The sequence below is a fragment of the Citrus clementina genome, unplaced genomic scaffold (genome assembly GCF_000493195.1).
Source record: "Citrus clementina cultivar Clemenules unplaced genomic scaffold, Citrus_clementina_v1.0 scaffold_5, whole genome shotgun sequence".
NCBI classification, from domain to species: domain Eukaryota; kingdom Viridiplantae; phylum Streptophyta; class Magnoliopsida; order Sapindales; family Rutaceae; genus Citrus; species Citrus x clementina.
Window position 1 is genome coordinate 37,680,983 of NW_006262201.1, and position 66,553 is coordinate 37,747,535.

Genomic DNA, 66,553 nt, shown 5'->3' on the forward strand with positions numbered 1-66,553 from the left:
ACCTTAAGTTATATATATAGGATTTGAAATTGTTGCGCAAGCAAGCAGGTTTGTATACGGTGAACCGTGAATAATATTTTTTGTTGATTATTTTGTCTGTGTTACAACTTAAAAATTATACAACAGTTTTCTGAAAACCCTATTGTTCTTATCAATATGATGTTTCAATCAAGTCTAAGTTTTCATGATGAGATAACGAAATTTTGAACCATAATGAGATGAAATTCCACATGAACTATAATTAAGTATGAGCTACATATACTTAAATCAATGTACTTTTCAACTCAAATAATAGAGACTAGAGAGTCTCATAAAAAACGAATAAATAAATAAATAAATAACCCTAAAATAATAGAGCCATTGAGTACAATGGACCCTCATCTACAAGTACATTCTCTGTGGTCATCTTCTTATATATCCTCTCTCACTATCATTCAACGTAGACAATAATGCATGACAATTATTCGCCAAATTGTTCATTTTCTTCTTTCGAAAAACTTCGATCATATATCTAACTCATGTAAGTTTTTTGCACATGAAAAAAAATCACTTAATTCCAATTAGTACTGATCAATTATACGACAAATAATCATGAATATATATATGTTAAGAATGTTTTAAGTTCGTCAAAATCTAGCTATTGTAAGAGCATCACGTGGCCAGAGTTTTTGATATATTATTGTACACAATATGTCATACTATGTTTATATTTTTTTTGTATCAAAACAAAGAGAAACCGTAACAATTAATATAATAACTCCATCATCAGACGATAAATAATTATATATCAATTACTTTCCTTGTTAGCTTCAAAGCCTCCGACTTTTCTAGCAGGTTTGTCGGCCAACCATTAGACATATAAAATATATCTTACGATTTGCTCAATTATATAATTTCGAACACTTATTCCTTTCACACTTCCAATGCTACAAAAATCCTTTACCATGCAAATTAAATCAAATGTAGTAGTTCAACCTTGATCATCCTTTATTGCTGGTCACTAAATTAAAAGTCAAAAGAACAACAAATATATATCTTCTTTCTTTCACAAGATTATATAAACATGGTTAGTTAGTTAACTTTTTTAGTTCTCTGGAAGGATAATGACTGACAGACTTCTATGAATAAAGATTTAAATATTAGCAAATTTCATCATGTGTGATGTCTAAACGTACGCAATTTTAGGCTCATAAATTTCGTGGAGTTGATGCACTGAAATTCAAGAACCAATGAATTTGGTGGATGTGAAGGCAAGTAGCCCAAGTAGTGGATGTGGGCATTATCTTTCTTTAGATAAAGAAGAATATGTAAACATGTATGTAAATATCCTGATTTTTTTTGTGGGGTGGGGTGGGGTGGGTGGGGGAGAGTCCTGAACTAATCCAAGCCTGGAAATCTATGCTCTCTTATAATTTCATTAACAGATCAATAAAGTTGGATATAAATATTTGAATGGGATAAAAACTCTTTTAATCCATACAATTGGAGCAATTCATCCAATCAATCTTCATGTTTTTAAAAAAATACTTCAAAAAAAAAATTCAATTCGCTACTTCTATAGTTGTATATTTAACTTTTACAACTACTTTGAGCTGCCTAAATTAATCTTTTCTTAAAATTTAATTATACGTCTATATATATATATGAAAGGTATTTTTAATATCCTAGCTCTCTTAGGCTTGCGAACGGACAAAGAGGAGCTCGACTATATAACACTTTTTACAAGCTTGAAAAATATGAGACATCAAAAAGTTCTTCTATCTATATATAATTATAATTAAAGATGTTGTTGTATACAGAACTGCTTTGAGGTAGCTATCAATATCTAGAACAATTTTTTTTGTAGGTGCTTTTTTGACAAGTGCTTTTAAGCAAGGAGATTGAGACAATCACTTATTAAAATTGTGCTTTTGTATACCCATTCAAACGATTCAGCTGGGCGTGGAATACCTTTTGACAAGTTAATTAATATATATCTTCTGTCAGGTTGGATTAGTTAATGCTTTTAACTTGATTTCCTCCTCGAAAAGAAATATCTTACCAGAATTTCATGAGCCGGCAGCCACCTACTTGTTACAATTATTATTTAATTAAACCAACTAATTAGTTTTAATCTATGGGAGTAATCTTTGTACAACAATAATTAATCATTAATCACTTAATGGACCATAAATTATTGCCATATGATTTTCATTTTATTAATTTATTTTTATGGGGGGTGGGCGCCAGGCGAAATAATAAGGTTTGGCATAAAATTTAATTTCGGACCAATACATGGATTATACTTCGATTGAATCATATCCTACATGTATATTGTATACAAGCAATTGCAAAATCGTCAATCATAATAAGTACATAAAATGTCTCAGGATTTTACTTATTTTTAAATATCTTAAGAATTTATTGATTTAAGATAAAACGTCACGTCTATCTTTGATCGGTCAAGATAAAACTGAATCACAGATACATCAACTCATTCTTCATGCGGATGTAATCATTTTGTAAAATATAAACTTTTAAGTAGTAAAATGTATTTCTAGAGCAAAATAACGTTATATATATATATAAACTTTTATTATTCCATTCTAAAGCAATTTGTGTGTCGCTTTGTAACTTGGCAGGGCTGCATTGTATGCAAGCGATTTCCAAATATTAGCATTTCTTCAATTTGTTTTTAAGATAACGAGATGGAAATTTCAAAGCTAATGAAAAGATCGTTAGCAGAAGCGTGTGGGACAACAAACAAACAGCAAACACAAATTATGTTTTCAAGTTGTAAAATTGATACTACTAAATTTAATTGGCTTTTGGATGACCACTGCCTTTTGTATACATGAAGGTATCCGATTGGATTATATATATCACCAATCCTGATGAAACGTATCTTGAAAAAATTAATTATAATAATTTTTGTAAGCCAAGGGTTTCTAGGCAATTTGGGATACTTGTTTCTATTGACAGCTTTTTGAATGATCAGACAATTATTGTGAATTATTTGCAGTTATTGGCCAAAAAATAAAAATAAAAATCGCACGTGCTTTTTTGTTTTTAAATGGCTTTATGAAATAAAAGTACTTTTGGTAATATATATCCAATAGAACTAATTCGAAATAAAAAGATGATGCTATACAATACGTAATTGAATTTAATTAGTTGTAGTAGATAAGAGTAGAATTGAACCCCATTTTCTTGATGGCTTTCAATTTGGTACTTCAATCCTTATCACCTTTATCTAATAATTAAATTCCCTCCCATCTCTTAGTGAAATGGCCATAGATATATAGAACAAAAACAGACCAGAATTTTTATAGTGTTTATTTAATTCTTCCACTAATGTCGACTCTCTACAACAATATATATAGATAGCTACAAGGTGCCACTTAATTTTCTAATAGAAAGTTGCATTAAGTTACCAAGTTGAAGTAGGTTACAAATTATAGCTTTTAAGAAAAAAATGATCGAAAATGGGGTTCTCAATAATGACAAACCCCGATGCAAGCAATAACGATGGCCAACGTGTGCGTAGGGTATTTTGCCACGTATGGAGGACAAATTGAATCCACCTCCACTTTGATTAGTTATAATCTTTCTTTAGTGTTTTACAACTACCTTTAAATCCTTGTACATTGATATCTAATTGATTTTTTTAACCCAATTTGGTGAATTAATGAAGTTACTGTTGTTTTTACCAACCAGAAGTCCATGATCACTACCTGACAAATTGGGATAAACTTTAAATGTAAGACAGCAAATCTTAGTGAAGATTTATGTCATGTAAAAGTTCGAAAATAGAAATTTTCAGTAATTAAAAGAAAAAAAAACTATAATAAGGGAAATTACAATTCACGTAGTTTTGTATTCAACATAAAATCTACAATTGTTAACATGTTTCTAAAACACCCATTTCTATTAGGAGTTAATTTTTAATTAATCATTTACCCATATTTTATGGGCTAAATGATCTTTTAATTCCAATGATTTGAGTCAAATATCATGTTACTATCATTGCTGTTAAATCTAATTTTTCAAGAGTAAAAATGTAAATTAGTATTTCTATTTGATATAACTTGAAAATCAAACAAATCTGAAATGCAACATGTAAAAAGTAGAAGATAATTAGGTATATTCTAACGAAAATTAATGAATATACAATAAAGACCTCTCGGTAATATTTTTTAAAATATAAAGACTAACTAAGAAGTTAACTTAAATTATAAGAATTAGAACCCTCATTATAAGGCAGCTTTCAATCATCATAAAAGAAAATAAATCGATATCAAATATTAAATCTATGTATATAATTTATCATAACTGTTGAATTAGCACAAAAAGAGGACCTCTAATAATATTAAGAGCATCAAAACTTGAGTGACGTGACACTTTTTGATACACAAAGAACTTCATCAAGCTGTAAAGAAAACTTTTGCTTTACACAATTTCCACAAGAGGAGAGGTGTCAAAATTTTCAGGACTTAGAAAAAGAAAGTATCGCATTCATGATGGAGAAGAAAACAACGATAAAAAAAACAATAGGGAATTCAAAGATACTGTCTGCTTAGAAGAGCTAAGTGCCTTTGATTAATAACCTTTCTTTCCTCAGTTATTGGGGACCAAAGAAAAGAATTTGATACTGCTTTTCCACTTATCTACTACCAATCAATGGCAGCACATGATCATGCACATGCTTAGTGGCTGCAGCGCCGTATGTATGTGTTATATTTTTAAGCGTACAAATAAGTTAAAAGCATTTTGACTGGTCGTATTACAATTTTAATGAATAATGAATAGGAACATATTCTCTTCAAATAACGATGGATGAGGAGCCATACACGTGAGAATTTTGATTCTGAAGTTTGTTTTATACAAGAGATTAAACATAAAAATAATAGCTTGATACAGCTATCAGTTCTACTATATAAGCAATGGAACTTGATCGAAGATGACACAAAACTCACAAGTTAATAACCCCTTCCTTGTTTCTGGATTGTTTGGGCTTCTGCTTCCTGAAGTTGCAGAGAAGCATTGAGAAAAAAGAAAGGGTGTGGGCATGAAGGTAATTACAAGAGTCCTGAGATTGCATTTTTGCACTCTTTTTTGGAAGTATTTCATTTTAATTTACAAATCATGAACATTTTTTTTATCTTCACGCTTGGCATTCTATTAATTTTGCGTGGAAAATATATATGTAACTTGGGGTTTGTTTACATTTTAATACTAAGGAAACACTTGAAAATATTTTGTAGGGGAAAAAGCATATATATATATGTATGTATGTATGTATGTATGTATGTTTTAACATTTTTAAAACCAAAAAAAAAGAAAAAAAAAAACCCAACTAATTAGGAAAGCAGCTCTGCTCCTTTGATCACCAAACTCTACCCGACCAACATGGAATATTTTGAAAGCTACATCTATATGTACATATACATGATGGAAAAGTGATTTCAAGTTTCAAATTTGGTTGCCCGTCTTGTACAGCCAAAGTTAATAATTTTACTGCTATATGGTTATTGTATCTTATTAAAAATAAGGCAAGACATATATTGATATATAATGGGTAAAGTAACTTTATTTAGGAAAAAAAAGGGAGAAGAAAAGAAAAAAAAAAGGGGGGGGACTCAAAGACAGTGAAAAGTTGTTTGTAGATTCAGATTGCAGCTACTTGTTTCTGTTGATAATAGTGAAAAGGAAAGAAGTGAGAAAGTGATCACGTGGGGCAGAGCTAAATGGTGGGGGTGAGCCGAGTGATGAGAGAGTGTGAGAGAAGCAGCTCTGAAGATGAGATTTTGAGTCAAGCTGGTTGTTGACATAATACGCGTACACAATGTGTCTTTTTACACCACGTGCCCTTTGGATTTTTTTCACATTGGCACCTACCTATATATATATCCCCTCGACTGCCCCCCTTCTTTGTGTATCCAGAATTCAGTTTCTTTGCATCAAGAAAAGCACTTTGCTTCACTTGGGTTTTTGAGATTCTTGGAAAGTGTGTGAATGAATCTCAGTTGTGTGTTCTGTTTACAGCAGTGACTTTTACTGAGAGCTGAACTTACAATTATAACTCAAAGAAGCAACAACCCGCATCTCTTTGTGTCTTAAAAAAGCTTGTCTTTGTTTGAGCATACTTATATAATTTGGCAATACATATATATTTATAGCTGAACAAATTCTTAAAGGCGTATTTTTGTTGGTCTCTTTCATAACAAACAAAGATGGCTGGAGTTACTGCTGCCAAGAACCAACACCAAGTTTTTGATGTTTCACTTCCTGAAAGTGGCCCCAAGTGCTTTGATGATGATGGTCGCCTCAAGAGAACTGGTAAAATTTTATGCTATCTTAAAGTACTTTTTTTTTTTTCTTTCTCCCGAGAGCACTTTTGTTCAAGTTAAGTTTGTTACTGATGGTTCTCTTTTTATCTGCTACTATGCTGCAGGGACTTTGTGGACTGCAAGTGCGCACATAATAACAGCTGTTATAGGATCTGGGGTTCTGTCTTTGGCTTGGGCCACAGCTCAGCTTGGATGGATTGCAGGACCATCTGTTATGTTCTTGTTTTCTTTTGTCACTTACTACACTTCTACTCTTCTTGCTGCTTGTTACCGCTCTGGTGACCCTGTTACTGGCAAAAGAAACTACACTTACGTGGATGCTGTCAGATCCAACCTTGGTATAATTTCACTGCTGTAAAAAAATAAAAATAAATAATAACCGAATTTTCAACTGGGATTAACTCAGGTCACTCAATTGTTTCGTTTCCTTCTGATTTTCTCAGGTGGCTTTCAAGTAAAAATATGCGGGCTTGTTCAGTATCTGAACCTTTTCGGAGTTGCCATTGGTTACACTATAGCTTCATCCATAAGCATGATGTGAGTCCTCCCTCCTTCCCCACCCCCCCCCCCCCCCCCCCCCCACAATTTTATTCAATTTTGGTGATCTTTTCCTATTCTTGGTTATTTGAGATAATGAGTTTTGAGTTTTTTGGTCAATCAGGGCTATAGAAAGGTCAAATTGCTTTCACTCTAAAGGAGATAAGAATCCGTGCCATATGAATAGCAATCCATACATGATTGCTTTTGGCATTGTGGAAATTGTTCTCTCTCAAATACCTGACTTTGATCAGCTATGGTGGCTCTCAATTGTTGCCGCTGTCATGTCCTTTACTTACTCTACTATTGGTCTTGGCCTTGGTATTGCTAAAGTTGCAGGTAACTTTCACTAATGAGTTAATAATTAATTTGATTCAAATATGGTGTGAAGTGTGTTTCTAATAAGGCTAACGTGTCCTTTTTTTCTTGCTTAATTTTCAGAAACCGGCAAATTCAGGGGAAGCTTAACTGGTATTAGTATTGGCACTGTTAGTGAAACTCAAAAGATATGGAGAAGCTTCCAAGCACTTGGAGACATAGCATTTGCTTATTCTTACTCCATCATCCTCATTGAAATTCAGGTACATTTCTTAATTTTTCCAACAATTTAAATAACCGAAAGTGTTTCTTATATTGTTTGTTTGATAATTTATTTGCTGAAGTAACCCCGTCAATTAATAATTGTTATGTAACAGGACACGGTTAAATCTCCACCATCAGAATCAAAGACAATGAAGAAGGCTTCACTAATAAGTGTTGGAGTCACAACTCTTTTTTACATGCTCTGTGGCTGCTTTGGCTATGCGGCTTTTGGGGACTTGTCGCCCGGAAATTTGCTCACTGGTTTTGGCTTTTATAACCCATATTGGCTACTTGACATAGCCAATGCAGCCATTGTCATCCACCTTGTTGGTGCATACCAAGTTTTCTGCCAACCCCTCTTTGCATTCATTGAAAAACAAGCTCATCAACGATTCCCGGATAGCGAATTCATCACAAAGGATATTAAAGTCCCAATCCCTGGATTTAAGTGCTACAACCTCAACCTCTTCCGGTTGGTTTGGAGGACAATTTTTGTCATCTTAACAACTGTGATTTCAATGCTTCTCCCATTCTTTAACGACGTTGTTGGTCTCCTCGGAGCTCTAGGATTTTGGCCACTTACAGTATACTTCCCTGTTGAGATGTATATTGCGCAAAAGAAGATACCAAAGTGGAGCACAAAATGGCTTTGTCTCCAAATCCTAAGCGTAGCTTGCCTAATAATCACCATAGCTGCAGCGGCTGGCTCTATTGCAGGAGTTGTTACTGACCTTAAGTCTTATAAGCCCTTCAGCACCAGCTACTAATTCAGTCTGATTACAAATGGAAGTAGCCATTGATGATGTTCGACAAGGAAAAGGATCAATCATTAGACTTTTCAGTTCTTGTTTATGTTAATATGTCAAGTGCCTAAACTGGTCATGTTACTGCTGTTTTCATTAGCTCTCCGTTGTCTCTTTGCCCTTCTCATCACAAACAAAAGCAGGACCATGTATCTGTGCATAGGAGTCCTCAAGATTTGAACAATGTAACGTTGTCCATTTTCCAAATGCAAAATAGAAAAATTTAAACCAAGTTGCTGGCTTATATATCTTTTGTTTTTGCAATGTTATATTAACTAGTCATGATTACAACAAGCACTTAATAAAAGTATGGGCCACCGAGCAACAGGCAAATAATTGGGAGGATATTGTTCATCATGCTCCTAACTGTTATTAGAATCAACCGAAGGGCAAGTTGTTATTGTTACCTTCTTAAAAACCATTGAAAGTGCCGATATCTAAGCAATTATGAGGAATATCGATAATCCTATTTGCCTGTAAAGAGTGAAAAGCACGGGCAGTTATATGGGAATATAATAAATTCGAGAAAGAGAGATAGTGGGCAAACAGCTTTAGATTTTTTTTTTCTCAAATTGAAATTGTCAGAACAACCTAGATAATTTTAATCTGTAAGTTTTTGTATTTGAGCTCTATTTTTGCAATCCTGTTTCATAAAAGTGCTTCTCCACTTTCTTGAACATTAATAATCATAATTATAACATTGGCATTTGACAATTAGAATGATAAAGGTCCTTGGCTTGGGGTCTGTGGATCTTTCAGTCACCAAACACATCTTTTGTTCCCGTGAAAATAATAATTAATAATAATAATAGTATTTTGTTAATGATTATGATAAATATGTAAGCCAAGGGTGTATTTTATAGTAACATAATGGTTTTTCTTTTCTTAAAAAAAAAATTATCATATAACTTTATGATATTACAGTTAAAAGTTTGTCGAGACCTGTCTTGACATAGTTCATCTAAATTCAACCAAAAAATCTATCAAATCCTAACTCGAAATTCTACTCCAAAGAAGAATGAAGAGGGCACTCTCGGATGTAGTGAAATAGTATTCCTATAGTTACATGAGGAGATAAAGAACCTTTGATCTCAAGAGTGAAGTAGGAAATCAAAGGTTCTTTAACTGTCCAATAGATGTATACCACCTTAATTGAGATGATAGTGGTTGGGATCTTAATTGAAACTGTGGTCTCACATCACAACAATGAAATAATCAATAAGAAAAACATTAATGAGTAACATGTCATAAAATAAAGCACTTAAATATTGGAGGACAAATGGTATATACTTGAATTGTGGCTTCATTTTTTATTTTTGGGGGAAAAAAAAAAAGAACATGTGAAAATAACGAGAAAAAAGCGTGTTCCACTAATAAAATTTATGACTTTAATTCAAGAAGAGCTTCAAAATTGAGGTTATCAAGTAGCATACTTTCTTTAATGTATAAACCAAATTGTACTTTTTCACATTTTGATAATAAGGGATGATAATGTATATATTAATGGTGATGCCTAGAGAAACGGCAGTAGACAGTAGTGGAGCGGCCACCTTAGTCGCAGTTGCCGGAGATACGTGGACGGCCATGCGTCGCAACCATCATAAGCCACTTAGGACTTTTTCTTTTATGTTCATTTGAAAGGTCTAAACAAGACAACTGGTGGGTTGGTAATCAACTTTTTATTATATAAAAAAAATAAAACGATCACGTTGTTCTCTTCGATCATAATTACTCCGTAAGAAATGGAGAATTATATATAATATAATAGAAGAATCTCCAAGGGTTGAGGGGTTTTAATGATTCTTTCTTTCACTAAAGGCAAAATTCACTTTGCAGTAAATAACATAATGATGGTTCAGTAGAATCCAAATACGACTTAGAATCAGATGTATAAATTCATTGAATGAACGAAAGACTCTACCGGACATTTGATCTCCATTTAGTGATGCAATAGTGACTAGCAACATACACTGTAATTACCAAGTTATAAAGTGATATTAAAGGTTGTTTACAGATCCTCATCGAACTTACTTTTCGAAATTTCAAAAGAATTTACGGGAAACTTCTTCTTGTAGCTTTTCTCAATTCAACAAGGACAGGACATCATGTGTTGAGTGATATTGAAAATTTATGCCTCTGCCCTAAGAAAGTTCACAGGATATTCGATGGGCCAATAAATTTTTCAAATTTTTAACTTTCAAATTTCGCAAGTCAACTGTCAATGGGCCATAACCTATTCGCACGCCCATGCCCTCAATAACTCTCAACAACCTTGAGGGTATGGATTCAAGTCCCAGCTCGCACAGCGTTAGGACTTGACTTCTCTGTATAATTGGGGTTAGTTGTCTCCGTCTCCCTATATTATGATAGAATCGATCTCCTTTTAATATTAATAGTGAGTGTGACATTCGGGTTGTACTATAATATGATTACTCAAGAAAGTTCCGATTTTATTTCTAATTATAAATATCAATAGAACTCTGATTGTAATATATTAGTCTATCAAAAAAAAAATTAATTTCTGATTGTAAATATCGGTAAAACTCTGATTATAATATATCAATAAAAAAAAAAAATTCACAAGTCAACCGTCGGCTCGCAGACCCAAATGGCCAAATCACTCTAGTCTACAACGTGCTTATGAAATTCATTTTGTTGCACGCCCATCACCCAATTCGCAATTTAGTGCAGTGACTTACATTCTTGCCCGAGATAATTACATGAAGCATAAACATAAATATCCAAACCATCGCCCCTAAAAGTATGCATGCATACGGATGATCAAATTTGAGTGTTTAAACAAGATTCCATTTCAAAGTTTATTGTTTCCATGTCGACTATGATCAACGAATAAGACGTGTTGCCATACCCATAATTTACTTTTAAACCTCTTGAGGATGTTTGGAGCTAACGTGCTCCGGTTTTTGATGTTGCTGTCGTGCGACGAAGCAACTAATTGTCAAATAAAGTCCTTGATAGATAGTGCTATGGTAATCATTCGTTATTTTTATATTAATAATTTAAATATATTTAAAAAAAACTATTTTATCATATGCTCCGAAAATCAGTCAAGTTGGCTCATCCAGGAACCATGAATGAATTGCACACACAGCAACGAACGTGCATCTGATCTAATTATTCGAAAATGTAACCACTCACGGACTAAGGGTGCGTTTGGGATTGAGATTGGGCAGCTGTAACTTAAAAGCTACAGCACTAAAGTATTTGATAAACGCTAGCTGTTGTAGCTTTTAAGCTATATTGTTATGATTTTTCACTTGTATAATATAAAATTTATTATATCTTTAATAATTTTATCAAAATTATTATTTAAATTTTATATTTATTATATATTATTAATTTTTGTTTCATAATTACAGCTTTTTTTTCACAGCAGCTGTAACTTAAAAACTACAGCACTTCAATCCCAAACGCACCCTAAAACAGTTACAAAATAAATAAAAGAAATATTGAGTAAAATAAAAGAAGAAAAGAAAACAGAAATACTCACCATCCAGAATATTATGGCTACTCAAATTTTCCAGGGGACTTCTAGTGTGGATTGAGAGAATATAAAATATTCCTCTCTTCATCATTTACACCAACATACAAAAATAGAACTCTTTCTTCACCATGCATTTCGTGGAATCTGGATTGAAGTAAAAAGAGAAACAGATAAGAACTTCAAAAGCAAGTGCATATGCAGCTTTCATCCCAAATTTAGTATAACTTTCCGTGAATGATGTGACTTAAATTCATTTGTGGAATCTGGACTGAAGTACAAAAGAGAAACGAGCTTCAAAAGCAAGGGCATATGCAGCTTTCATCCCGAAGGTAGTATAACTTTCCATGAATGATGTGAGTAGATTTTCGGAAGTTTTGTCTAGTCGTAAGTTTTTAACAAGGTTCTTCCTTGCTGAACTTCTCCCAAGCTTCCTGTTTTGACACAAATCAAACGCAACATAAAATCAAACACCACTACACAAGAATTGGGGAGTTCAAACACCAGAATGAGTAGAGTTATGCATTAATCTTTGGGTTACATCATTCGAATTTCATGAAACCTTATGGATCATGAGTCTCTAATGTGTTTAAGTCTTCAAACTGAAAAGAACTAGAATAGTTCAAGCTCTAATTAAATTTTCCCTCTTCCAAAGTTTTTATTTTTTTTCAGCCTATATGGCATATTACTGAGAAAACTCCATGAATATATTTCCTACTAATTTAAACCAAACATTAGCAAAATCTTGGTTGTCAATGGTCTCTATTGTGAAATTTTATTATACATAGTTACAAAAGCATGTATGGTCATTCAATGAAGCTTATATCCAAATCCAATAATAAAATCCTATATCTAGGAAAAATTTAGATCTTAGCTACACAAATATGTACACACTACACAGAATATGGGTAACATACTTGGAGAATATTAAAAACCTTCTCTGCAGTATACTTTTGTTGAATGTTAGCTCCTTGGACCTTGTCTGGATGTAGAAGCAACCTTGCCTTTCTGAAAACCTTCTTAACTGAGGATGAAGTAATCAAATCTGTCAGGGGAACTGGCTCCCAGCCACATTCAGGCCAAAGCACCTGCTCACCATTCCGCAAATAGTGGGGATTAGTTGCAATAAAAGTAAAATGCTCATTCCATCAGGCAGTAACGAGAATACAAATCCTAAAACAACTGAAAGTAGTTTCAAAATGTGAAAATAACACTACGTTTTCCCCTCAATGTAGGTAATTTTGGTGTACTCTTACCACCATTTTGCAATCTTATATATAGTTAAGGAAGCATAGAATACATGAAAAACATCATAACTGTGTTTCCTAAAATTGGAATCATAACAAGTGTTATCTTATGCTTTTCTTTCCCTTCTTTTTTGGGGTGGGTGTGGGGGTAAAAGACGTAGAACAAACATGAGTTTTAGCAAGCCATCCATTTCTACAGTTAACAGACCATATAAACAGAATTAGACATAAAAATGAATGTTGCTGGTAGTCATACATTCAACTGCAAAGCGGATACTTGTAACGCTTATCACATTCACTTCTAGCCAAATATTTTCAGTTACGATGAATAAATATATTATATATGATACCTGAATCATAGTAAATGTATATGCATGAAAAGTGCACTTCACATTTCCAATCAGACAAAATATGAACTTCAGTCAACGAGGACTACTCCCTAGGGTCAGAAAATATTAGAAGGTGGCAGAAAGGAAAAAAGAAGCAAAGAGTCAGTCAACAAGAACACTCCCTAGGGTTAGAAAATAATAAGAGGTTGCAAAAACTCCCTTTGTGTAACTTTTCATATACTCCAACCTCAAATTTTTTTCTGGGTGGACTACAATCCAATAACAAAGATGAAAACCAGCAACTAATCCAGAAATTAAATGTATTGCTGATTTTCTTCCCCTTCAAAATCCAAGAAGTATAATGCTGAAAACTAATTAAAGAACTCACATATTGCAACGAGGATAGTAATGCACGCATATTGCCTTCTTTTCCTGCAACCCAACGCTTTATCTCGACATTCAAAGAATCAGCAATCCTCTGCAAATTATGATAAAAAAAGTAATTGGATCAGTCTAGTTTAAGCAGCAATGATGAAAAGAGAAGAGGCACAACTGTGGCCACTTTGTCCCCAATTTCCAACCAAGGGAAAATAGTGAAGAAATAAAATACGTGTAAATTTAATCCCAATTTATCTGATATTTAACTTGCAGAATCAGCATAAATAATCCTCATAAATGCATTAGAAACTCATATGGAATACAACAGCTACTTACACGCCTCTCTTCTTGTTCTTGCTGAGTTTGAAACTCCTGCTGGTTAAAATCAGCAACTGCTTTCACCTACAATACAACATCTAAACTTTAAAATTCCCATATGAAGATAGATAAAAATATTTAATTCAACAAAAGTTTAACCCCCAACTATCCACAAGGAATATAAGCCATGTACTGTAAATCTAAAACCAAAATGATGCAACTAAGGCCCAATGGCCAAGGGAATTGATCTAAGTTTTTTTCATGTATAGCTGATGCTTTGACAAGAAGATTAAGATAAAGAGGCCAAAAGCATTCAGATACAAAAGAAGAAAGGATTGCCTTTGGACTGCTGCTTGAATGGAATATTTCTATTCACTTTTTCCTCTTTCTATAATTTCCATGTTCCTATATCATTTCCTTGGAAAATTTCTTTCCACCTAATACCAATGAGCCTTCCTTTCAGAATTCATAATAGGTATAAAAAGGAAAATGCAATTTCATCTTAGAAAATCAAGAAAACACACACCATTCGGTCATGAGTCTTTTGCTGACGTTTCAATCTAGCTCGTCGTCTTTCTTCACTTTCCCCTTCATACTCCTCAAATTCTCCAACTGCTGAGGTTGCTGCTGGAAGCAAAAGCATCAGCTTGAGATTTTCCACAACAAATGATTATAGCGCTGTAAACGAAAGTGAATTTCTGAAACAAACTACCTCCCAAAACAGAAAAAAAGTCATCTTCTAAATTAGTGGTAGAGGAAGCCTTCTTTATGTGGGATGAGCCACCAGAAGTTTTTTCCTGCACCATATCAGGCCCTTTCCTGTTAATTTTTGCATCAAAGATAGGATCCTGGATAGCATACAAGAAGCAAATATTTTAATCTTCGGTGTTGCAAATGGTGTAATTTTATATCAATAACCCTTACTGAAGAGGTAGCCCTTGATTTTGGTACACTGCTTGACCGAGTACCCACGCTCGAATAGGACTCTAGATCATCTTCACTCTTTTTTGGGGTTCTTTTAGCTGCATCTTTGGCTTCTTTATACTTACTAGCTTTGGGACTATGCCACTCCCTCATTTCCTTAGGAGTACATACTGAGCTTCTATCAGGACTATCTCGCACCCTACACCTTGCAAAATCTTCAAGTTCATCTATTGAAGATACAACTGGATTTTGAACTGCAACATAAAGAATGTTAGTACTACAAAGGTTATCAGGGAATGGAGGAAAGAAAAGCTCTACCAGACCAAATCTTCACAGTAAAAGGAAGAAAAGTGACCTTCATCGACCTTCAAAACTTGAGATGGTTTAGGAGGGGGTTTCAATGTCCTAGAAGCTGTTGATGGACCATCCGGCTTTGTAGCCCCAGATTGAGTGAGCTTGCCAAGTTCATCCAGTGCGTCCGTGAATGAATCTGAGGAACCATATGCTGGGTTTGAAGCAGCTTCTAACACTATAAATGGGTCTTTTGCCGACAAGTACGTTGATTCAGTTGCCTTGGCATTTGTTCTGCACAAAAGGAATGAAACAGAAATAGATGTCAATTATCTCAACTTATCAAATTGAATTTTACATTATCCACACAAATTCTATCACACTAAATATGCATCTTCATAATAAAAGCAATGGAAGACTCTGCTAAGTTAACTCTCCGAAGGTCTTTGAAACATAATAAGATTGTGTGCACATGATGATTTGCACCTAAAAGCTTGGAAAAAACTATTGGCTAAAAAGCTTAAATTTCCGCCATACATTGTGAAAGTAAACATTGAGATCTCTGAGAAACAGAATCATCAAACTAGCACTTACAGCCATTTACTACCCAAAATTTGCTTCAAATATGATTTAATCCTATTCTGTAAAATAATAAAAAAAGTCATAATACACAATGTACCGCATTCTTTATCAAACAAATAAAACAGAGCTTCTCTAATCATTTTGGTTTGACTAATAAACAAGGAAAAAACTTGGGAATCATTCGATTGAATAAAGCATTGAAAATCATTTAATATACAAGACAAGTTAGAAAGTGAAGTAAATTTATTAAGCTAAAAAAATACCCATCGTTTGAAGAAGTGCTTGCACCAAAGCCAGGTATCAAATCATCAGAACCAGCTTCGTTTTGCTTCAGACGCTCCGAATTCGAATCAGCTCCAACACCAAAACCACCCAACAAATCATCAACTGAATCACCCTTCTCCGGTGGCGAAACAAACGACCCAGATAGGTCTTCGTTTATGTTCTTCTTCAACCCAAAAAGATCATCATCGTCGTCGTCGTCATATGTATAAGCATTAGAACCCGAAATCCCCGATCCCATGAACGCAGAACCGTAATCCAAAGACGAGCCATTACTGGAATTGATCGTGGAAGTTTGAAATTGACCAAAATGGTCATCGTATCGGCCTTGAGATTCCTTGTTACCGGTGTTCGATTGAAAGAGAATATCATCGGGAAAGCCCCCACTATAAGAATTTTGATTTTGACTATGCGATGAGGGTTTTGAGTTTGAGCCGGAATTCGAAGAGAAACTACGGGCTGTGCCATTGTAGGCGGGTCGTTTTGATGCGGCCATTGGAGCTGATTTCCCTTGCTGCTTCAAACCAAAACGCTCCGTTAAGGCACTGAACTCGTCCATGATCGCAATTTGATGAATCTATTATTAACTCCAAATTGATCTAAAAAGATAAAGTTCTATGAAATCGGTATGATTGTTATGAGAAAACGAGATTAAAGATATAGCGTCAAACAAGTTACTTTTCTCTATTTTTTCAGTTACGTAATTTAATTGAGTGGAAAAAAAAGGGGATATGAAACAGGGGAGCTAGTGAAATTTTTTCCTTTTTCTGTTTTTTTTTTTTTTTTTTGGGGGAAAATGGAGAGAGAGAGAGAGATTGGGTTTAGATGGTGGAGACAAATTGGCGGGAAGTGGGCGATGATGAAAAAATGAGTGGCATCAAAATTCTTCCGGGAGAATTTGAAAGGAGAGAATTTTTGTGAATCAAGAAAGCACTCTCTGCTGTCGCCCCTCTCCCAAGCTCGGCGGTGGGTGAAAAATGGTGCCGTCCGGCACAAGCTACACTTTTTATTAATTTTTTTTTATAGAAATAAAATAAAATAAAATATCACGCAAGCAAGAGGAAGATTCAATTAATTAGTGTGGGCCAGTATTCTACTTACCATACGGCTTTTGCTTTCCAAATGTCGAATAATTTCTTTCCACCGACAATTCATTTCCATCCTTACGTAAAGGATCCCCCTAAGTTACAATTTTCGTAACTTACAGCCTGTGATTTGACTAACTAACCAATAAAAATCTACCACATGGATAAAAAAGAAAGAAAGCATAACTGGCTGAAACGGTTGCAGACCGGGTTGACTGAAAAAGTCAAGCCAAATGATCGACTGTTGCAGCCGGTTGCAATCGATTAAACAACATTGTACACTATAAAAGCATGAAGAAACTCTATAAAAAATTTACACCAAAGAAAAGAAGAAAATATACTCTCACAAATTATTGACTTTAAAGATGAGGAGATGAGGAGATGAGGAGATGAGGAGATGACGTATCCACCACTTGACTTTCTTTTTTGAGGTTTTGATTTTCATATATATTTTTTATTTTAAATCTTGTTTTATGAAATTCTTCCTATAAAACGCTTTTTATGCTAATTTTATTGCACTTCTTTTTTTTACCAAAAAAAAAAAGAGAGAGAGAGAGAAGGCGTTCCCCTCTTATTCTTATATTCAATAAAATTTCTTTACAGTTTCTACCTACCGTCCGAACTTAATAAAAAACTATTGACTAGTAAAGGGAAAATTATAAAAAGCCTCCACTGTTTTCGCTTTCACTTCTTCATGCAACTGAGAGCCATTAATAACTAATTAAATCTTATAGAACTTGTTAAATTGCTATACTTGGCTGGCCGTTTTATTCATATTTGTTTATCAAAACGCTCGCGCCTCAACTCATTGTACTTTGTTTTCTGGACAGCCTGAAAATAAAGGCATTTATTAATTATTATACTAACTGTTATGACAGCCCACCCACTTGTGACCTGCTTCAATGACTTTTTGCAAAAAAGTTATTTTTATATAAAAAGAATAAATAAAATTGGGAACACGTTAACAGAAGTGGCATATTTTAAAATACTCGAAAATGCCACTAATAATACAATATTGGCCCTCACATAATAGAGGAGTGAAGAGATGGGAAATGATGTACATTAATAATAGTACTGATAATAGAGACAAATCTTAACAGACTACTTGGAAAAAAGTTAAAATACTCCACCTTGTGTTAATTAAAGAGTTTGATATACACATGGAGTTTATCGAAATTTCGTCGAAGATCGGAAAGGGAATCTTTTGTTAATCAAAGGAGTAAACAAAAACAGCTAGTTGGGATTTTCATATTGCCTTAAGAATAAGGACATTATCAGATTTCCTCCTCCTACTTTGACAAAGCATCACTTAAAGAGAGAGAATCGTGAAATAGGTACATAGACCCCGTTAACTGTTTAAGTGTTAACAGCAGCCCCGTGAATACACTGCAATTACTTTTGTACCCTTTGAAGTCAAACTAAGTGAGTGAGAGAGAGAGAGAGAGAGAGGGTAATTATATGTTGACAAGGATAACCAAATGTCAAAACCAAAATCAAGAATTAATACTAAATATAAACTTACAGATGAATTTTAAGAAGAAAATGAGTTTTTTATTTTTATATGATAAATAGTCGAAGTTTACAAAGATGTTAAAAGACGCTAAAATGTGTCATGGATTGTTTATTGGACTGCGACACAAACAAGGTTGATTTTGGATTTACTAATGAACAATTCTTTGATTGTTGTTTTGGGATTATGAAATTTGACAAGCATATGTTTTTTTGAAATGTCGTCTAAGGAATTAACATTCTAAAAATACAATTGTTTATTGTTTATTACATTAGTCTTGACTAGTTATGATTTGTTCCTGAGCTGTTTGATTAAATTGTCCAAGACAAATATGTTTCATTGTTGAATCATAGTGATTTTAAGGCATTACATTCATAAAGAGATTGGACCTGTATTACTCACAGCATTAGTAGACCAGACATAATCCACATAAGTAGAAAAAGCATTTCATTGGTGGGAGTTGGGGGTACCATGTTAGTATTTTACAATGCTCTCCGTTTTACCGATAAATCACCAAACCTCACGGAAGGTATCTGAGAATACGCCTTTTAGATAATTACTTACCCACCCTCGTCTTATCTGCATCCGAAGCACACATATGACACATGTAATATAATATTAATAATCCTTATCCTAGTCTTAAACCAAAAACGTGCACGTTGACCAGCCCACCAGCAGCCGGCCAATGTTGATAATCACTGCTCAAACGTTCATAAAACAACTCTTAGTCAACGTCTCTCAAGGCTGGCTTCGGGCTTTTAGGGAGTTAGCCAATTAAACACGGAAAAGAGGTGAACATGGCCAAGTCCCTTTTGTTCTCTTTCCATCTTCTCCTCTTCTTCTCCACCGTTTCCTTCATTGATTCAGCAACCAATTCTTCATGTCCTTTAGATCTTAGCTACGTCCAGACTTACCCTTGGGACAGGTCTCAGTGCCTGGATCCTGATGGAAAACTATGCTGCCAGACTCTCACTAGCCTTGTTGGCATCGGACTTGCTCTATACCTTAGAGAGACCTCAATGTTTCAATTACCAAACGAAACTGCTTCCTCTTCTTGCTTATCTGATTTTCAACACAATCTTGCCGCCTTGTCGATAAATCCATCTTTAGTCGCCGCTTGCTTTCCCGACAAATACCAATTTGTCACAAGACCTTCAAGTTGTGCTGGAATTGTAACAACTAAAGACTGGAGAAAATTGGTTGGTCCGACAAGCGCGCTAGACTCCGATTGCAAGAACATGACTGGATTTACCCAGTGCAGTTCATGTGTTGAAGCTGGTTACAAAGTGAATTCTCAGCTGGTAAGCATACAACAAAATTCAACAAAATGCTTTTACTTTGCTATATTATACGCTGCTGGTATCCTCAATGATCCTAAGGATGAAGCCACGGCTGCTTGCATACTAGGCTTGCCTCTTTCTACCTCAGGGTCGAAGAACTCGTCCAGTAATGATAGAGTGATCAAAATAGTAGTCGCATTACTGGGTGCTCTTTTGGGTGTTCTGCTTGCTGGTGGATTGATCATTATGTACAGAAAGTGGTATAAGAAAAGGAAACGGAATGCTTTACACGAGGAATTTGTGAGAAGTTTTAAGGACAGTGTGTTACCAAACTCGGGTGCTAAATGGTTTCGTGAATCTGAGCTTGATCAAGCTACCGGTGGATTCTCTCAGAAAAATCTCATAGGCCAAGGCGCATCGGGGATTGTGTACAAAGGAACTCTTGAGGATGGAACCTTGGTTGCAGTAAAGCAAATTACTGATTTAGACACAAAAGGGGACGAAGAATTTATTAATGAAGTTGAGATCATAAGTAAAATAAGGCACAGAAATCTTCTATCTCTTAGAGGCTGCTGCGTTTCAAGCGATGACGAGAAGGGCAAAAGAAGATTTCTTGTTTGTGATTTCATGCCCAATGGCAGTCTCGGTGACCATATATCAAACGCTCTCACAAGAAAGCAATTGGCATGGCCTCAGCGGAAGAAAATAATCCTGGATGTTGCCAAAGGACTTGCATACTTGCACTACGGACTCAAACCCGCCATTTATCATCGAGACATAAAGTCCACAAACATACTGTTAGACTCAGAGATGAAAGCCAAAGTTGCAGATTTCGGATTAGCAAAGCAAAGTTTAGAAGGCCAGTCCCATCTCACAACAAGAGTGGCAGGCACATACGGTTACTTAGCTCCTGAGTACGCTCTCTACGGACAGTTAACGGAGAAGAGCGATGTTTACAGCTTTGGCATTGTGATTCTTGAACTCATGAGTGGAAGGAAAGTGCTTGAAACATCAAATTCATCGTTTCTACTGATCACGGACTGGGCTTGGATGCTAGCAAATTCTGGGAAGGTGGATGAAATCTTTGATGAGTTTATTAGAGAAGAAGGGTCAAGAGCCGTGATGGAGAGGTTTGTGCGTGTGGGAATATTGTGTGCTCATGTTATGGTGGCTCTTAGACCCACCATTGCTGATGCTCTGAAAATGCTTGAAGGTGATATTGATATACCAACATTGCCAGAGAGGCCATTGCCGCTAACCCATGAATCTTTTAAAGCTTCTCCGTCAAGGTATAGTTTTTTGATGACTAATGAAAGATCAATTGCTACCTCTGGCATGACGAGTACGATATCAAGTGTATAGCTTTAGCACCATGGAGTTTAAATTTGCTAGAATCAGATAGTTTGTGATACCAGCTAACTTAGTTCTTCAGAAGTGGCTGTGTGTGTATGCTATATATTTTTGAATTATGATAAATTTTACTGTGTAAATACATACAGGTAATGTAGTTCAACAGAGGAGTTTGATTCTCTGTTTTTAAGGAGAAAATTTGTCTGTTTATTTTTTTATTTACTAGTTTGTTACAATGTCAAACAATATTTAAACTGATCCTATGATAGGTCTGTATCAGGGATTAATCATATTCAAAATCAAATTAATCTGCTTGGAGAAATATTATTTGTAATCATATATACTTATAAAATATTATTTAAGAGGAAAGGGTACGCAATTAATGTTTAATGAAATCAATTATATCTGTCGATTGTAGACAATTAACAATGAGATTTTAGTCTAATAACCACACTTAGGTGGTGTTTGGTTGGAAGGAGAGAAAGGGGGAAAGGAAAGTAATTTAAATTTCTTTCTTATTTCCTTTGTTTGAATTACCATAATTTATAAAAATTTAATTTTCATTAAAATTTAATATACATTATAATGTGGAGTTTAGATTTCACACAAAAAAGTGATGAATTTGAATTCCTCCTCTATTGGAAGCCAAAACATCCAAAATTACCCCTTCAGTTTTTTATTAATTTGTTTGATATTATCAAATAATTATTATTAACAATTTTATTTTATCAATTTAATAATGCAGATAATTAATTTTTTATTAGTAAAAGTTAAAGTAATGATTTAAACAATTTAATAAAATCACTTTATTTATTTATTTAATTTTAAAAAATAGAAATAAAAATTTAACGGTCGCTAGACCACCATCTCTGCCATCGCTATACGGCTCCTCTGCCACCGACAACTGCACGTGAGACGTCACCACCTGTACCGTTGGAGTTGCCGGCCGACGAGCAACATCGTTTTACTGTCACACAATTGAAAAAATGAATTTATCTTCCTCAAATTCGATCAATAGAAATTTGAAAACTTTCTAACTATTTCAAATCTAGACAAACATTAAGTATTTGGGTCAAATAAGTTGTTTCAATCTATAGATCGTCAAGTTATGATAATTTACATATAATTCTCAAGTTGAAATGACATGGTACAGTGGTGGCCTACAGCGAGACGCAACGACTTCGATGGTGGCGGCGGCAACTCTATTTTTTTATTCAAATAAAATTTTTAAATTATAATATATTAATTAAGAAATTATTTGTATTATGTCATAATTTATTTAGAAATAAATTAAATTAAACTAATTTTAAAATAAAATTATGTTAATAAACTTTTTGAACATAGTTTAATTATAAATATAATTATATTACTTAAAATAATTTTTATTATTTATTTATATAGTATATTAAATAAATTTATTGTTTAATTTTTGAATTATATTAATGATAAATATTGAAAGTTTAACACTAAAGAGTGAAATTGTCCAAATAAAAGTTAAGACATTTCCTTTCTTTGTATAATTTTGTAGCAAATCAAACATTAGAAAAGAATTTCAATATACTCTCCCCTCCTTTCTTTATTTAATTAATTTTCTTACTTTTCTTCAAACCAAACTAATATTTATGTAGCAACAACTTATTTCGTAATGTACTCTTTAAAATTCTAGAATGTAACCCCATAAACTACCCCTATTTATTTAACATTTACCAAATAAATCAACAAGCCAACAAAGGAAAGAAAACCGCCAAGGGCGAAGGCCTTTACCTACTCTTCCAGGCCAACCAATCTCGAAGGTTTCAACGAAATTGCCTTGAATCCTCAAGCCTATAAAATGTTACAATATTGACTTCCAATGGGTTCATATACTTTTACAAGATACGTTTATCCATATGTTTAAAATAAGTATATTAACCCATTGGAAGTCAATATTTGTAAGTACTAAGATGGTATCAATATTTGAAAGTTTATACTGTTAAAAGTATATTAACCCATTGGAAGTCGACACGTTTGTTATTTACACATAAGTTTGGAGAACTACTCTGTTTTCAACTTTGAAAGGTCAAAGCATGCGGTTGCTTTTCTCTGGAGCAAAAAGAAGCAAGAAGAAGCCACTTCTTGGACCTTTGCTTCCGCTGACTCCATCTACAGTCCATTCAAACAAAAAAGAAAAAAAAAACATCCGTCAACTTTTCAAATGCTTGGCCTTAACCACTATATTACTTTTATGTTCACCAAATTGAAAATATTCAATCTTAACATGCAAACAATTTAAGGTGTTGTTTGGTATTAAGATATTATAACTTTTTAGTTTATGTGAAAAAAACAGATGTAATTATGAAATAAAAATTAATAATATATAATAAAGATGACTTAGAAATAATAATTTTGACACAAATAATGAGGATATTATAAAATTTTCATCATAAAAATAATTGATCAAATTAACGTAGTTTCTAAAATATAACAAGTAGTCTTTACCAACCACTTTAATACCATACCTTTTAAACTATAGTTAACCAATCTTAATACAAGGGATGGCAAAATTACATGTTAAAATCCACCTATAAAGACCCGCCTACTTTAAGTAATTTTGCCGGTTACGGGTGGATTTAGTATTTCAAATTTAAGCCCACTGCTAGTTGCGGGTGAGTTAATGATATCAGTCTCCATTGATCGACATACTTTTTTTTAAAAAAAATTATTTATTTTTTGAATTTTAATCATAAAATTTACATAAAAAATGTAATCATAAAAATATATAAGCTAAAGTTATCATCAGTGACTCAATCTTCTTAATTCATGAACCTAACTTAACTCACCAACCACTATATATATATATATATATATATATATATATAAAGTTCAATAATACTAATATTTTAATTTAATTTCATTTGTGTTGCTTTAGTAAATTGAACCTAATGATTACTTACTAAAGTTGGGTTCTTATTTGTTTACTTAATTGTTAACAGTAGTTTTCTACTACTTATTAATATTGTTAAAATACTTATATATTGATTAAAAGATGAAGCAAGGCGTTGATCTTAGTGATGATGATCCTACAATAAAAATATTTTGTGATAAATTGATATATTGATTTGTTTATTTATTTTAAAGTTGAAACTTTAATTTCTTATTTACAGTGATAAAATCTAAAATTGAGTGTTTCATGTAGATTTTTAAATTATTATTATAAATTTATAGTTTAAATTAGATAATTAAAATTTTTATGTGTTATTAAAAGTATTTTATCAATATTTATAAGTTAAAGAGTAATGATACAGCCACAAACTCTTGTACAAACTTATTTTGTACAAACTGATGTGACATGATAAGATTGGTTGAATTAAATATCACTTGGCCCATATAATTTGTTTTTATTAATTTATATTTTCATTCAACCAATGAATTAATGCCACGTCAGTTTGTACAAGAATTTATGGCTGTATCATTACTCTAAGTTTAAATATGAGAGCCCGTAAAAAAAATTGTTGTAGGTTATAGATGGATTTGTAATTGTTATAACATGCGCGCGGATTTTTTAGAAAAATAAAAGCCCGGCGCTTTTTACGGGCGTGGATTTAACAATTTAAACTTTTTACGGGCGTGGATTTAACAATCACAAAAATCCATAACTAATACTCAATACCAAACACGGCCTACAATTGGTTATACATCTCTTAGATTCAACGGAAAGTATTTGTTAATTATAAAGAAGATAAAACATACAGCTAAGCATGCACGCATGGCAGCGTTATTATATTGATTGATTTACTTGCCCTCTTGCATTAAAAAAAAGGTAGTACACGCACCTGCCATCATTTTCCGTGTCTTAAAACTTAAATCTTAAAGTGCACTGACTTTGACCAGCTAACAATACAAGACCAAATCCATATTATAATGACAATCCGTATAAAATTCCTAGAAATTGAGTACTTTGACCGGTGGCCGTCAATAATTTAACAGTGTTCCATTATACTTCATAAGACTAATGTAAATTAAGATCATGAATGCTTTTATGGTTTATGCAACCATACAGAGACTCTGAAACATGGGTAAGTCTGTTTTCTCCATTTCCATTTTCCTCTTCCTCTTCCTCTTCATCATCGTTTTCTCAATTGATTCAGTCAATTCTTCATCATGTCCTGTAGATCTCAGTTATGTCCAAACTTACCCTTGGGACAGGTCGTCATGCCTGGATCCTAATGGAAAATTCTGCTGTGCAACTCTCCTTAGCCTTATTGGCATGGGACTTGCTGCGCACCTCAGAGAAACATCATTATTTCAGTTCCCAAATGAAACCGCCTCAGCATTTTGCTTGTCTGAACTGCAGGGCAGACTCGCCACCTTGTCCATAAATCCATCTGTAGTCCCCACTTGCTTTCCCAACGCGACCCAATTTGCCAGTAATACTTCATTTTGTGCTGGGATTGTTACTATTGAAGATTGGAAAAAGCTGGTCGGCCCGACAAGTGCATTAGATCCAGCTTGCAAGAATTTTTCTGGATTTTCTCAGTGCAGTTCATGCGTTGAAGCCGGTTACAGTGTGAATGCTAAGCTGTTAAGCATTCAACCAAATTCAACCAAATGCTTTTATTTTGCTGTGTTATATGCTACTGGTATTCTTAATGATCCTAAGGATGAAGCCGCTGTTGCTTGCATATTACGCTTGCCGATTTCTAGCTCAAAGACAAAGAATCAATCCAGCAATAACAGAACAATCAAATTAGTTATCGGGTTATTGGGTGCTTTATTGGGTTTTTTGCTTGCTTCTGGGCTGATCATTCTGTACAGAAAGTGGAATAAGAAAAGGAAACAAAGTGCTTTACATGAACAATTTGTGAGCAATTTGCAGGCCAGTGTGTTACCAAATTCGGGGGCCAAATGGTTTCATGTATCTGAGCTTGAACAAGCTACAAATGGATTTTCTCAGAATAATCTCATAGGCCAAGGCGCATCAGGGATCGTGTACAAAGGAACACTACGGCATGGCAATTTGGTTGCAGTGAAACAAATTCTCGATTTGGACACAAAAGGTGACGAAGACTTCACCAACGAAGTTGAGATCATTAGCAAAATAAGGCATAGGAATCTTCTATCTCTTAGAGGCTGCTGCGTTACAAGCGATGACTCGAGCGGTAAAAGAAGATTCCTTGTCTATGATTACATGCCTAACGGCACTCTCAGCGACCACTTATCAATCAGTCACAAAAGAAAGCAATTAACATGGCCCCAGCGAAAGAAAATAATTGTGGATGTCGCCAAAGGAATCGCATACTTGCACTACGGACTCAAACCCGGCATTTATCATCGAGACATAAAGTCTACAAACATACTGTTGGACTCAGAACTGAATGCCAAAGTTGCTGATTTCGGATTAGCAAAGCAAAGCTTGGAAGGCCATTCTCATTTGACAACAAGAGTGGCAGGCACATTCGGGTACTTAGCTCCTGAATACGCTCTCTACGGACAGTTAACAGAGAAGAGCGATGTCTACAGCTTTGGGATTGTGATTCTTGAACTCATGAGTGGAAGGAAAGTACTGGACACGTCAACTTCACCGTTTCAGTTGATCACTGACTGGGCTTGGGTGCTGGCAAAATCTGGGAAGGTGGATGATATCTTTGATGAGTTTATAAGAGCGGAAGGGGCAAGAGCAGTGATGGAGAGGTTTGTGCTAGTGGGAATATTGTGTGCTCATGTCATGGTGGCTCTTAGACCCACCATTACTGATGCTTTGAAGATGCTTGAAGGTGATATTGATATACCAAAATTGCCAGACAGGCCATTGCCGCTTAGCCATGAATGTTTAAGATCTTCTCCGTCGCGATATAGTTTCTCTACAAGTACTGATAGATCAGCTACTAGCTCTAGCATGACGAGCACAATTTCATTTGTATAGTTTTTAGCTCCATGGTCCATGGAAATTAAGTTGTTATAGTTTTGTAATATTTATGCCAGTTAAATTTTGAGCATTTAATTCTGTGTAATTACATTCAACATACTGAACATTTAGTAGCTTAAAAGAGAAGTTTGATACTCACGATAATTGGCCAACAAAATTGTTAATTCTTTTCTATGTCCATGAACAGGAGTTGAACTTGCTATCTATACCAGTGAAGTGACAGTGTTGATACTTGGTAATAAATTCATCAGCAAAGTAACCTGAACATAAATATGTAGTCAGATGCCGAATTACAACTTGCAAGCAGCTGAAGAGCCTCTTTTACTGGTTGTATTGTAAAGACCATGAAGCATAGCTCATTTCATTTAGTCATTGAAACCAATTTCAGTGGGCGAAGTTGGTTTCAACTAGTTAATGGGCTTGACTAACAAAAGCCTTTTTCTTAATCACCCAATTGAAGGTTTAAGAGTTCTTCTGACACCCACATTCCATTCCAAAAACATCCCTGATTTACCTAAAAACTCAATTCTTCATTTAAAAAAAAAAAAAAAAAAAGAGACACTGACATTTTGGTGATAGAGGACGACTCAACTCAACTGCTAAAAATAATACAAGTTCTTACTGCTCTCTGAAGCAGGAAGGTAAGGAAAAGTTTACTTCTTGTCTTTATGGCGTCGGGTTTTAACTTGGTGTCTTATTGTACTTTGCCATTGCTATAAACTTTGTTGTGGGTTTATTTGGGTTTTGCCTGAATAAAAACGGCGACTGAAAAGAGAGTCTGCTCTTGCAGAACCGACGTCGTTTCCCAAAATTAACCATTTCTGCAGCTTGGACCGACTTACGGTGATTCTCAATCTGATTTTCATTTCAAATTTTGTTGTTAAGTGACTGATTTAGCGTTTATTTTTAAATTACAAGTGATAACTTGCTAACTGCTCCGTATCGTGCTGATTTTAGTTTTATTGCTCTATAAAAATCAGCATTTAGAACTTGATTAAAATTTATGTGCTTAGGTCTTTTATTATTTTCGTCAAAATGAACTACCCCCTTAAGCATTTTAGTGTTACCGTTGTAGAGATTCAGTGAAACTTTGTAATTATGCTTCCATGATTTTGTTAATTCAGTACGACATGTTTATGTTAGTGGTTGCTTTGCATATATGAGACATCTGTTCCTTGATATTGAAATGGCTTGGAGCCCATTGGATTGAGCAATATGAACCACCATATTTTTTGGGGTGATTTGATGATTTAGTTTCATCATGTTAGTTGATTTGTCTTATTTTGTTTGTGTTTCAGATAAATTTCGACACCCACATCCAGTTTGATTCAACAATATGATTAAAGTATATCACAGCCGTAACAAAATGATTTCTGGATGTATCTCGTTTTTGAGGAGGTACAATTCAAGTGAACCATCAACAGAGGCTTTAGATGCAGCAAAAAGTATAAGTAAAATTATGTTGTCTTCCCCAAAGGTGGTGCTTGATACTGCTCTTGACCAAAGTGGGATTAGGGTATCTCCAGAAATAGTTGAGGATGTCCTTGAGAAATTCAAGAATGCTGGTACATTGGCATTCTGTTTCTTCAAATGGGCCGAAAAGCAACAAAATTATGAGCACAGTGTCCGGGCTTACCATAGCATGATTGAATCTCTGGCCAAGATAAGGCAGTACCAGATTATGTGGGACCTTGTGAATGCCATGAGGACAAAGAGGATGCTAAATGTCGAGACCTTTTGCATTATTATGAGAAAGTATGCCCGGGTTCAAAAGGTGGAGGAGGCAGTTTACACATTTAATGTCATGCAGAAATATGGCGTCACCCAAAATTTAGCAGCATTCAATGGGCTACTGAGTGCTTTATGCAAGTCCAAGAATGTGAGGAAGGCTCAGGAGATATTTGACTGTATGAAGGATCGGTTCATTCCTGACTCAAAAACTTATAGTATACTACTTGAGGGGTGGGGAAAGGATCCAAATTTGCCCAGGGCAAGAGAAATTTTCAGAGAAATGGTTGATACAGGCTGCAACCCTGATATAGTAACCTATGGTATAATGGTTGACGTTCTCTGTAAGGCAGGGCGGGTTGATGAAGCTCTTGGGATAGTCAAGTCGATGGATTCTACGGTTTGTCAGCCAACTTCTTTCATCTATAGCGTTTTAGTTCATACATACGGGGTAGAGAACCGGATTGAGGATGCTGTTGATACATTCTTAGAGATGGAGAAGAATGGAATTCAGGCTGATGTTGCAATGTATAATGCCTTGATTGGTGCCTTCTGTAAAGCTAATAAGTTCAAAAATGTGTACAGGGTTTTAAAAGATATGAATAGCAAGGGTGTAGCACCTAACTCAAGGACTTGTAATATCATTCTAAATGGCTTAATTGGCCGTGGAGAGACAGATGAGGCTTATAGGGTATTCCGCAGGATGATAAAGTTGTGTGAGGCTGATGCAGACACATACACAATGATGATAAAAATGTTTTGTCAGGGGGGAGAACTCGAGAAGGCTTTTAAAGTCTGGAAATACATGAAGTTGAAGCGGTTTATCCCAAGTATGCACACCTTTTCAGTCCTAATAAATGGATTATGTGACAAGGGCATTGTGTCTGACTCTTGTGTCTTGTTGGAAGATATGATAGAGAAGGGAATTCGGCCTTCTGGTGAGACTTTTGGGAAGTTAAGAAAATTACTTATAAAAGAAGGTAGAGAAGATGTACTTAAATTTCTTCAGGAAAAGATGAACCTCCTAGTGAATGAGCCTTTATGTGATTGAGGAACCCTGTCTGTTGAACCAAAAGCTTCTGCTGATGTTGATTCAGAGATCCAGAGTCAAAAGACTCTGGTTTTTGTTTATAGCATCAAAGGGTAAAAGATCAATATTTGCGGGTTACTTTTCTTTCTTTTTGCTTTGGTGGCTATATTTTAGTTTGTTATTTGGAAAAGATTGCTTGCTATTTACCCCCTTAAACTTCTTGTGAATTCTCACTCCCTTTTTGAAATTACCAGTTTTAGTCTGTATCTTGTGTGGAGATACTGACGACTGCAGTGTTATATTATTCGGTGATGAAAAGTAGACAATTTTTAGTCAATGAGCATACCTGAAGAAAGGGACCAAAAAAATTTATTGATAATTGGCATATTTTTGTATTTCGTGCAATTTTGAGAAGAAGCAAAATGAGAATTAATAAAGAGTGTTGTGTGATTCTCAAATTGTTTAGGTATTTTGATTGTTTGTCCGCAAGGGATTGTGCTTTCTACTTGCAGAAATTTTAATATTGTCTCAAGAGCTAAGTAGTTAGATTTGATTCATGTTCTCTTGAGCTTTGATATGTACTGGGAATTAATTGTTTAGATTGATGTGTCTCTGTTATAGGATGATAGGTTTGTATTCAGGCTGTTGGGGTACTAAGTACCTTTGAGGCCTTATCTTATTGATGTAACTCACAAAGCGCAAGTAACTTTTTTTTTTTTTTTTCTTGAAGGTGAAATTCTTTGGTTGCTTATTAGTTGTTTTCTTCAACTGTTGGCATGTTTTTGCAGGACTAGCAACTGCAATCCAGAGTAAATCAAGGAGAATGGGATCAGAAACTGTTCTATTTTCTAAACTTTTTGTCCAGTCCGAGAAAGTCCGAGCCATGTGGCCGTTGGCATCAATCACTATGATGGACAATTATAGAGCAGGCAAGGCATTATTGCTCAATCCTTGGCTGCCGGCTACTGACTCACTGATGGGAAAGGAGGAAGCGGCAATTTGACAAAAATCTTTTTACTTTGGATAATAACCAGTCGAAAGGATCCACTCCTACAGCTTCCTTAACTCGCTGTCATCTAATCATTCTTCCTTTATTTCCATTTGGACGGAATTCTGTTCGTTTTTTCTTTTAATCAAAAATTAAATAAATAAACAAATTCTGTAATACTAATGTATATAATAATAATGTGTCCCAACTCCCAACAAATAAGTTGTGGATAAAACCTTTTCAAGAGCCGTCATTTTCCATACAAAACATTCTTACATAATTAAAGGTACTGAGATTTAATCAAGTATGCATCACTTACGGTGCATTAATCACAAACCTAATTTCAATCACCAATATGCGTTTCTTGGCAGTTCAAATTTAAGAAGCATTTGAAACTGTAAAAGGAATGTCAGTCAATTTCTAGTGTAAGAATTCCAACATTAAAATGAGATAAAGTTGAGTATTTTTTTTTTTTTTTAAAAAAGGGAAAGAATATCACTTAAAATACAAAATGAGGATTAGAGATAAAGTACATTAATATAATGTTCTCGTGAGGTCTCATAAATAGGGCACTTTAAGAGTTCTTATCTAATAAAAGTATTCTTATTTTAATAAAGTAAAAATATTATCAAAATTATATATATATATATATATATATATACACACACACACACATACACACACAGAGACACATTAGGACTGTGTTTATTTGTTTGCACTTTTTTGTCTATTAGTGTTGTTGTAAGAAGAAAAGTCAAATAATATAAGCATGGGACCATGAAAGCACATGAGCGTGAGACCATGAAAGTATGCAATCTCAATAGGAAGTTTAAAATGTCAATTGAGCTCAATTACATGAGAGCATAAGAGCACCTGAGCATAAGACCACACGAGTGTGGGACCATAAGAGCATGTAAGCTAAGTAGGAAGTTCAATAAATCAATTAAGCTCAGCTACTTCAGAGCATAAGAGATCAAAAGCATGTGAGTACGTGAGCACGTGAGCTTGAGACCATAAGAAGACGTGAGTATGAGACCATGAGAGCATGAGAGCACGTGAGCATGAGAATGTGGGAGCACGTGAGCATGAGAACATGAGAGCACAGGATCATGGGAGCATAAGAGCATGTAAGCTCGGTAAGAATCTTAAAATGTCAATTGAGCTTAACCAAGTGAGAGCATGTGAGTAGGCAAGTGTGAGAGCAGGCAAACAAAGGGATGTTTAAAACGTCAATTGAACTTAGCCACAGGGGAGCATGTGACCATTGAGCACGCGAGTATCAGAGAATAAGAGCATGCAAGCTTAGTAAGAAAAAGTCAATTAAGCTCAACTACACGAGAGCATGAGAGCATAAGTTAAACAAACACAACTGCTAGAGAGTATTATGACAGCACTTGGTAAGTCAAATAAATATAATTACAGGAGAGTGCAACCTAGGAGGATGACAACATGTGGGGACAATTGTGGGAGATGAGTTTAATTAAAAGAAAGACATGTTGCTGAATCCAATATCTAAGATATGATAGTTTGAAGTGTTATTTAAGCCCAATAGTAGAATTAATATTAAAGATAAGCATTAATGTAAGATAAAGCCTAAAGCCAATTAAAGAAGGAGATAATGTTGAAAATAAGTATTAATATAAGATAAAGATCAATTTTAGAAGGAGATGAATTTTAACATCAGATGAAACTCTAAATTAAGTGATAATAGCCGACCAAAGCAAGAAATCATGACCTAGACTGTAGTATAAAGAAAGAACATTTGATGCATAGAAGGACATGAGCAAATAGCTAAACAAAAAAAAAAGGTTCATTATAATTCTGATTCAATAGTGAAAAAATTGCTCTTTCTATACCCATAGACGTAGGCCAAGTGTTGAACTATGTAAATTCTCAGTGTCTCGTTTTTTATATCATCCATTTTATTTAATTTTCTAAGTTGACCAAAAAGTTAGCGTCAACAAGTGTCATCCTTACTTTATTAAAATAAAGATATCTCCATTAAAAAAAAATCCATTTATATATAGGACTTTTTGGTCTACCTAATTTTTTTTTGTTGATTTACAATTGCAATATAAAAATAATAATAGTATCTTATTAAGTTGGAAGCAAGAAAAAGAAAAATAAATCTATGGTCTTGTATGTTATAAATTTATCACATAAAGGACATGTCTTAATTACATGTATATATTATGTCTATGACATATTGCTTGTGTATTCAAAACATAAGTGACATATCGTATATTGGAAGAGTATGATCTGTTGTATACTTTTATTTTTTTGGTATATTAAACTATCTAATATCCGAAGACCACATTAGGCCCTGACTAATCCAGATTATAACTGGGTAGAACTACTAGAGTGGTAAAGCTCTACTTAACGCAGCTGCATTTCTAAGTCTCGAACCAAGGACCTTAATTAAGATAGAACACTTCTATGCCAACTAATCTACATACTTGTTGGTGATCTGTTGTATACCTTTAGCGTGTAAATAATATGTTGTGAAATTTTTACTTTGAGAACAACATTGTATGACCTATCGCTTATAATTTTATCATATAGATGACATGATAAAAATATTTATAGTACACATATAGATATCCTACTTTATCAAAAAGTTACATAGGTCATACAATGTCAGTGTCATTGTATGACCTATTAACAAAAAATTGTTAGGTCATACAATTTTATCAAAAAGTTAGCGTCAACAAGTGCATCCTTACTTTATTAAAATAAAAATATGCCCATTAGCAAAAATTCTATTTATATATAGGACTTTTCCGTCTACTTGATTTGTTTTTGTCGATTTACAATTGCAATATAAAAAAAATCATAGTATCTTATTAAGTTGGAAGCAAGAAAAAGAAAAAAAAAAGAAAATAAATATGTGGTCTTATATGTTATAAATTTATCACATAAAGGACGTGTTTTAATTACATGTATATATTATGTCTATCACATATTGCTTGTGTATTCAAAACATAGGTGACATATCGTATATTGGAAGTGTATGGTATGTTGTATACTTTTATTTTTTTGGTATATTAAACTATCTAGTATTCGAAGACCACATTGGACCCCGACTAATCCAGATTATTACCGGGTAGAACCACTAGAGTGACTAATCCAGTTTATAGCCGGGTAGAACCACTAGAGCGGCTAAACTCTATTTAACGCAACTACATTCCTAAATTTCAAACCAAGGACCTTAATTAATATGAACACTTCTATGCCAACTGATCTACGTGCTTGTTGGTGATCTGTTGTATACCTTTAGAGTGTAAATAATATGTTGTAAAATTTTTACTTTGGGAACAACACTATATGACCTATCGCTTATAATTTTATCATATAGATGACATGTTAAAAATATTTATAGTACACATATAACTTATTATTTATATTCTCAATATGATTCCAACCTTAGAATCCCCCGAGAATTTGTCAATTTACAACCTCAACTTAAAAAAAAAAACTATTAATAATAACTATTTCTAAAAAATTAGTATTCTAAAATCGGTTTTCTAAATAATGAGAAATTATAAAATATATCAGAGGTAATACAATCGATTAATGCATGTATGACATATAAATTTAAATTTTATATAACCATTAATTCATGTTGATTCTTCAAAATAAACATATATATATATCACAACATCATTTGTTTGTTATATGACTGAAATGGCACTTGAGAGATATCTAGAATTTCTCCCACGTAACGGCTTAATGTTAAAATATCAATTTACACAACCATAACGCGTGGACATAAATGGAAACTGACGAGATTCAAAACTTAGAATAATGTTAACGCAGCCGCGTAACCTATAAGAAAACGAATAGTTAGCTTCCATTATCAATACACACGAAATCTCTTGATATAATATGGTAGTCGGGTGAGTAATCAACTCAAATGAAAAATGTACAAGATAAGATGATAGAGAATAGATACACAAATAGTATATTTATGTGTGTTTTATTGAAACTAGGAGGAAAGAGAGAAAAAATCTCTATCATCTGAACTTAATTGAAACAGTCATTGACATTTCAAATTTATATTGAACTTTCATGTAGGCATAAGATCAATTATTCAAGTCCTACTTAAATGAGACAAGTTCAAAATTCATACGAATCGAGAAACTTTATGCAACAACCTACAAATTAAAGAGGATAAAGGAATCCTTATTATTGATTTATTACTTCTCAAATAATCAAGAAATCCATTTCAGTCTGTTATATTAATGAAATATACTTGTGTAAGAATTTAAAGAGGGTGGATGTACGAAAGCATTGTATTTTCGAATCTCAGTCTATTAAAATGGTAAGTATTAAAGTTTAATATTACTTTATATTAAAATTAATAATTATTTGCGTGCGACTGTCGAGCAACAACAATCCAGGTCCAGCCAGCACATTGAAAATTGATACAAACTCATGAACAGATGAAATCAAAAACTTGGTAATATATGTGTTTAGTTTTTTCTTTTTTTGCAATTTATTCGTTTAACAAAACATACATGCATGAACAAGACGACTTTATTATACGAAATTACATATTTGATCAGTTTAATTAATTTAATTAAAAAATTAAAAAACTTTAATTTCTTCAATGAATTGAATCATCGATCAACTCATAGACTTGGCGATTTCTCTAAGCAGATACTTCTGAATTTTCCCCGTTGAAGTCTTCGGAAGCTCTTCTGAGAAAACAACTTTTCGAGGCACCATGTACCTCGGCAGCCGAGCCCTGCAATACTCTATTATCTCCTTCTCCGTAGGCTTCTCGGTCAACCCTTGATCCCTCTTCAAACTCACAAATGCACACGGCGTCTCCCCCCAGAACTTGTCCGGCCGAGCCACCACCGCGGCCTCGTTGACCGCCGTGTTCGAATACAACACTGACTCCACCTCAGCACTGCATATATTTTCTCCTCCGCTTATTATCACGTCCTTTGAGCGATCTTTTATCTCCACATAACCATCCGCATGCATCACCGCTATATCTCCCGTGTAAAACCATCCGTTGTCGCTTATGCATCTTCTCGTGGATTCTTTGTCTTTAAAGTAGCCAACCGTCACACACCCACCTCTCAAAACGACTTCGCCAAGACTGACGCCGTCGCGTTTTACGCTCTCTCCCGTCTCAGGATTCACCACGCCAACTTCCGTTAACCCTACGGTCTTCACTCCTTGCCTTGCCTTCAGTCTTGCTCTCTCTTCAAGAGGTAGCTTATCCCATTCAGGTTTCCATGCACATGACACCACCAGTCCGGCCGTTTCCGTTAACCCGTACCCGTGACTCACTACAAAACCCATTGACTCGGTTCGGGAGAGAACCGGTGCTGGCGGTGGGGCCCCGGCCGTTAGGATTTGAACCGGGGTTTTCAGCGGTTCGAAATCCGGAGAGTTTGATATCATGTTGAGCACAACAGGGGCTCCGCACATGTGAGTCACGTTGTGTTTTTGGATCAGATCACTAATCGTTGATGCATCAAATCTACGTAGACAAATGTTGGTGGCACCAACAGCAGCCATGCCCCAAGTGTAGCCCCACCCGTTTGCATGGAACATAGGCAGGGTCCACAAATAAACCGGCTGCTTCGGAACAGCCCAATCGATCAAAGCGTTAGCGGTGAGGATGAAGATCCCTCTATGGCTGTGGACAACTCCTTTTGGAGATGATGTTGTGCCTGACGTGTAGTTCAGCACCATAGGGTCCCATTCACTTCTGGGCTGGACCCACTTGTACTTTGGATCTCCTTCTTCGACAAAACCCTCGTAAGTATCGATAAAGTCAACCGTAACCGTGGGTGATGTCGTAGTAGTACTTGACGCAGCTGCATCGTCATCAACGAGGACGAGGTGTGGCCTTTTGGTGTCACGTGGAAACAAAGAAAGAGCTTCAAGGACAAGAGAGCTATGGAGATGATCGACGAAAACGAGCTTTGATTCGCTGTGTTGCAGGAGTACGGAAAGATTGTGAGCGTCCAAGCGTGTGTTGATGTTGTTAAGAATTGCACCTGACATGGGAACTCCAAACTGAAGCTCGTACATGGAAGGAACGTTGGGGGCCACGACGGAGACGACGTGGCCCCGCTGGATGCCTACGGACGACAGAGATGAAGCCACCTGCAGGCATCGGCGGTGGGTCTCAGACCAGGTGTAGGTAGTGTTGTTGTAGAGAATGGAAGGGCAGTCAGAGTAGGCAGTAGCAGCTCTTTCCAAGAAGCCTAATGTGGTGAGAGGCGTTGAATTTGCATGATTTGGCAACAATAATTCCATTGAGCCAAAATGACACAATCGGGTTAATTTGTTGTGAATGTATAGTGTGTGTCCCTGTGTCCCTCCTATGCCTATATGATTTTACTTTGTAATTGTATACAGATGTTTTGTACGTATTATTTCTTGTGGACTCCTCTTGGCGTTTGTGAACGTGTTTGATAATAACGAGAAATTATATAATATATTAGAGCTATTATATCAGTCATACAATAAATATTATTATATTATAATACCTAGACACGTATATATTTATTTTAAAAAATTATCATCAGAGTTATTACTAAATTCAATTTAATTACACATATTATATATATATATATATGTTATATATGTATTAATTAATTATATTACATGTATACTAAAATTTCTCGATAAAAACAATGATACAAACACGTGTTTTGTACTTGTTGGACAAAATGATTGGTGAGCGGTACATGTTTGCGGTAACAAGGATTGGAAGCTAAGTAATGCAATTACACGTGTTTTGTATTTGTTTATACGAAGCTAAGTAATGTGCCCGGCTATATAGTATGGCGTCCTCATTTTCATAAAAAATTGATGACTTGCAGAACGCTATGACGACTAGTTAATGCTGATAAATAATAATAATAATAATAATCTCTAACAACTAGTATTTTGTTAAAATTAAGGCACCCTATCACAGAATCACTTGTGAATTATTATATTAATAAAATGAACACTGAGCTAAAACTTAAGCAACCGTGCTCTAGTTTTTTGACACATTAAAAGTACAGTTACAAGTCAAAATTTTGTAGCGCTTTTTTTGGGTTAAAAGTAGTTGTTGTAGGTTAAAATATGAATATGGACCATATAATATTTTTTTGTTGACAATTAATTTACACGGTTTATTTTTTGTCAATTTTGTCCTCATTATATTTTTCATCACTAAACATCGATTGTCCATATGGTAATGCCCTGAATGTGACTAGCGGACGGAAGTGTGGCGCAGTCATGTACTATTCCAAGTCAAATATTTTGTCCTCGTAAGCTTTTATACCATTCAGTGGCTCATACTATTTTCAAATCGTAAATTTCATAGATATGAAATTTGAATGACAGATCTTTCCTTTATTCGATATTTCTTTAGACTCTCCAAAAATTCATTGATATTTCTGCTTCAATCCTAGTTTATATCACTTATGAATAGGCTGGTTTTTATTATTCTTAATAAAGACAAATGATTATAACCATCTAATACAAATATCAATTCAGATTCGTTAACCATTAAATAAAGACGTAGACAATTCAGGTGAGAAGGCCATCACGTTATCATCATTACCAACAGACGTTAATTTTACTTCTATTTTACTCGGAGCGAAATAGCGGACTAAACGGTGTATGCTTCATTAGTGATCCTATCAGGACCTTCATTTATTACATTTCTTGTATGCGACAGGAAATAGAAGATAAAATAATTGTCAAAGCCATCGACGATGCATTGTAGAAAAATCCCAATCCGGCCTCGATCAGTCATTTTTCCTCTCTCTTGCTATCATTTAACGCTTTTTTTTTTTTCCTAATGTGATAAGTAGAAAAAAAAACAATGGATAATCTTGAAAGCTGAAAGGAATGAGAGGAGATGCATTGTAAATAACCTCAAAACTAGACTCGTTAAATTATTTCTTCCCCCACATCCGCTTGTGTGAGGGTGTGGGTGTCCATCTGACCTCATACCAAAGCTCGCCTCCAATTTCAAGAACAAAAAGGACTATCTTGACCATAAAAGGCATTGTAAATATGTTGGACACAAAAATGTATCAAACAGACAATCACTGTCAGACAAACTATAAAGTATCAGTAATTTTTCGTTTTTGATAGTTATCCGCTACACTAAAAAATGATTATGGATACAAAGATAAGATGATAAAACCTCTTGTAATTTATCCGGCATCATCAATGCCTTTTTGTTTTGGATTCACTTCTGGCAATCATCATCCCTGAAAGCTTGTTGACCTCGTACAGCAGTCCAGCTGAGAACAAGAAACTGCATTGAAATTTTTAAAACATTTGTATTGTTAGATTCAGTTTATTATAAGAGTTTAACTATGAAGTACTGAATCCTGAACTCAAAAATTATCAAGAATCTACCACCAAGTTCTCTTTTCAAGTTCCTATATTTATATTCTTGTGTACCCAGAAGGTGAATCACTTACACCAACACTATTACTCAAAACAATTAGAATGACAATTTTCCTACTTGTAAAGAGACTGCTTATTTCTAACATCAAAATTTGATGAGCTATTCTTTCATTACAAGTTCACCACAAGGATAAAGTTAAACACCGATCACTAAATTTCAAGATCTGGCTGCTTGCCAATCACAGATAACCAATATATGTTCTTGGAATTTTATGTTACAAATTCAAACTTACAAATATGTACTGTTAAACAATTGGAAAACTATTCTCCGAAGCACGCATTGATAAATCTCAATTTAAAATACATAATTAATATATCTAATGAGTACCATGTTGTAATGCAGACTCGATGAACAGTGCTAGCAGCAATCAGAGCAATCAGTTCCGCCACTATAACTGCAAAATGAAAATCACGAAAACAATTGTTTAAGTTATTTCTGAAACAACAAAGATTGCAACTAAGGAGCCTGAGCACTCTGATATGAGCTAGTCTACACCTGCACTGGAAGATAAATCTAGATTCTAAATGCAGTAATACTTGAAAGATTTCCTCTTTGTTCATTTTCTGGGTTGTTACCAATATTATCTCATTACTCCAGGGAAACAAACTGTGAACAGAATACATAAACTAAGTGTGCTCACCAGCACCCCATCCAGTCTTCATACCACTTGTTTCCTGAAAATTTCCAATGAACTGCAAAAACAGTAACCAAGCTAATACATATTACAAGTTATGATTGAGTAATATGAGCCACATGATAAGAATAACAACTTGAAGTTGTAGAATACAAGAATTTCCATCAATCATGTTCTAGAATGAAGATAATTGACCATAAAAAGCGAAGAATATAAATTTGATCAATTCACAGCAGAAATCACCATCAATTCATGGCAACACATATTAATAACTAAATCCAAGTCAAATGCTAGGAGGCTGGAAATTGACATATTCAAACAAAGAGAATTATACATACTGCACCAATTTAGCAATTGAACAAATATGTGGGTTTCAGTGAAATAAAGTTATTTCCTTTGTACACAATATTAGTAGAAGAAAGGGTAAAAATGTAGGAGAGAGAAGGAAATCATCAACCGAAAAGATCATCCAAAACAAAATCTTACTTTTGAACATGCGGATTCTTTCCAAGAAATTACCATTCAGGGAATTTTGAGTTGTCTAACATGCTGATTGTATTCTTTATTAAAAGTCCAAATAGACATCTACATTCAAAGACTCACTTCGTATAAGTCCTGTGTACTTCAATTACTACCTTTTCCCTTTGAATAAAGTTCTTATTCATCATAAAAGAAAATTCAAGTTTCAAACCCCAAAATGCCTCTTGCCATAGAAAGTGTATCTTTGATAAGTTATCATAAACATAATGCTCCCATCACATGCTGTTGAGACAAATAAATCAATATAATACTTGATTCAGTCATAAGCAACCAAGGGTAACATATATCTATCACTCAATGAACTGGAATTGCAGCAATTAGGTCATTTAAGCCTACATATCTTTTTCCCTTCTTTGAGGGTAAGAAGAATAACCAAAACCTACTGATTGAAGAAATCTTATTACCGTCAGTGACACAAGGAATATGAGTGAGCTGATGAAGCCTCCAAGAATCGTAAACAACTCCGTTGATGCCAGCTTCCCTCTATACATTTGTTGAAGAGAGAGGATGACAATAAACATAAGAAATGAATAGAGCATCGAACTCCCAGACCCAGCCATGGCCTTCAAATTGCAGAAACAATATCCAAAACATCAGATAAATAGTTTCCTACTTCAACAAAAAACAAAAAAAGACCAAGTGTGTTTACATCATGTTTTAGTTGGCAAATTTTTAATGTAAGATAATTTAAAATTGAGCCATTAATCCTTCAAGTACAAAGCCATGGTCAATAAGACTTGATGCCTTGCCTGTCATCAACTCTAGTTCAAATAATAAGAAGCAACAAAAATCCAATAATTTAAAATTGTGGCATGTGAATATTCTCCAGTGGTTTAGATGCTTTCAGCACACATAATAACAATAATGAAGCAGAGTTTTGCATGCAAAAAAATGATTTTTATGATTAAAAAAACGCACGTAAATGAAGCATTGTTAATTCATGAATCATTTGTACAGAAATATGTTTTCAATGATTTTTCAGCCGAACCTAACTCGCACGCACAAAAAAGAAAAAAAATAAATAAATACATCAGTACAATAATGAGCCCCTCAATATAAACTAGAAATCTTTCAACCTTTGCATTAGCTGCTCCAAATGAAAAAATCACAAACATTAAGGTGCTGTTTATTTTTACCACTTAATGCATAATATCACTTATTTTCGGTAATTTAGATATTAATTGAGAACAACATAATGATCTCAATTCTCATAACAAAATGCACAATAACCATGAAAAAGAAACATCGAATTTTCACAAAAATTTTATAAGAAGATACTAACTAATCTATTCACAGAGAAATTCAGTGCGAAATGGTCTTAATTGGATCACATGCAAATAATCACCTGATCGAAAATGTCGAACCTAGTTCAGTTGGAATTCTAACGAAAAATTAAAATTTTGGAATGCAATATTTAGCAGTGCTTGAGTTGACAGCGAGTTCAAGTAATAAAAAAGGCTGAAATTTTCAATTTTGGCTTCTTGACTACATTTTCTCAGAACCAAACAGAAATGACGGTACAGAAGCATACCTTTGAAAAACCCTAGCCCCTCCGATCCGATCTCGTTAGTTGATACGTCTCTCCTTCGCTGATGCGTCACGTATGTGAAAGAATCTCAAGCGAAAATAAATCAACAATGACTCTAGTGGCGGGTAGACTCGGTAATATGTCTCAACTATAGGGGCAATATTCGTCTCAACGAAATTATTAAACGCTGTCGTTTTATGCAATGACCACTAAACCCTCGTTTCTATGACAACAGTAAATAGTATCTAGCGCCCTACGTTAGTACTTTTTATCACATAAGAACATAGTTTTCTCCTTTTCATTGTCATCAAAAGGTCACTAAGAGCTACTCGAAGCCATCAACGAAATGCTTTATTTTAAAAGGTAGATTGCAAGAGAATTTTTATAAACTAAGTTAGCTTCTAATGCAGTTGGATTAATTATACATTGTTCTCTACTTATTTCTAGTTCATATTCGTTAATTTAAAAAAGAAAGTCATATAGATACAAATTATTCAGAATAATAGTTAATTTAGTATTTTTACAAGTGTTTATTATTAAGCTTATGGTTGCGTTTGGGGCAACTGCGCTGCCATAGTGCAGCTGCACCTCACCCTATATTTTAAGAGAATATCTCCTTTAATAAAACATAGGGAGCAGCTGCCTCAAACGGAAGCTATGTCATTGATTGACCACTCAATAATTATTATAAATCAAATCGAGCATCACGAGGTATAGACAAATTGACAAATAGAAAAGTAGGTGAATTGAGGAAGTTAGCCAAGTGGTGCAAGCCTATTCAACAATAGCCCATCAACTAAACCGAACTTGGATTCTAGAATTGAGGTTGAAAGTTATAGTATTAAAATGTTTAACAAATATTAACTGTTATAATTTAGTAGTTAAGTTGATACAATATATAAAAAAATTTATTATATTTTTATTAATTTTGTCAAAATTATTGTTTAAAAAATATTTTTACTACATGCTATTAATTTTTATTTTATACTTACAATTTTTTTCACAGCAACTATAATTTACAATACCTCAATATTAAACAGAGCCTTAGCCTCTCAGATAGCTCAATTTAACAACTCAAACAAAACTAAACTTACCCCAATCCTCATGTAGCAATTTCTCACATGATTAAGACTAATTAGCCAAGACGTCTCACGTGATCAAGGCCGATCAGCCAAGAGTCTCATCTAAGGATCTGAAGTTTGAAGTCTAAACTGCCACATTCTTCTTATCAGCTTCCACACACACTAACAGCAGCACTATAGAACGGAGCATCTCAGCAACTAGAAGCAAGACAAGAGAGAAACCAATAAAGAAGCCAAAAGAAGAAGAAGCCTAAGATCAAGTTAGAGGAAGCTATTAGATAAAGAAGTCAATAACTCAAGCAAATAAGCAAAGGTCCTATGTCACAAGCTTCAACGGCAACGTCTTTATAGTCAAGCTTAAGCAAGAATAGTATAGGAGTCTATCTTTTGTTGCATAAGCAAACTATACAATTTACTGTCACAACTACTTTTTCAAAGAATTATTCTTGTATCTTTGTAGAATTAATGAATTATGCCCTTACATTGGTATTTTCGGTAAATTATATTGTGTCGAGCATCTTTGCACTGTATTTCAGTCATTTACTCATTTAATTTAGAGTCGTGGACTTACTTGATAGAACTTAACAAACTATATTATTTTCTGAAAAATATAAACAAATAAGGATCCAGACTTTATTATCCTTTTGAATTGAACTCTGGCGTTCCGGTTCAGCTTGTATTGACTTGTGCGACTAAGACGGTCGTGTCTCGCGCCCGCGTGCCATGGAACCGCCCGAGTGTCCGGTTTGTCTACAATCCTACGACGGGGAGTGCACTATTCCGCGGGTGCTCACCTGCGGCCACACGGCCTGCGAGTCCTGCCTTTTGAACCTACCTCAAAAGTTCCCGCTCACAATTCGCTGCCCCGCGTGTACTGTACTCGTCAAGTATCCACCGCAGGGCCCCACCTTTCTCCCCAAAAACATCGACCTTCTCCGTCTCATCGACCCCGCTTCTCCAAAACCCCTTAAAAATCCGAAGAATTTCGAAAATGTCCTAGAATTTGATTTCATTCCTCGTACTTGGTCGAATGAGTTTTACACGTTTTGGAAGCAGTACGTTCTCCCAAAGGACTCCGTTTTGTTTGAAGCGAAGGCTGAAGAAGATTGTGGTTTTCGTTTTGGTTGTTTAAGGGAAAATCAAAGTCAAAGGGTGAGTGTTGTTAAGCTAGGTTCTTTGTGTGATGATGATGATTCTGTGTTTAAGTATAGTTATTTAATGAGAGTTATGAATTGTTTGAGTGGAATGATAGTGGAAGTGAGAGATCAGTTGGATTTGATTTTGAGAACTGCTTCGAGACAGATTAAATGTTGTAGAGTTTTGGGCTTGTGGGGTGATATGGAAGATGGGTTTTTGTGTTTAGTGTGTGAGAGACTGAATGAGATAGAAAGGCTGGATTTTTTAAGAAATGGAGATGGTTTGTGTAATGATGGATTGTCTAGTTTTGCGATGATGGGGATGGAAATATGTGAAGCATTGATCAGTTTGAATAAGCAAGGGTTCACCGCTGGTTGCTTAGGTTTTTCTTGCTTTAGTTTTGATAATTTTGGGAATTTGTATGTTGATTTGAATGACATTTTAGTGATGGGAAGGAGGGTAACTAAAAGTGTTGCCAAAGTTGGTTGTGTTGGAAGCAGGATTTGTGATAAAGAAGTGGGACTTTTCTTGAGTGATTTTTTGGAAAGCAATGTGTTTTTCAGTCCAGAGGTGTTGTATGAGTTGTTCAAGAAAGAGGGAATTTGGGTGGAATGTGAGGAGTCTGAATTTTCAGTTGGGTATGGCTCAGATGTTTGGCCAGTAGCTTGTATCTTGCTTTCACTTCTTATTGGTGAACAGTTTACTAAAGAGCTGATTGACTATATACGCTGTGTTAGCACAAAAGCAAGTGATGATAATATAGCTTGTTTGGGGATGTACATGGCTTGGATGGAGAAAGTAACTTATTTGTTGGAAAATAAATTTGGTTCGGAGTTTGTGTCTTTGCAGCTGATGTTCTGTCAATGTTTAAACTTTGATCCAGGCTGTCGTCCACTTTTGACCAATGTGTGGAAGTGCATTAGGGAGCTGATTATTAAACCTGAATTTGATAAAATGATCCGATTTGATGGGCCGGTTAATTTGGAGAATGAAAATCATTGTTTGGTTCTTGGAGAATTGAGTTGTTTGCCCAAGGAAAGATTAGAAACTGAGGACAAAGATGAGTTGTTAGGAGCAGAAAACAGTGATGGAGCTGATATTGATCAAGCTAGGGCAGCAGGGGGTGTCAAAGATTTAGTTAACGGTCTCTCAAAGGGAAATGTCAAGTTTAAGGACTTGCAGGGTCACCGTGATTGTGTTACTGGATTAGCCGTTGGAGGTATGGATTTCAAACAATGACCTTATTTGCAAAGACAGTGCTATTATAATTCATGTTCTTCCCATGCTATTCAATGCTCATTTTGGTCTCTGCAACTTATTTTAAATGCCCTCAGAGTGACAAAACTTTAGGATCAAGTGATATCTTTGGGGATGATTGTCTTTTGTATTGTCAAGGATTGGGGGATGCCTAGTTCCTTTTCATGCTGAAACCAAAATTGTGGTGTAGAACGTCATTTTCAGTATGACATTAATTTCAGGGGAATCTTCCCAGCCAGATGACAGAATCCTTCTTCATAGTCCATACCATGGATTCCTGTTTTCTGGAACTTGGCAAACCTACGCTTGTAAATCTAAGGTTACTCTCCCTTTGATTATATTTGTATTCAGAAACTTTGAGATAGTTACTAAGGTCAGTTATAAGATTGCTTATTATTAATCGTCAAAACAGCAATAGTACTGCATATGTTAATAACACGCAGCAGTAAAATACACACACACACATACACACAGAGGACTTCTTAGGTGCGGATGTTAAAATACGGATTTCGTATAGGTAGAGGTAAAAGACAGGAAAACATGGACTCCAATGCCTTTCTTTTTCTTCTAGTGTTTGGGACTCCGTGTTTATTTATTTATTTATTTTTGTCTTTTAGCTCTGCCCGCACAAAATCCACATTTTACTGTCCACTCGTAAGAAGCTCTGTACATATATATGCGTGTGCTGTGATCATGCTCACCTTGGCTGAGTATCATCCCTTCAATCCATGTGCTTAGTTTTTAATAGTAGTATAGTCACTTGTGTAAAATCTTTGTTCTCTCCTGGTTCGCTGTTGCTCACACCAAGTTGCTCAGCAAAAATTCTTGAAGTTCAGGTTGCCAAACCATTTGCTTGTGCTTAAATCCCTCGGTTTTCCTTTGTTATCACCTTTCTATCATTCTTTATGTAATCTTAGGGGCTGTTTGGTATTCTTTGTGGCCAATCATTTTCTGTTCTGCCAAAACAATGAAATGGAAAACATGTTTGGTAGGACACTTTTTGCTCTCCATTTTTCATTTGATAGAAGTGGATGGTATCCATTTTCTACTCTCTGTTAATAAAAGTAGAGAATGATAAATTGCTGTTTCTGATTTTACTGCATTATATTCACCAAAAACTAATCATTTCTTTATTACAAAACAAATATAAAATCACCATTTGAAAAACAATACCAAATGCACCCGTATATTCCTAGAATAAGGGTCAATAAGGAGATTATGAAGCTTAGTTTCTTTGGCAACTTTATTCTGAATGTATATTTTCTTCTCTCTTGCAGGAGGCTTCTTGTTTAGCTCCTCATTTGATAAATCAATCCATGTATGGTCATTGAAGGTACACACTCTGAAGGAAACTATAATTTAAGGGTCCCTATTGCTGTAACTGATATGGAACTATATTTGGTGCCTGTAACCTTTTTGTGTGAGTAATCATAATTTTTTGAGATTATTTTTCGAAGAAAAAGAAGTTTTTGAACTTGTGTAGTTCCTATCTACATTTTTAATTGGATAAATTCTATTAAAGTTACATATTTGTGCAGTTTAGCACATTCATGTAAGACCTGTTAGCTATGGAAAATGGTATAATTTTTCTTCAATAAATGGAACACTTTGGCTGTGGACTCTTTGTCAGAGTCCTAGAGTCCTAATGAATGATAAAACTTGGAAGTATTTATTTATTCGCCAAAAAAGATCAAACTGTTGCTTTTTTGTTATTTCTCATAGTTTAACTGGAACTTTCAGAGAGTTATATTGATATACTCAAAGTGTATTTGGAAAGGGTTCTGATGTTAACTGAGTGCATTGAGACTTAAAGAACAGTTGCTCATGTGATAACACCATTATATATTGCCAGTTGTTGTGACATTTAGGCCCACTAATTTTTCTGCAACTACTACACATCTGCAATATCGTTGATACTAATATGACAGGAAAGAAAATATCCTCTTTTTCGTTTCTTTTTCTCTTTTCCTTTTTTCGTATTGTATTGTAGCCTTATTTCTTATTAAACATTTGCAGTGAGTATCTTCTGTGTGTTTGTATGCAGGACTTTTCTCATGTACATACATTTAAAGGTCATGATCATAAAGTCATGGCTGTGGTTTATGTGGATGAAGACCAACCATTATGCATAAGTGGGGATAGTGGAGGTGGTATATTTGTATGGAGCTTTAGTTTCCCACTTGGACATGAACCATTGAAGAAATGGAATGAAGAGAAGGATTGGCGATATAGTGGTATCCATGCTTTGACCACTTCAGGAAGATATCTCTATACAGGCAGTGGAGATAGGACAATTAAGGCATGGTCACTGCTGGTAATAAATTTGTTTATCAAATGATCTGCTCCAAGTACATCTTCATCTTTTCAAATATTATACGTAACCTGGAATTTATTCTCTTTTCCAGGATGGTACGCTATCATGCACAATGAGTGGTCATAAATCAGCAGTTTCGACCCTAGCAGTATGTAATGGGGTGCTTTATAGTGGGAGTCGGGATGGAACCATACGATTGTGGAGTCTAAGTGACCATAGTCTTTTGACGGTATTGGAGGAAGATAGCTCAGGAGCTGTGTCCTCTGTCTTGTCCCTTACTGCAGTCCAGCATACTCTAGTTGTATCTCATGAAAGTGGATCTATAAAGGTTTTACATTCTTTGAAACTTGCTTGAGCTGGAGTAGATCTTTTCATGTTTTATGGACATATGGGCAATTGACAACATGTTGAATAAAATATCTTTAAACTCTCAAGGTGGTACTGGGATAGTGCCGCGCATTGGCTGTAGACTTATATAGGGATATCAGCTTGATTATAAAGCATTGAGAATATAACCATCCTTATGGGGTGGTGGGAAACCATATCAGCGAGGAGGAAGATTTAGTTTTATTTTTTCAGTTTATGAATTTTTCAGGATCGTCCATATAGAGTAATCACAAAAATGGTCATGAAAAAATGATTTTATTGTTGACATCAAAGATTCCTCTGTATTGGTTCGAGGAAAGTCTGAATTCAATGCAATGTAATACACATCCACTGTAGTATGTCACATTTTTCGAATGCTGTGATTTAAATACTTATTAATTTGGTCAAAGAAACTAATTTCTTTTATTATCACTTCCTTCAGGTCTGGAGGAATGATAAGTTTATGAAGTCCATGCAAACACACAAGGGTTCTGTCTTTGCTGTTTTCTTGGAGGGCAAATGGCTGTTTACAGGAGGTTGGGACAAAACCGTCAGTGTGCAGGTATAGACTTGTTTTTATCTAGTTATATTCATGAAGTCATTCTTATCAAGCCAATCTTATTAACACATATTTGCATCTTGAATTTTCTTCAAACTTGATTTAACCTTTAATAATATTCTTTTTTGGCCAAACTTAGTAACCTCCTCTGAATACTCATCAATAATAGTTGACGATTTGTAGGAACTAGCAGGAGATGAGTTTGAAGAAGATGTAATACCTACTGGTGCAATCCCTTGTGGTTCTGTCATTACAGCTTTATTATATTGGCAAGGAAAGCTTTTTGTCGGATGTGCTGACAGGACTGTTAAGGTAAGCCATCATTTTTCCCACTATATGTTTTTGTCTTTGTTACAGTTGTATGTGTTATCTGAGACCTTATCCTAATGACAGCAGAACTGTGAATTTATGAATTATGTATTACAGATCATTAAAATCTTCCTATTTCTTTCAATCAAATTCACCGGTTTAACAAAAAATGACCGCACTGTTCAATTGATTATCTTGCTCATTAGAATACTGAACTGAAGTTCTTTCCATATTGAAAAGCATTAGAGCAGTCCAAAATGCATACGCTGTTTTCAGTTTTTAATGTTGCTGAATTGTTGAATCAGTTAATCTTTGTTTGGTTATGCCAGGTATATTATTATGGGAAGTGATCAAATCTCACCAGTTACAGAGTTACTTGCTGTATGGTCCAACTGCTTAAGCTTTATTGATTGAAATCACAGTTGAATGTTGTATAGATAGCGTTGTGCAACCGTCAAATCCCAGAGATTTTCTCCTTGTTGCTGCACATAAATCTTTGAAGAACAAAGCACGTGGTCATATGTATCAGAAAGAACAAGAGAGGAACCAGAAATGTTTCAAAATGCTAATTTCTGCTGTATGGAACATTGTCCCAACAATGCCGATGTATATATACATTTTTTTGTGTAAGTAACACTCTATATAATTATGCTGTTAATATAAAATGAGGGGCTGTGAATTATTCTTTGAAAAAATACAATCAACCTCTTGGTCTGAACAATATCATTTTTCATAAGGCTATTAAAGAAAACTACATTTTTGTTAAGAAGGAATTTGTCCCCGTTTTACCCTAAAAATATCGTATTTATTTAAATACATCCCTCATGTTTCAAATTTTTGCACCTATACATTTTTTCGTGTACAATTACCGAATTACCCTAATTTAATACCTAATGCTTTAAAATCATTCACGACCAAGTCGTGCACACGACTACAGCCAGGTAACTTTATAATTATATAACTATAGTCGATTATCTTCATAAATGCACACACCTTTCACTATATCTTTGAGTATCTTCTTGTGTTTTATTGATCACTTGACTCTTGTAAATCATTAAGCATCACTTAAATATCAATTGTTCCTGTCATAATAAATGGTTGTAGAGTAAAATTATATATGCATGACAACAATCAGATAACTTCATAAATACAAGACTATAGTGGAGTACATGAACATAAAACAAAAATTACCTAAAATACTCATTAGAATGATAACATAATCAACATAAGTTGTAACGTATCAAACATTAATTTATCAAACAATAAAATTTTTTTTACATCAAACAACATAGGTCGATTACATGTCCAAATCATAAATAAGTCTAAATCATAAATAAAATTTAAAATAACATAAGTTGCTTTTCAATCATCAAAACTATTAATTTACTCCAATCACTAAGCCCATCTATTATAAACCCCTAGCCGCCTCCCTTTAGAAACAACATAAACCAAATAAACATGTTTTTCCACCTGTGAAATAAGAAGATATAAATTTTTTAGCTAACTAATACATATATGAAAGAAATTAAGACAATAAAATGGATTAGTATGTAATGTTGAGTATATTACATGTGCTTCTATTTCATTCAATCCTACTATAGGCTCATTGTTAGACAGTGAAATTGGCGTGTTATAAGTTAGTCGATTATGTTCTCGAGAACTGCATTTATCACTCTTACAACGTAACTTTTCTTTGCCTTGTGATACTATCCTAATTTCTCATGGCCAACCTTTATTCATCCAGGCTCAATGTCAGACAATGCAATAATTTTCACACTTGCACGACTTTAATCGTGTAAATTCATACATGTATGATAACAGTCCTGTAACTTACAAAAATTCACAACTACAATCCAATAAATAGTTAAATGACATATTTCTTCTCTAAAAAATATTTTTTTAGCACTAATAGAACGTAAGGTCTCATAATAGCCGGAATATTTTACACACTTTTACAATTATAGTTGTGTAAGTTCATACATACACTACAATAGTTGTATAACTTACTAAAATATATGATTATAGTCCAGTAAATAGTCAGAGGACACATCTAGTGAAAAAAAAATATATTATTTTTACTAATGAAATGCGGAGATGTCATAACAACTGCAACATTTTTCACATTTGCATGACTATAGTCATGTAAATTCATTTGTCGTGTAACTTGCAAAAATATACAATTATAGTCTAATTAATAGTCAGATTACATCTTTCTTCTCTAAATTATTTTTCTCACTACTAAAACGCTAGGGTTTCATAACAAATGGAACATTTTACACGCTTGCACGTTTGTAGTCATGTAATTTCATATATACACGACATCAATTGTGTAACTTACTAAAATACATGGCTACAGTCCAGTAATAGTAAGAGAACATATTTAGAGAAAAAAATATATTTTTTGCACAAATAAAATGCTAGAGTATCATAAAAACTAGAATATTTTGCATACTTGCATCACTATATGTCATGACCCAACCCAGACATGGTAAGATATTATCCGTTTTAGGTCTCGCACGATTTTATTCTTGGGGCGCCCATACACCCCAAAACGCGTTTTGCCAATTAAGACGTGGATCATCCCTTATAAATCCAATATCTCTCACATACTTTACCGATGTGAGATTTACCTAGGGGGTAACACTACAGTCGTGTAAAACGGGTGCAGAACAAAATTTTAAGAACAACATGAGATTTCAACAAATATAGTTAGAAAATCCATCACATAGCATTGATATGATGCAAATGTAATGAAAATGTGAGTTGTTTTGTTATTTATCACAAACCAAACAAAATCATAAAATAATATAATGTCAAGAAGATGAATAAATAACACAAAGTCAGTATAAAGTTTAAAATACTTTATTCATTGGACAAACAATGCATCTAGTTGTAATCTAAAATCTCAACACATTAATTATTCATAAATGATTTTGAGAGTGTAGAGTGAATTTTTGTTGTGTTGAGTGAAGTGGTATGGGAATAAAAAAAATTGTGTTTTAGAGGTGATTTATGTGTGCTTTATATTTTTCTTATCAAGCATATATTTTTTGCGTATATTTAAATAAAAACCCCTTTGTTACGTTATAAAATGTGAAAATCATAAAATAAATTTTTTTTTTTTATTTCAACAAAATCGCATTAAAACTTAAAGGAAATATTTCCGAAATCAATGTGCAATGCATCCTTGTTATAGCTTTGTACGTCTAAATTTAATCTTAAATTTTAAAACATTAACCATGATAAAATTTTAGTGTGAGCGGTAATATATATACTTATCAAGGACTTAGCTACTATACAACCGTGATACCATACCACTCTTTTTGTCTTTATCTCATGTAACCATTGGATTTAAAAGCAAGTGATCTAATGCACAAGAGATGACCACGTTTGTCTCAAAACAAACCGGAGAAATCGGTTAAGAAAAAGTTTGGTAATCAATGAACAGCAATCCAACTTCAGAACCCAAATTGTCCTCACCGTCCCAATGACATCCAAAGCTTGATCACTAATCAAACTACACCTCCCTAAATCCAACTTGGTCAAACCTTGAGCTAATTTATTAACAATCGAAATAAACCCAACATTCCCAGTACTCTTTCTCCTTCTTCTCAATGAAACTTTACATAACTTTGAACACCCATTTACAATAGCACAAATACCATCATCACCAACATCATCAAAATCTTGACGTTTTTATTTGAGATTAACATAAAAAATCTGCATTTTAGGTCATGTTTTGACTACAAATTGGAGATGGGCATTGCTGAGAAATCTCGTTGATTCAAATGAGCATAAATTTGGGAATTTGGGTAGAAAACTTTGGAAAGAATCGAGTTCAATGACCCGAATAGACAAACGGGTTTCACCCTAACTCTTAGCCATCGCTTGCAAACAAGAGAGAACGAGTTTCTGTTGTTTGAATCGTTGATCCAATGAAAGATTAGACTTAATTCGTCATCACCTAGCGTTAACATAGCCATTGTTTTTCCTTTTTTTGCTATAATCTTTGTGTATTGAAGCTGTTTGTTAAAATGATTAAGAGGGAAAGCGGAATAGAGAAACCAGGGGACTCTTGTCATTGGATGTGTGATGTGGGAAATAATTCGGTTTGAAGAAATGCTTGCCTTGTGAGTGTGTTTGTACTTAGCTTTCTTCTACTTCGCACTCAAAAGCCAGTTGTGGGAATAAATTAATTGCTTGCAACAAATCTGATTCAGATGATGGTAAGAAGAAATCTGATAGCAATGAGGGTGAGACCAGGTCAGAGGAGAGGTCTGGAGAAAAAGTTGATGGTCAGGGAGAGGAGAATGAAGATCAAGAGTTGGAGAAAGGTTCTGATGATAACTGGCTTCAACGGTTGACAGTTCATGCCTCAATAATCTATTAAGCGATTTTGATCGTTGGATTCAATCGTTTTACATCTAACGACACTTTACAATAAGGACAAAAAACGTGATACGGTATCACAGTTGTACCGTAGCTGAATCCACTTATCAAATAGATTTGCTGAAGAAGTGAAAAGAAAATTATTTGAGTGAATAACTTGCAACTTAAGGGGGAAAAAATAAAAATCATATATAAATAAAAATCAAAAGGTGTAGGTTCGTTGAAAAAGAATTTTCGCGGGAGTTCTTCTTCCGGCTTTGGCACATCGCCGTAAAATAGCCAAAACCTACCTAATTGTGTGAAATTTTGAAGTCTTGGACATGCAATCGAGCTTAGTAACATACAGAAGCTGAACGATGGCCACGGTACCAACTCTTCTCTGCGCAAACCCTTCATTCTTTTTCTCCATAAAACCATCAGCTTCTCGACGTACAACACTCCTCTGCACTAAACCACCCCTCTCCGTTCTCCACTTCACTTCATCTCCGTGTTTCCATCAGCGGCGCCGTTTTACTCGCAGCACTGTGGTTAATGCATCTGTTAAGGTGGTCTTTTCTTTTGCTTCATTTTGTCTACTCTTGTTTGCCCACCCCGTGTTTGATGAAATGCTTGTCCGTTGATGTATCTTTAATTTCATTTTTTGGTCCTGGTATCTTTTTTAGGAGAATTTGAGTCGTGTTAGGAAGACTTTGGTTGATTTTACGAGCCTGAATTACTGGGTTGTGAGGGACTATTATCGTCTCGTTGAAGCTGTTAATGCGATTGAGCCACAGATTAAGAGTCTCTCGGATGAGCAGGTTTGTGTTTCACATTGGTTTTCAGATGATTTTAGTATTTTTATCTGAATTAGGAGAATAACGCATTGTGTTCTGTTCTATGTAGTTGACTGCAAAAACTGCTGAGTTTAAGCAAAGGTTGAGACAAGGGGAGACGCTAGCAGATATTCAGGCTGGTTAGAAGCCATAAATTTTAGTGTTTCAATATTATTGGATTTTTTTGTAGAGTTATATTATCGTATTGTTCTTATATTAACTTGTTTGCAGAAGCTTTTGCTGTTGTTCGAGAAGCTGCTAGAAGGAAGCTTGGTATGCGCCATTTTGACGTGCAGGTCCGTCTTTCTCTGTCTATCTGTGCAGATATTTGTGAATGCAACTATTCTTGTCTGCAGATTTTTTTTTTTTTACATCTGCAAGCGTGCATTGATGCTCATACCAAAATGTGGTTGAATTTATGCATATATGTTTATTTATGTCTTAATTTATTTGTGGAAATGTGCTATTTGTTTAGACGTGGGTCTTTGTGTTTCCTAATGTTGCAATTAATGTCAGATTATTGGGGGTGCTGTGCTTCATGATGGGTCCATTGCCGAGATGAAAACGGGTGAGGGAAAAACATTGGTTTCTACGTTAGCTGCATATCTTAATGCGTTGACTGGTGAGGGTGTCCATGGTATGTTGTCTATTCTGAAATTTCTAGAAGTGGTTGCTTTTCAGCAAACAGCTGTGGTTGTTAATTTTCTTAGAGAACTTGTTTATCTCTGCGAAGGGGTTTTAAAGCATATTTCTGAAGTTATCAGTACATAATTGAGATAGTTTAATTGTTTGCATTGTTATGTTTGGAAATTCCAAACTTGAATTGTGAATGCTTTGTTGTTTGGTTTACTTGTTTAGTTGCTAACAAAAAAAATTACATTGTGAATTTTTTTCCATTCCTTAAAAACTAATTTGTTTCTTCTTAAACCAGACTGATTGAATCAGTTTGCTGGATGCCAAGTGGAATTTTTTCACATTCTTTGATAGTTGTTTACTTGGATATGCAGTATCATGTATATCAGTGTCATGTGCAATGTAGATTACAATATGTTTTTTTCTTTATGATTGATGGTTTTTTCTAAAAGTATCGTCCTTTCTTTTCACTGAAAATACCTGTTTCTCCAAATTGTAGAAAGGTTAAGATTTAATTTAATTTTTTTGTTATTTAAAATTACATTTTTGCCTTAAAAGTTTGTGGATACAAGTTGTGAATTTGATTCACCATTCTGAGTTTGGAAGCACTTGCACTATTTTGAATTCTGTTATTGATGCAGCTTATGTATTTTTTTTTTCCTTCAATGAAATCAGTTCTTTGGTCATGGAAACTTAAAAAAATTAACTAAGGTGAAAACATTTATTCTCTAAAAGTTAAGGTAGGCTACTGCCGAAACCCAAAACAAAAAAAAAAATGAAAAGAGATTTTACATTACTTTGGAGCTTAAGCTTTCAGGAAATGTAAAATTTCAAAGTCAATAAGCTTTAGTGCTTTACATGAAAAATGATACTATTGGAAGCTGACCCCCAGATGGCCATTCTTTATGGGTTTCTAATTTGGAGAAAAGAAGAGTCGTGAAATTCTTGAAGGAATGTGATAGACCCTCGATTTTGTTGTAGAGGAAGTAGATAATTTGACAGGAAAGGGATATGTGTTTTATTGAAATTAAAAGGAACAAGCTAGCAGCCACGTAGTTCGAGAGACCTGGTTCTCTCCCAGAGCCAAGGCTCAATACAAATAATTCTCGATATCCATACACTTTCCCTTGTGCCCCTTTTATTGACTACATATTATCATAAATAATTCCTACCCATAAATACCCAGATTCCATGGCTATTATGACAGATATTGGTTACCATATTCATACCCGAACAATGTTCCCAAACTGCCCGTAAATCAAGGTAATTAGCAGCTAGGTACTTCCTCTCTTGCGTCGCGCATATGTGTACCTAATTGGTGGCCTATCAGAATGCTTATATTGGCGGTAAGGGATGTGGAAATTCTTGAAGTACTGGCATGAGAAATTAATGAACAGTTTTATAGAATATGATGGATATAATAATCAAAAGAATGTTAAACAAAGGGGGACATAATTACGTGAGTGGTGCTTTTACACATTTTTTATTCTGGTGACCAATCGCATGCAAGTAATTTGATTTTTTCCCCCAAAGCCCAGCAGTGGTCTTCTTACAGTATATTACAATTTGATGGAACCTGTAGTTCAAGCAATGCTACACTGCATCCTTTTTGCATGACACTGATGATGTTGCATTTTTTGTTGACAGTGGTGACTGTTAATGATTACCTGGCTCAACGAGATGCTGAGTGGATGGGGCGTGTTCATCGCTTCTTAGGTCTTTCAGTTGGTCTTATTCAGGTATATATTCACTACAGAGTAAGAAATACTAAAAATTGAATTCCAAGAATAATATGCTGGAGGCTTGAGCGACTGAAGCTGATTCCTGGAAAGCCTCTTTGTTTTGCAAGAAACATTGTTTTGAATCACTTAAAATTCTAAAACTTTTCCTGCAAATAACTGTAATTTTATCTGCTAATGCTTTCATATTTAGAGAGGGATGACTCCTGAAGAGAGAAGATCCAATTACAGATGTGATATAACATACACCAACAATTCTGTAAGTCATTCCTAACTCGTGGTGATTTAGTACATTTTCCTGTTAGTTGGTAAGTGCATGTTGTTTCATTTTGGACTTAATGGCGGTTACTTGGGTGCATTGTTGACGTGTCTAACTGCACTTGAATGGCATTTCGGTGCCTTCCACCCAAATGTTTCTTGTTTCTGACGCAAAATATCATTCTGAATGCCCTCAGGAACTTGGTTTTGATTACTTGCGGGATAATCTTGCTGCAAATAGTGAACAACTTGTGATGAGATGGTATGTTTTAGGACTGTTTTCAGATTTCTTCTTATTTATTTTAATGGACCAATATTGAATAACTCAAAAAACAGGCCGAAGCCATTTCATTTTGCGATAGTTGATGAAGTTGACTCTGTTCTCATTGATGAGGGGAGAAATCCATTGTTAATAAGTGGTGAGGTAATTTAGGGCTGCTTCTTTGGTGGCCGCTCTCGATCAATTATATGGAAGCTATTGTAGAATCTCTTATCAATTATTGGTATTCAAATAGGTTACAAACTTTTTGAGTTGAACTAAAAATTGCAAAGTAGCTTCACAATAGATGTTTCCTCTTCTCCCTTTGCATATCAGGCTAGTAAAGATGTTGCACGATATCCAGTAGCTGCAAAAGTTGCTGAGCTGCTGGTGCAGGGTCTTGTAAGTCCAATTCCTTGCCTTCGTGTTTATTACAACTTCAAGTACCTCAGCTGCTCTTCAGCTGACAAGTATATTAGAACTTTATATTATACATAAAGCACTGATATAAATAAAGTAACTTCTTTCTGCCTCAATGTGGTTGACAGCATTACACTGTGGAACTTAAGAATAATTCAGTCGAATTGACTGAGGAAGGAATAGCTCTTGCTGAGATGGCTCTTGAAACTAATGATCTATGGGATGAAAATGATCCTTGGGCAAGGTGAATATGAAAGTCCTGTTTCTATCTGTAAATCCATTACTGCGATTGACTAAACATGGGAACTTCAAAATAAATCCTTTATTTGCTTTTTTATAAATTTTATTCTTTACTGGACTCTTGTTAAAGCTTTCTTGTAAATATTTAGAACATTTGTACTCCCGATAATATATATATATATATATTATTTTATTTTATTTCTACATTGAACATGTTGTGAAATATTGTGATTTGGAATCAATCTGGATAAAAAGAAAAAGGTCTGGTCAGTTCTAAAATACCAAATCCTGACCAGAGTTGCACTGGCTAATATTTCAATTTTCATCCTCGTGGTTATCATTGATAATTTGCAGATTTGTGATGAATGCTCTGAAAGCTAAAGAGTTTTATCGACGGGATGTCCAGTACATTGTTAGGAATGGGAAGGCTCTTATAATTAATGAGGTATTAGAATAACATCTATCTGGTGGCTTGATTTTAATGCCTATTGTCACTTTTTCACCCTTTTTTGCATTTCAACATGTAATGAATTTCGTATTAGCAAATATATACATGTTTGCTTTTGTGTGTGGGTGTGATATTGTCTGTTGTGTGCACGTCTGTCTTTACCTATGATTGTTATCCCAAAGATAATAATTGTTTGTTTCATTATTAGTTGCTTGCTCAGACACCAAAAAGCCTGGCTATGTTTAATATTTTAATTAGATGAGTGAATACACATGGAATTGCAAAAGAGGTATGCTTCTGCAGCCTCTTAAGCAGCATCTCTGTGATTGATTTATTAGGTTTTGATTATTGCAATCTGTTCCAAAAAAATGTCATGGATTGAATTTAACAAACCAACTTTCAGTATATCTATCATGAAATCATGAACTTGGACAAAAATGATACATATGATGATGTAACCAATGCTACCACATTTTGAGGTGCTTTGTTTCATACTCATTAGATGAATGATTTATGAAACTTCTGCAGCTGACTGGCAGAGTTGAAGAGAAACGGAGGTGGTCAGAAGGAATTCACCAAGCTGTAGAGGCTAAAGAGGGCTTAAAGATTCAGGTACATGTTAATATTATTGAACATATTCCTGGATTATTTTCAACAACAATTACATTAGTTATGGTTGTGTTTCTCTAATTCAATGTTAAGGCCGATTCAGTTGTTGTGGCTCAAATCACATACCAGTCACTGTTTAAGCTCTACCCAAAGCTCTCAGGGATGACTGGGACTGCAAAAACTGAAGTAAGGATGATCATACGAAGTCTATCATTCTATTCAAGCAATAATTATTTTCAGTTTTCATGCAACATTTTTGCTTTGTGTCATTTCAGGAAAAGGAATTCTTGAAAATGTTCGAGATGCCGGTTATTGAAGTGCCCACAAATTTGCCAAATATTCGTGTCGATTTACCCATACAATCTTTTGCTGTAGGTCATTGTATATTTGTTGTCCATTTTTTGAGATGAAACTAGCATTAAAAGATCTAACTTTTGTTTTCAAAATGAGTTATACTTTGAATTCTGCATTTTCTCAGACTGCTAGGGGGAAATGGGAATATGCTCGTCAAGAAGTTGAATCCATGTTCAGACTTGGCCGCCCTGTTTTAGTTGGCACCACTAGGTAAATTCTGGTTGATGGTATTAGAATAGTGAATGACGAATAGTGCGGATTCAATATTTTATATGGCAAAATTATCGTATCCTTACATCTGTAGCCTAGTAAAAAAATTTTGCTAGGTGTTATAATGTTTAAAATGTGTATCCAATTCAAAGTAGCTTGCATTGCAATCTGCATATTGAGCAAATTTTTCCTGGCATACGTAATTGGAATTTCTATCTTATACATAAGTTTTATGATCTGGAAATTTCCTATTTAAGAGCTGCCTTTGTACCTTTGTCCATCTTACAATTGGTTGGAGGCAGTAGACTTGCAAGTTGGCATGCATTGAAAAATAATGAAACTGGCTCCTATTTCTACCATTTTTGAGTTGGTAAATCTTGTCAGTGCTGCTGCTCTTTTATATTTTATTTTGGGCTTTCAAGGGTTCTGCTGTACTCTTGAATGGTTTATAACTGCTCACACTGGGAGGTCAGGAATCCTACAAGGATGATTAGCTATTGGATTAGCCCTTCTTGTATGAAGAGAAAGTTTGGATCTGCTTTGCATGGATGTGATTTGTTCACTAAAGAGAGGACCTTTATTTTTTCAATACAGCTGGTTTGCTGACTTGTAATCAGATTTAAATTTAAGTCAAACACTATTGGGGATGAGAGTGTCTGTATCCAATGAGAATATGTCTACCATGTTAAGTAGGCTATGATTGAAACTTTTTCAGAAAGGAATATTGTCTGGCTATTGCAGTGTTGCTATTATTCCCTGATGGGAGAACATATAAGTGTTATGTGCTGTCATTTCATTAGATTAATTCTTGTCCTCTTACCATTTAGGTGCACATTTTATCCTTTGTTGCCATCAAATGCTAATTATTTAGCTTTAAGTACCAATCATGAAATTTCTGCTTTCCATTAACTTATTTTTATCTTTATCTTTATTTTTATTTATTTATTTTTTTTTTGTGAGGAAAGTTACGCTATTGGTTAGATGTATTTGTTAAATATTCAAATTGCTGTTTCTTATCTTTTTGATGCAGTGTTGAGAATTCTGAATACTTGTCAGATCTGCTGAAGCAACAGGGAATTCCTCACAATGTACTGAATGCAAGGCCCAAGGTTTGTTAATTTTGTACTAAATGCTATGTGGATAAAAATTGTTGATATAGGATTTTTGTTTTATAACCTATCATTACGTAACTTTTACCAGTCTGTAATTTGCCATTATTTCCTCAGTATGCTGCAAGGGAAGCTGAAACTGTTGCACAGGCAGGGCGAAAATATGCTATTACCATTTCTACAAATATGGCCGGCAGGGGAACTGATATAATTTTGGGAGGAAATCCAAAAGTAAGTCTGCTTGCTTGATGATTTATTTTATACTTTGTAAATTGTAGACATAATTGCACTTTAGCATTGTTTCTGAGTATTGACAGTAATAAAATGTGTACTTGCATATTCTCATGCATTTTTATTTGTTATATCTTTGTTAGGAGCTTCTTTTGATATTAAGGGAATTGACTTCTTACTCGGTGTTGTAATATATACAGATGCTTGCAAAGAAAATTATAGAGGACAGATTGCTTCCGCTTCTGACACGAGAGGCCCTTAATGTTGAAGTTGATGACAAAACTAGCTCGCCGAAGGTGGTTACTTGGGTTACTATTAGCTGTCACACAAATTTAGATTTTAACTATTCTTTTGATGTAGGTACTGTCCGAGATAAAGCTTGGATCATCATCATTAGCTTTGCTAGCTAAGGCAGCCCTATTGGGTTTGTGACTGCACTTTTTTTTTTCCAAAAAAAAAATATTCCGGGTTATCTTGTATAAATACTTTTACAGTAATCACAATGTTATTTATTCTTATTGTGATGGCATTTTTTCCATTTCACATGTGAATCACAGCTAAATATGTTGGCAAAGCTGAGGGTAAGAGCTGGACATATCAAGAGGCAAAATCATTTTTCTCTGAATCTGTGGAAATGAGTCAGTCGATGAATCTGAAAGAGTTACAGAAGCTCATTGACAAACAATCTGCGATGTACCCTCTTGGCCCTACTGTAGCTCTGACTTATCTCTCAGTTTTAAAGGACTGTGAAGTTCACTGTTCCAATGAAGGGTCTGAAGTGAAAAGACTTGGGGGGCTTCATGTGATTGGGACATCTTTGCATGAGTCTCGGAGAATAGATAACCAGGTGAGCAATTGAATGTAGCGAAAATATAGTTGAAGCAATTTCGTATCAAACAGTCCATTTAATTAGTTTTCAGAAGGTATATTTATTCTTTATATGCTACATTTGCTTAAACAATTGGCAGTCAAAATCAAGAAAACTGCTTCTTCTTTTTTAATCAACTAAACAGTGTCTAAGCTTGTGCCTTTTGTTGTGTCCTACCCCCCCACTCTCTCAATCAGATATGATATAAGTCAGTTGTTCAACAGGCTATGTAAATTATCCATCCTTGTTTAATTGGGCTTAGTTCAGCTAGTTTAAATTTGGTAACTAAAATTTGTTCATCACTGCTTTTGTATATATGTTGCTAAAATTGACTATTCGTCCATGTCTTCTCTGGTGATATTATTAGTTTGTAGTTGTTAAGAGAGCATGATGAATATAGTTAAGGGGAAATGAGAAAGAGATGGTGGAGAAAAGAGTAAAGCATGGGATACTGAAGCAACTTGAAAGCTGATGGTATAGGTATAGCTGAAAGACATGATGAAAGAATATATAATATCCATGTTTCATTTCATTGCTTTCTTTTCAACAGCTTTTCTTCATGGCTGTCATGCAACGAATAAAGTTAAACTTGATGATCTGAAGCTTCTCTATGTTGCAAATTAGTAATTTATTTGTTGTTACAGTACTTTGTCATCCAACTCAGAGATAGTTCTAATTTTTTTATGACAATGATTTTTCTAGCTTCGTGGCAGAGCAGGACGGCAAGGGGATCCTGGATCAACACGGTTTATGGTGAGGTACTGTGCCTCTTGCGATTTGTTTTCCTCTTGAATAAAATTATAAACTCATAGCCGTACAAGTATTAATTGTTTCTGTTAACTGTATGCTCTTTTCACACTTAAATTATAAGAAACTCTAATAATCAATGATTTCAAAACTGTAAAAATCAATAAGAAAAATTTTTCATCCTAAAAAGATAGAGAGAGAAATGGACACTATAAGTTTATTTTTGGAGCTGCAAAAATTTAACCCTCTCCTGATAAGTTAACCCTCTTGTTTGAAAGCTTAATGCATCTTCTTGGGACAGAAATGCTCTTTTCATTAAAACAATTATTGGGCCTTTTGAAACTCTTGATTTGATCAACTTTGATCTATTGACTGCAAATCAATGGATGCCCGCCTTATCTTTTTCTATATCTTACATGCTTCTGAGCAGACAAGACACATTTCTGTGTAGCTTTTCCCATTCTTTTTAATAACTAAAATGAGTCACTTGCTCAAACTCCAATGCTTACGGAGAGCGGATGAGTGATGAAATGAAGCGGTCTGCCCAAATTTTCTGACACTAAAAAACCAGATTGACAGTTTCAAGCGATGAATAGATGGACTGAAAGTAAGATCGATGGGTGACCTTTAAAGTCCTTTTGTCATGCACTTATCAGAATAAAAAATAATGGGGGAAAAATATGAAGTTTTATTTTTTAAGATTCCATATGTATAGACAAAGATAAATGCAACTTGCTACTTGGTTTTTGCCATGGTTGTTTGGCCTGAAGATGCTTGAAGAGAAATTTTAGCACACGACTTTGATGCTTTATTTCTTGTGTCTGATTAATGATGTGAATTATTTTGTATAAAACACAGTTCTAATGGTTCTAAAAAAATATAAAATTTGATTGACTGCTCCAAGAATACCATAACACTTTTCTTCCACATTGTTGTGGTAGTCAATTGTTGTAGTGTCTACTTGTGTAACAGCTTGCAAGACGAGATGTTTCAAAAGTTTAGTTTTGACACTTCATGGGCTGTAGATCTTATATCACGAATTACCAATGATGAGGATATGCCAATTGAAGGTGATGCGATTGTAAGACAGGTGATGGTCTACCTCATGTTCTTGATGGCATTTGCAATTTGTTTTTTCATGTATATCGTCTTTCTTTATTCAAATTTAAATGTACCATCATCTCATGACTGATCTGGACCATCACGAATTTTAGCTTTTAGGCTTGCAAATTAGTGCAGAGAAGTACTACTTTGGCATAAGGAAGAGCTTGGTTGAGTTTGATGAAGTATTAGAGGTATGTGTAAAAATATTTCATAATGTTTCATTTGTGTACCCTGCCGAAGTCGTTGGTAAATCATGGATTTGATTGGGTCTTAATGAACTTAAGAATCATGAAGGAGACTGCCCCGAAATTGTTAGGCAAGAAAGATAAATTCATCATAAAGTCCCAAACTTTTTCTTTTGCACTTTTTCCTGTTAAACTTAAACTGGTTCGGTATTGTAAACACATACACAGATATCCTTTGATACTACAATCATTAGTTATGATTGCGCTAATTTTGTTCATTCTTCTTCTATCAGGTTCAAAGGAAGCATGTGTATGACCTTAGGCAATCAATCCTAACGGGTGCTAATGAAAGTTGTTCTCAGCAGATATTCCAGTAAGGGCCTCTATGAAGTTGTGTACAGTATACACACATATTCATTACCTATTGTAGCTGACTTCCTGATTTCAATACGAATTATATTACAAATCCCTTAGCAGTACCCCTTCACAAGTCTATTGCTTTTAACAAAACGGCTGAGCAAATGTTGAAAAGAATTTTAAAAAAATGGAGGATAGAAATGACAGTATTGTTGGTTGATTAACAAAGTCACCTTCACTGTCTTTTCTTAGTGAAATTTTTACCAAACTCTGCGGCATTGATAATTGACTTAGTAGGATGGATAGCCATAATGTAACCTGAGTTGCATGCTGTTTACAGTAGAGAGTTTAATATCACTTATCACCTGTATCATTGTTAAGAGTGAAATTGTGAAGTGTGGTGAATTCATGTTACTAGAACTTTCGGTTTAGAGTGTAGAAAAATGGGTGAGAGAATATTAGAATCCATTACTGCTTGCTATCTTTCTCTCATTTTGCTCGTTTATGAACACATAGAGGTTTCTTTGATTTGGATTCCAAGGATTATTTTCCCACTTCATTATGTTGGCATATGAGACTTGAATGCTTCTTTTCATTTTGTATCAGATGGATGACTGTATAATTCTTAAGTTTAGCTATAAATATTTATTGTTATTGAAGAGAGCTGCTTATAGGTACATGCAAGCAGTGGTAGATGAAATCATCTTTGGAAATGTTGATCCACTAAAGGTAGGTTGGTTTACCTTTAAAATGTCGTATACTGCTTCCCACCAATTCTTACTAAATTTCCTTAATTAATTCACTTGCTAGCATCCCAGATACTGGAGTTTGGATAAGTTATTGAAGGAGTTTATTGCAATTGCAGGGAAGATATTGGACGGTAAGCTTATTTATAATCACCGGTTGGATAATTAATTCTCAACATAAATGCTTATGAAATGGAATTTTCCCAGACTTATTTGCAGGGATATCTGGGGATACTTTGCTCAAATCCATTGAGGAGCTGCCTGAATTGAATTCCATAGACATTAACAACTTTTACTTCCCAGACTTGCCAAAGCCTCCAAATTTGTTTAGAGGAATCCGCAGGAAGAGTTCTTCGTTAAAACGCTGGCTTGCTATTTGCTCTGATGATTTGACCAAGTGAGCACAATCTTGATAAAGATGTATAATTGGCAATTGCTATTGTATCTTGGACGTATTTCTACAATTTTTTGTATTCTATGATCCACTGATATGTCTGCTGCAGGAATGGAAGGTATCGGGCAACCACTAATCTCCTCCGCAAGTACCTTGGAGACATTCTTATTGCCTCATATTTGAATGTTGTACAAGAATCTCGATATGATGATGTGTACATGAAAGAGGTTGAGGTGAAGTTTTTGCTTCAAGTGCTATTTTCTTCTGTGGACTGGAAACTTTGTTTGAGTGACCCAATTGAAACAAAAACAAGTTGATAATTTTATTTGTTCATATATTAAGGGCTTCCTGGTGCATTTATAAACAAGTTGATAATTTTATTTGTTCATATATTAAGGGCTTCCTGGTGCATTTATTCATAATTTTGCCTCGGTACTTTTAGTTGACATCAGTAAATTATGCCAAACTTTGGCCTTGGAGATTACGACTTTCCACGTTCCGTGACAACATGTTGCATCATAGGAGCAATAATCCAAAAACTCAAATCCATCAAATGAAAATTTCAACTTTAAGCAATGTCTTCTATAAACTGCTTTAGTGGGTGTAAGTTCTAGTTAATTCAATTTCATTCATTCACCGGTTTTTTCAGCCTTTTATTTGAGTGATGAAATCAAGTCATTTCCTGGACATGCTATTTCTATTATGCTTTGCTTTTTGTAGCATAGAAAATGTGTAAAATTTTGTTTGATGAATATGTTTGCTGTTACTAGAAATGATGCAATTCTGTGGAAAAATAGTGTAAAGGAAGTTTTACTTGTCTTCTAGAATTTTTTTACCCCTGAAGGATCATATCCAGATTCTAGAATTCTGGACTGTTGTTTTACTGGTTGTTCAGAAATTTTACTGTTGTTTTACTGGTTGATGACTTTCTCCTTTGGAATACAGAGGGCAGTTCTTGTCAAGACTCTAGATTGTTTCTGGCGAGATCATCTCATAAACATGAATCGACTTAGTTCAGCGGTATATCATAATATATACTTTTCTCAGATTTAACTAAATTTGGGTATCCTATAAGCATGTTCTAACAAGGAAAATCTGTTAGGTAAATGTAAGAAGCTTTGGTCACAGGAATCCTCTTGAAGAATATAAGATTGATGGGTGTCGATTTTTCATCTCGATGCTCAGTGCAACCAGGAGGCTAACCGTAGAATCACTTGTCCAGTATTGGTCATCACCGATGGAGTCCCAAGAACTGTTTCTATCATAATAAAAGGTATGCATTGCTTCTGCTC

General features: G+C 34.6%; 9 protein-coding genes across 20 annotated transcripts in view; 6 read left to right on the forward strand and 3 right to left on the reverse strand.

Annotated features, from left to right (window-relative positions):
- The first annotated feature begins 5,924 nt into the window (after positions 1–5,924).
- On the forward strand, positions 5,925–8,495 carry LOC18041578 (amino acid permease 3). The gene is made up of 6 exons (XM_006434198.2): positions 5,925–6,318; positions 6,434–6,667; positions 6,773–6,866; positions 6,991–7,205; positions 7,308–7,447; positions 7,562–8,495. The coding sequence occupies exons 1-6, from the start codon at positions 6,213–6,215 to the stop codon at positions 8,213–8,215; spliced, it is 1,443 nt and encodes a 480-aa protein (XP_006434261.1). The 5' UTR covers positions 5,925–6,212; the 3' UTR covers positions 8,216–8,495.
- A 3,249-nt stretch (positions 8,496–11,744) lies between these two features.
- LOC18041579 (auxilin-related protein 1) lies at positions 11,745–17,138 on the reverse strand. Of its 4 annotated transcripts, none has more exons than XM_024184040.1 (9): positions 16,086–17,138; positions 15,305–15,534; positions 14,950–15,203; positions 14,738–14,873; positions 14,552–14,652; positions 14,044–14,109; positions 13,718–13,807; positions 12,689–12,841; positions 11,745–12,187 (listed from the first exon to the last, which is right to left on the reverse strand). In XM_024184040.1, exons 1-9 carry the CDS (start codon positions 16,661–16,663, stop codon positions 12,149–12,151), a joined length of 1,647 nt encoding a protein of 548 aa, XP_024039808.1. In that variant the 5' UTR covers positions 16,664–17,138; the 3' UTR covers positions 11,745–12,148. The 4 variants fall into 4 exon arrangements, with proteins under 4 accessions (XP_024039808.1, XP_024039806.1, XP_006434262.1 ...); XM_024184038.1 differs by having other exon boundaries at positions 12,671–12,841; positions 16,086–17,137; XM_006434199.2 differs by having other exon boundaries at positions 12,671–12,841; positions 14,738–14,822; positions 16,086–17,136.
- A 2,283-nt stretch (positions 17,139–19,421) lies between these two features.
- On the forward strand, positions 19,422–21,547 carry LOC18041941 (probable receptor-like protein kinase At1g11050). Its single transcript, XM_006434201.2, has one exon. It carries the CDS (start codon positions 19,497–19,499, stop codon positions 21,339–21,341), a length of 1,845 nt encoding a protein of 614 aa, XP_006434264.1. The 5' UTR covers positions 19,422–19,496; the 3' UTR covers positions 21,342–21,547.
- Positions 21,548–25,294: 3,747 nt separating this feature from the next.
- On the forward strand, positions 25,295–27,358 carry LOC18042323 (probable receptor-like protein kinase At1g11050). The gene is made up of 2 exons (XM_024184961.1): positions 25,295–25,384; positions 25,481–27,358. Exons 1-2 carry the CDS (start codon positions 25,381–25,383, stop codon positions 27,229–27,231), a joined length of 1,755 nt encoding a protein of 584 aa, XP_024040729.1. The 5' UTR covers positions 25,295–25,380; the 3' UTR covers positions 27,232–27,358.
- Positions 27,359–27,795: 437 nt separating this feature from the next.
- LOC18042324 (pentatricopeptide repeat-containing protein At1g77360, mitochondrial) lies at positions 27,796–31,130 on the forward strand. 4 transcript variants are annotated; one of them, XR_002905582.1, is made up of 4 exons: positions 27,796–27,875; positions 28,025–28,077; positions 28,533–30,105; positions 30,781–31,130. XR_002905582.1 is itself a non-coding variant. In XM_006434203.2 (2 exons), exon 2 carries the CDS (start codon positions 28,571–28,573, stop codon positions 30,011–30,013), a length of 1,443 nt encoding a protein of 480 aa, XP_006434266.1. In that variant the 5' UTR covers positions 27,884–28,077; positions 28,533–28,570; the 3' UTR covers positions 30,014–30,773. The 4 variants fall into 4 exon arrangements, 1 of the variants encoding a protein (XP_006434266.1); XR_002905583.1 differs by lacking the exon at positions 28,025–28,077; XR_002905581.1 differs by lacking the exon at positions 27,796–27,875 and having other exon boundaries at positions 27,884–28,077.
- Positions 31,131–35,606: 4,476 nt separating this feature from the next.
- LOC18042325 (probable acyl-activating enzyme 9) lies at positions 35,607–37,262 on the reverse strand. Its single transcript, XM_006434208.1, has one exon. The coding sequence runs from the start codon at positions 37,260–37,262 to the stop codon at positions 35,607–35,609; it is 1,656 nt and encodes a 551-aa protein (XP_006434271.1).
- A 1,734-nt stretch (positions 37,263–38,996) lies between these two features.
- Positions 38,997–42,227, reverse strand: LOC18040456 (keratinocyte-associated protein 2). 2 transcript variants are annotated; one of them, XM_006434211.2, is made up of 5 exons: positions 42,129–42,227; positions 41,002–41,160; positions 40,064–40,115; positions 39,751–39,817; positions 38,997–39,267 (listed from the first exon to the last, which is right to left on the reverse strand). In XM_006434211.2, exons 2-5 carry the CDS (start codon positions 41,155–41,157, stop codon positions 39,177–39,179), a joined length of 366 nt encoding a protein of 121 aa, XP_006434274.1. In that variant the 5' UTR covers positions 41,158–41,160; positions 42,129–42,227; the 3' UTR covers positions 38,997–39,176. The 2 variants fall into 2 exon arrangements, with proteins under 2 accessions (XP_006434274.1, XP_006434272.1); XM_006434209.2 differs by lacking the exon at positions 42,129–42,227 and adding an exon at positions 41,943–42,093.
- Positions 42,228–43,868: 1,641 nt separating this feature from the next.
- On the forward strand, positions 43,869–49,845 carry LOC18040457. Its single transcript, XM_006434212.2, has 7 exons — positions 43,869–45,563; positions 46,879–46,934; positions 47,646–47,915; positions 48,007–48,243; positions 48,724–48,843; positions 49,024–49,152; positions 49,479–49,845. The coding sequence occupies exons 1-7, from the start codon at positions 43,931–43,933 to the stop codon at positions 49,497–49,499; spliced, it is 2,466 nt and encodes an 821-aa protein (XP_006434275.1). The 5' UTR covers positions 43,869–43,930; the 3' UTR covers positions 49,500–49,845.
- Positions 49,846–53,748: 3,903 nt separating this feature from the next.
- Positions 53,749–66,553, forward strand: part of LOC18041500 (protein translocase subunit SECA2, chloroplastic) — a 14,638-nt gene continuing 1,833 nt past the window's right edge. For 2 of the 5 annotated variants that reach the window (XM_024184748.1, XM_006434215.2), the window contains exons 1-31: positions 53,749–54,083; positions 54,201–54,335; positions 54,421–54,490; positions 54,582–54,646; positions 54,867–54,987; positions 56,631–56,722; positions 56,916–56,981; positions 57,178–57,242; positions 57,317–57,404; positions 57,576–57,641; positions 57,788–57,903; positions 58,254–58,344; positions 58,876–58,959; positions 59,050–59,142; positions 59,232–59,327; positions 59,435–59,520; positions 60,551–60,629; positions 60,747–60,860; positions 61,061–61,156; positions 61,221–61,284; positions 61,418–61,707; positions 62,431–62,486; positions 63,448–63,565; positions 63,690–63,770; positions 64,058–64,137; positions 64,796–64,850; positions 64,932–65,001; positions 65,075–65,264; positions 65,371–65,494; positions 66,207–66,281; positions 66,364–66,531. In XM_024184748.1, coding sequence (XP_024040516.1) covers positions 53,895–54,083; positions 54,201–54,335; positions 54,421–54,490; positions 54,582–54,646; positions 54,867–54,987; positions 56,631–56,722; positions 56,916–56,981; positions 57,178–57,242; positions 57,317–57,404; positions 57,576–57,641; positions 57,788–57,903; positions 58,254–58,344; positions 58,876–58,959; positions 59,050–59,142; positions 59,232–59,327; positions 59,435–59,520; positions 60,551–60,629; positions 60,747–60,860; positions 61,061–61,156; positions 61,221–61,284; positions 61,418–61,707; positions 62,431–62,486; positions 63,448–63,565; positions 63,690–63,770; positions 64,058–64,137; positions 64,796–64,850; positions 64,932–65,001; positions 65,075–65,264; positions 65,371–65,494; positions 66,207–66,281; positions 66,364–66,528 — 3,180 coding nt within the window. In that variant the 5' untranslated portion in view covers positions 53,749–53,894 and the 3' untranslated portion in view covers positions 66,529–66,531. Of the gene's footprint in view, positions 54,084–54,200; positions 54,336–54,420; positions 54,491–54,581; positions 54,647–54,866; positions 54,988–56,630; positions 56,723–56,915; positions 56,982–57,177; positions 57,243–57,316; positions 57,405–57,575; positions 57,642–57,787; positions 57,904–58,253; positions 58,345–58,875; positions 58,960–59,049; positions 59,143–59,231; positions 59,328–59,434; positions 59,521–60,550; positions 60,630–60,746; positions 60,861–61,060; positions 61,157–61,220; positions 61,285–61,417; positions 61,708–62,430; positions 62,487–63,447; positions 63,566–63,689; positions 63,771–64,057; positions 64,138–64,795; positions 64,851–64,931; positions 65,002–65,074; positions 65,265–65,370; positions 65,495–66,206; positions 66,282–66,363; positions 66,532–66,553 lie in introns of those variants that run through there. The other 3 variants (XM_024184749.1, XM_024184750.1, XM_006434214.2) reach the window with 3 other exon arrangements.

Bases quoted from the DNA above. Each gene is read 5' to 3' on its own strand.
- LOC18041578 (XM_006434198.2), top strand. From the start codon at position 6,213: ATGGCTGGAGTTACTGCTGCCAAGAACCAACACCAAGTTTTTGATGTT. The intron at 6,668-6,772 runs GTATAATTTCAC...TGATTTTCTCAG, and splicing joins TGCTGTCAGATCCAACCTTG to GTGGCTTTCAAGTAAAAATA. The intron at 7,206-7,307 runs GTAACTTTCACT...CTTAATTTTCAG, and splicing joins TGGTATTGCTAAAGTTGCAG to AAACCGGCAAATTCAGGGGA.
- LOC18041579 (XM_024184038.1), bottom strand. From the start codon at position 16,663: ATGGACGAGTTCAGTGCCTTAACGGAGCGTTTTGGTTTGAAGCAGCAA. The intron at 14,653-14,737 runs GTAGTTTGTTTC...TTTTGCTTCCAG, and splicing joins CTTTTTTTCTGTTTTGGGAG to CAGCAACCTCAGCAGTTGGA. The intron at 12,188-12,670 runs GTATGTTACCCA...GTGTCAAAACAG, and splicing joins AGGTTTTTAATATTCTCCAA to GAAGCTTGGGAGAAGTTCAG.
- LOC18041941 (XM_006434201.2), top strand. From the start codon at position 19,497: ATGGCCAAGTCCCTTTTGTTCTCTTTCCATCTTCTCCTCTTCTTCTCC.
- LOC18042324 (XM_006434203.2), top strand. From the start codon at position 28,571: ATGATTAAAGTATATCACAGCCGTAACAAAATGATTTCTGGATGTATC.
- LOC18042325 (XM_006434208.1), bottom strand. From the start codon at position 37,262: ATGGAATTATTGTTGCCAAATCATGCAAATTCAACGCCTCTCACCACA.
- LOC18040456 (XM_006434211.2), bottom strand. From the start codon at position 41,157: ATGGCTGGGTCTGGGAGTTCGATGCTCTATTCATTTCTTATGTTTATT. The intron at 40,116-41,001 runs GTAATAAGATTT...CTGTTTTTGCAG, and splicing joins TATTCCTTGTGTCACTGACG to TTCATTGGAAATTTTCAGGA. The intron at 39,268-39,750 runs GTACTCATTAGA...ATTTCAATGCAG, and splicing joins CGAGTCTGCATTACAACATG to TTTCTTGTTCTCAGCTGGAC.
- LOC18040457 (XM_006434212.2), top strand. From the start codon at position 43,931: ATGGAACCGCCCGAGTGTCCGGTTTGTCTACAATCCTACGACGGGGAG. The intron at 45,564-46,878 runs GTATGGATTTCA...TCTCTCTTGCAG, and splicing joins TACTGGATTAGCCGTTGGAG to GAGGCTTCTTGTTTAGCTCC. The intron at 46,935-47,645 runs GTACACACTCTG...GTTTGTATGCAG, and splicing joins TCCATGTATGGTCATTGAAG to GACTTTTCTCATGTACATAC.